This window comes from Astatotilapia calliptera, chromosome 19 (genome assembly GCF_964374335.1).
Source record: "Astatotilapia calliptera chromosome 19, fAstCal68.1, whole genome shotgun sequence".
NCBI classification, from domain to species: domain Eukaryota; kingdom Metazoa; phylum Chordata; class Actinopteri; order Cichliformes; family Cichlidae; genus Astatotilapia; species Astatotilapia calliptera.
The window spans coordinates 2,251,052-2,323,140 of record NC_137440.1 but is presented as its reverse complement, the minus strand read 5'-3'; the positions used below and the strand labels follow the sequence as shown (position 1 = coordinate 2,323,140).

The 72,089-nt window shown below is 41.8% G+C and overlaps 1 protein-coding gene and 1 long non-coding RNA gene across 3 annotated transcripts; one reads left to right on the top strand and one right to left on the bottom strand.

The window, feature by feature from the left end:
• Nucleotides 1–59,466: 59,466 nt before the first annotated feature.
• Nucleotides 59,467–69,041, bottom strand: lamtor3 (late endosomal/lysosomal adaptor, MAPK and MTOR activator 3). Of its 2 annotated transcripts, none has more exons than XM_026152899.2 (7): nt 68,910–69,041; nt 68,651–68,706; nt 64,595–64,629; nt 64,438–64,496; nt 62,831–62,964; nt 62,275–62,338; nt 59,467–59,807 (listed from the first exon to the last, which is right to left on the bottom strand). In XM_026152899.2, exons 2-7 carry the CDS (start codon nt 68,657–68,659, stop codon nt 59,734–59,736), a joined length of 375 nt encoding a protein of 124 aa, XP_026008684.1. In that variant the 5' UTR covers nt 68,660–68,706; nt 68,910–69,041; the 3' UTR covers nt 59,467–59,733. The 2 variants fall into 2 exon arrangements, with proteins under 2 accessions (XP_026008684.1, XP_080149609.1); XM_080293483.1 differs by having other exon boundaries at nt 68,651–68,761; nt 68,910–69,027.
• A 1,997-nt stretch (nt 69,042–71,038) lies between these two features.
• On the top strand, nt 71,039–71,678 carry LOC145422298 (uncharacterized). Its single transcript, XR_013903588.1, has 2 exons — nt 71,039–71,434; nt 71,512–71,678. It is a non-coding gene; the product is annotated as an uncharacterized LOC145422298 (long non-coding RNA).
• Nucleotides 71,679–72,089: the final 411 nt, after the last annotated feature.

The following is a 72,089-nucleotide window of genomic DNA, read 5'->3' as shown; positions in this document are numbered from 1 at the left end:
AAAGGGTCTTTGCCTGGTTTTAGCAGGAGACTAATGTTGGCAGAATTCATATTTGGTGGTAGTCTGCCCTTTTCCTCGATTTCCTGCAACATGCTGTGGAATACTGGTGCCAAAATTGTCCAGAATTCTTTGTAGAATTCTGCAGGGAAGCCGTCTGGACCTGGAGCCTTATTATTGGGCATACTTATCAGGGCTTCCTGGAGTTCACTTAGCGTCAGTGGCGAATCCAGTTCCATTGCTTGACTGTCTAGTAATTTTGGAAGAGTTACGTTGTCAAGAAACAGATCAATTTCATTTTTAGATGGGTTTATTTGTGGTGAGTATAAAGTTTCATAGAAATCCCTAAAAATGTTGTTTATTCTTCCAGGATCATATATTGTGTTCCCCGATAAATCTTTAGCAGCACATATAGTTGTTTTTTCTTTATTTATTTTTAGCTGGTTAGCTAGAAATCGACCTGATTTGTTACTGTGTTCAAAATTCTGCAAGCGAAGTCTTTGTATAAGGAATTGTGTTTTTTTATTAATAGTTTCATTTAATTCTAGTTTTGTTTTGCATATTTTGTTCAATGTTTCCTGATCTTGGTGGGACGCGTAGGCTTCTTCTAGTGATTTGATGTTTTTTTCTAATTCCTGAATATTTTTGTTTTCTTCTTTCTTTTTGTGTGATGAGAAAGAAATTATTTTACCTCTCATCACAGCTTTCCCTGCTTCCCATAGAACAGAATCAGATATTCCGGGAGTGTCATTTCTTCAGCGTACCGGGACGCGGAATGCGGGGAGGAAGGCGAGGACTCCGCTGGGTTTCCCTTTTACACCACTTCGCTGGATTTCTTAGCTCTTTGTGACTTTTATACCGTGGCGGATGCCACTGGACTTTTAATGTTGTGTTTTATTGATTTTTATTGTGTTACCCCTTGGCCAGGGTTGTTTTAATTCGTTTTACATTTTTAACTATTTAAATATAATAAATTATATTTTAATTATACAGTTTTTTAAGCGTGTGCTTTCCCTTGGCGGCTCCACTGCTCTGTCCGTTTGGAGGAAGGTTTCCTTCCTTTAGAAAAAACACTGTGGAAATAGAATCACCTTCCCTCCGTTACATGTTTAACAAAGGTTCTGGTGCCACCACTGCCGTCCACCGGTTATTGAATTTAAAACAAGGAAAATGGAGCATGGCGGATTATTCCGTCAATATCTGGATTCTGGCTGAGGAGACCGGTTGGGGACAGGAAGCATTGGAAAGCACTCTTTTGAATAACATATGTATGAGCAGGTTACAAGAGATGTGCCTGCTTCTTTGGGTGGTTTTATATCACCATGTATCAAGGTGGATGACTGTTTACGAGTGCACCGCGGGACATGGAACAACACCTCCCATGAGCCTCAGGTCCACGGAGAAACAACCACCAGTGGGGGTGCAGCTTGAGGTGGAAGTGATTGAGAAATGGAGGATTATGGGAGCAGTGAGCAGCCCGTGCAGCTGGGAAGCTCTCGGTCAATTCCAGAGGAACAGCATCGCCGTTGGATGGCCAGTGAGGGCTTTTACTGTGACCGCAATTCATCTTAGAAAGGTTGCCAATATAAAGAATATAAGATGGGAGTAATGTGAACACTCTTGGTAGTACGAGTTAGTAGTCTGGCTGCTGCGTTTTGTATTGCCTGGAGGCGAGAGAGAGATGATTTATCCAAGCTAGTAAACAGGGAATTACAGTAATCTAAGCGTGATGACACAAATGCATGAATGAGTTTTTCCAGTTCAGCTGAAGAAACCATATGTCGCAGTTTAGAGATGTTTCTTAAATGATAGAAACAAGAACGAGACAAAGATTTTACATGAGAGTCAAGGCCCAGAGAAGAGTCAAATATTACTCCAAGATTTCGAATATTTGACTTGACAGATGGACAGAAAGAGGCAAGAACCTTACTACTTTTAGAATGTAGCTCAGGAGGAGCTATGATCATTGTTACCATTTAGAACGAGGTAGTTGCTTGAAAGCCAATCAGAAATCTGGGTTAAGCACTGGACTAGGGTGGACAGCCTATCCAGCTGATGAGGCTTAAAGGACATACAGTGGGGCAAAAAAGTATTTAGTCAGCCACCGATTGTGCAAGTTCCCCCACTTAAAATGATGACAGAGGTCAGTAATTTGCACCAGAGGTACACTTCAACTGTGAGAGACAGAATGTGAAAAAAAAATCCATGAATTCACATTGTAGGATTTGTAAAGAATTTATTCGTAAATTAGGGTGGAAAATAAGTATTTGGTCACCTCAAACAAGGAAAATCTCTGGCTCTCACAGACCTGTAACGTCTTCTGTAAGACGCTTTTCTGTCCCCCACTCGTTACCTGTATGAATGGCACCTGTTTGAACTCATCATCTGTATAAAAGACACCTGTCCACAGCCTCAAACAGTCAGACTCCAAACTCCGCCATGGCCAAGACCAAAGAGCTTTCGAAGGACACCAGGAAAAGTATTGTAGACCTGCACCAGACTGGGAAGAGTGAATCTACAATAGGCAAGCAGCTTGGTGTGAAAAAATCAACTGTGGGAGCAATCATCAGAAAATGGAAGACATACAAGACCACTGATAATCTCCCTCGATCTGGGGCTCCACGCAAGATCTCATCCCGTGGGGTCAAAATGATCATGAGAACGGTGAGCAAAGATCCCAGAACCACACGGGGGGACCTGGTGAATGACCTGCAGAGAGCTGGGACCAAAGTAACAAAGGTCACCATCAGTAACACACTACAACGGCAGGGAATCAAATCCCGCAGTGCCAGACGTGTTCCGCTGCTGAAGCCAGTGCATGTCCAGGCCCGTCTGAAGTTTGCCAGAGAGCACATGGATGATACAGCAGAGGATTGGGAGAATGTCATGTGGTCAGATGAAACCAAAGTAGAACTTTTTGGTATAAACTCAACTCGTCGTGTTTGGAGGAAGAAGAATACTGAGTTGCATCCCAAGAACACCATACCTACTGTGAAGCATGGGGGTGGAAACATCATGCTATGGGGCTGTTTTTCTGCCAAGGGGACAGGACGACTGATCCGTGTTAAGGACAGAATGAATGGGGCCATGTATCGTGAGATTTTGAGCCAAAACCTCCTTCCATCAGTGAGAACTTTGAAGATGAAACGAGGCTGGGTCTTCCAACATGACAATGATCCAAAACACACCGCCCGGGCAACAAAGGAGTGGCTCCGTAAGAAGCATTTGAAAGTCCTGGAGTGGCCTAGCCAGTCTCCAGACCTCAACCCCATAGAAAATCTGTGGCGGGAGTTGAAAGTCCGTGTTGCTCGGCGACAGCCCCAAAACATCACTGCTCTCGAGAAGATCTGCATGGAGGAATGGGCCAAAATACCAGCTACTGTGTGTGCAAACCTGGTATAGACCTATAGTAAACGTTTGACCTCTGTTATTGCCAACAAAGGTTATGTTACAAAGTATTGAGTTGTATTTTTGTTATTGACCAAATACTTATTTTCCACCCTGATTTACCAATAAATTCTTTACAAATCCTACCATGTGGATTCATGGATTTTTTTTCACATTCTGTCTCTCACAGTTGAAGTGTACCTCTGGTGCAAATTACTGACCTCTGTCATCATTTTAAGTGGGGGAACTTGCACAATCGGTGGCTGAATATCATCAGCATAAAAATGATAAGACAGGTCGCTAAAAGTTTGAATGATACCAGCTAAAGAAGCATATAAAAAGAAAATAATAATAGACCTAAAACTGAACCCTGTGGGACCCCACAGGTCAGGGCAGCAATGTCAGAGGTGTACCTGTCAGTCCTAACAGAAAAGGTCCTGTCTGATAAATAGGAAGAAAACCAGTGTAGGGCAGAGCCAGATACACCAGCCAAAACCTTGAGCCTGTTAAGTAGGAGTTTGTGGTCGATGGTGTCAAAGGCAGCGCTAAGATCAAGCAAAATGATCACAGAACAATTCCTGCATCAGATGCCATTAATAGATCATTATAGACTTTTAAGAGAGTGGTCTCTGTAGAGTGCTGCTTTTGAAAGCCAGACTGAAAAGGGTCAAGAATGTGTAATTTACATAATAGAGACCTGAACTGATTTTCAACATTTTTTTCAAGTAATTTACTTAAAAATGGCCATTTTGAAATAGATCGGTAATTACTAGTGGAGGTAGGATCAGGCGTTACCTCATCCTGTTTACAATAAGATGGAGCACAGCCTTGCCTCAGTGAACTATTAATGATGGATAGTAATGTGGGACCAATGCTGGTGATAGACCCGGACAGGACAGAGGGAGGTAATATATCTACAGAGCATGATGAGGATTTAATTTTACCTAAAACTATAATTAAGTCATTTAGTGTGATTGGAGAAAAGGAGGTAAATGATCCAAGACAGCAAGGGGTATCTTCATAAGGGGTAGCACTTGAGGAAATTTTGGATCTCAAGTCCATCACCTTATTTACAAAGTAATTAAGGAAAGTATTAAAATCTTCATCAGAAAGCAACAGAGCATGCTGGGTTGGAGGAGAAACAATACTGTTGATGGTATCAAATAGAATTCTTGAATTATTTTTATGACGATTTATAAGATTATTGAAGTAAGAGGATCTGGCCTCTTTGACTGACTCATTATATAGGTAAAGTAGTTCTTTAAAGTGCTCACGATGGACAGTCAGACCAGTGGACTTCCACAGACGCTCTGCTTTTCGATAGGAGCGTCGAAGACCACGAGTCTGATTATTTAACCATGGTGTGCGGGAACTAACAGAGCAATAACTGGTTTTGAAAGGAGCAACCTGATTTAGAATGGCAAGACAGTGTTCATTAAAATAATTAGTTGAAAGCTCAACCTCATTAGAAGAACTTTTAAAATTAAAAAGAGAGGAAAACTCAGAAATTATAGAATCGTCAATAAAGCGCCTGCGCCTAGTAGAACCTTGAGGATGGTACTTTGAATTAACAGATACAGTAAAAGAGACTGACTTATGGTCGCTAAAAACAACTTCATTTAAATTCAAGTGGTCAAGGGAAACACCATAGGTGAAGACCAAGTCCAGAGTGTGCCCAGCCGTATGAGTAGCCCCTGCTACATGCTGAACAAAGTTGAAAGAGTCCATAATGCTCAGGAACCCCTTAGTGTTACTGTTTGTTGAGTCATCCACATGAATGTTGAAATCTCCAACAATGACTAGAGCAGCGCAGATACTGAAGGACCCGTCCCATCCTGGCAACAAACTGTTCCAACTTCTGCAATCTGGTAGAAGGTTCCGCATCTTCCGGGCAAGGACAGAGAGACTCAAGAGGAGCTTCTATCCCCAAGCCATCCGTGCCCTAAACACACACACCCGCCCTCTCACATCATCTATAATTGACTGAGACAGGACTCTTCCAGACACTAAACCAAGGCACAATGTACATTTCAATTCCTTTAACTTTAAATATGTTTATATTGTCTATCCTGTAAAATAGTCAGATATCTATTCATATTAATGTACAGAATTCACCTGCTTGCTGCTACTACTGCACATTCACCCAGTGTATATACTATATGTGTGTATATATATATATATATATAATGTTCTTCCTCTACACCCCCCCCCCCCCCCCCCCCCAATTTTTGCACATGTCGAGGAGCGTGTCAGGCTACATTTCACTGTGTGTTATACTTGTATAACTATGCATGTGACAAATAATAAAGAACCTTGAACCTTGAACCTTGATAACATGCCCATTTTAATAGTGGGAGTTAAAGATTCTTGTAGGTCTGACAGAAAAGCTGCAGCAGACCCAGGTGGACGATAAATTAAAATGCCGTATATGGGCTGTTCTCTTCCAATTTTTATCATAAGCATCTCAAAAGACTTGTAGCAGGGGGGATTAATCCAGATCCGACAAGTCTCAGGCGAATCTCACTGGTAGCAACCCAGGAATAGAGCCCCCGAAGGTCCATCTCTTTCCGAAGACGACGGAGTAGGACGTGAAGGCCGGCTTGCTTCCCCCGCTTTCTCCGACGAGGCCTCTGAAGCAAAAGTGAGCTAACCGGCAAGAGTGGAGGTAAACCGGGTGCAGCGTCGCGCTCTAACAGCGGTAGGAAAACAGCCTTGTTTCGTTGACTCTGAAAGCTATCCATTTGATTGTGAGCAACGCATGACGATCATAAATCCAAAGGGAGGTGACACCAGAAAAAACTAACAAAAACACTTGCATAGCATATAAAATAAACAAACACACGGACAAAGGCAGCGGCACAGCCAAACACAGGCGCCATCTTGACCCTTGACCCTTCAGTTTAGCTTAACTGTCCGAGCCAAATCTAAGAAACTCACCCTTAACTTCATTGTGGAAACTCTAGTCAATCTAGTGTCTGTCGGATTAAGCTGCTGTGCAACATGTGGATCCATAATGTGTTTCATGTTCACAAATCAAACCCTGTCTCTCCAGTCCTCTGTGCCCTTCTTCCAGGGTACTTTGGGGGTACTTTCACCTCCCCGCAGGCCAGCCTGAAGATGATCGGCGGTGATTATGTTTTGTTATTGTCTTTCTCTCTCTTCCTCTCTCTCTCCTGCCATCATCCTCTGCACACTGATGAAGTCATGCGGCAGCTACATCAGGGCAGCCAGTTGATGGCCGAATTCTCTATCAACCTTCGCGTTAAAGCCGCTGAGACGGGTTGGGCTGAGAATGCGCTGCGCTGGGCATTTATTAATGGTTTAAACGAACACATGAAGGATGAGCTTGCGACTTGCGATGAACCGAAGGTTTTTGAGGCTCTAGTGCTGTGCTGACTTTTTACCGTCAGTTACAATAACTCGTACTGCTACTAGCTAGCATGACAGAGTTTCTATACTGCTGGGTGGGTGCTATGATGTTACTGATAGTGAACTGTATTTTATTCATAAGGTTAGTTAGTAGAGTTGCCAATTGTCCTATTTCATATTTTTCGTGTTGAGCTGAGTAGGAACACAGTTTGTCCCGTACTTCAGCTAGAATGGAAAAAGACACAAAGCTGGAGTTATTCTGTCTTTACGCTGCAGCTGTCTCTTCTTCTCTCATTCTTCCCCCTCCCTCTCCTGCTGAAACTGATCAATGATCAGCTGATCAGAATCAGAATCATGTTTATTGGCCAAGTATATGTGCAGACACATACAAGGAATTTGGTTCCGGTAGATGGTGGCTCTCAAGCACAGCAATGTAAATCACACACACACACACACACACACACACACACACACACACACACACACACACACACACACACACACACACACACACGTGTCTATATATACACATTACACATACATACACAAAGCTGTGTAAACCAACTATAAATAACGAATCTAAACTTATATACATAAAATACAGAAATGAATGAGGTGGAATGAATACTACAGAATGTACATAAGGTGCAGATGCAGTCTGGCAGTGGAAGCAGTGTGACAGGTCAACTGTTAAGAAGGGAGATGGCGAGGGGAAAGAAACTGTTCCTGTGTCGGGTGGTCCTGGTCTGCAGGCTTCTGTACCGTCTGCCAGAGGGCAGCAGATCAAAAAGTCTGTGTGCAGGGTGTGAGGGGTCTGTGATGATTTTCTCTGCCCGTTTCCTGGTTCTTGAGAGGTACAAATCCTGGATGGAGGGCAGGGGGGCGCCGATGATCCTTTCTGCTGCCCGTACAGTCCGCTGCAGTCTGCTCCTGTCCTGTTTAGTGGCTGCTCCATACCAGACTGTGATGGAGGAGCACAGGACAGACTCAATGACCGCAGTGTAGAACTGGATCAGCAGCTCCTGTGGGAGACTGTACTCCTCCAGTTGTCTCAGGAAGTACATCCTCTGCTGGGTCTTTTTGAGGATGGAGTTGATGTTGGTCTCCCACTTCAGGTCCTGGGAGATGGTGGTACCCAGGAACTTGAAGATCTTCACAGTCGACACAGGGCTGTCTGATATGGTGAGGGGGAGCAGAGTTGAGGGATGTCTCCTGAAGTCCACTGTCATCTCTACAGTTTTAAGAGTGTTCAGCTCCAGATTGTGCTGACTACACCAGAGTACCAGCCGCTCAACTTCCTGCCGGTATGCAGACTCATCACCATCCTGAATGAGGCCAATGACAGTGGTGTCATCTGCAAACTTTAGGAGTTTAGCAGCCGAGTTCTTGGAGGTGCAGTCGTTAGTGTAGAGGGAGAACAGTAGTGGTGAGAGGACACAAACTTGAGGGGCACCAATACTGAGGGACCGGGTTTCAGAGGTGATCTCCCCCAGCCTCACTTGCTGCTTCCTGTCTGTCAGGAAGCTGGTGATCCACTGACAGGTAGCTGGTGACACGCTGAGCTGGGAGAATTTGGAGGAGAGAAGTTCAGGCACAATGGTGTTAAAAGCCGAACTAAAGTCCACAAACAGGACCCTGGCATAAGTTCCCGGGTGGTCGAGGTGTTGCAGGATGTAATGCAGTCCCATATTCACTGCATCATCCACCATCATTGCCCGGTAGGCAAACTGCAGAGTACCCCCACTGTCAACTGTGGGGGTACTTATGGGTGACATTTCCCCTCCCTCCCGGTCCCTCTGCATGCTACTTTCCGCTGTCATTCACAAACCTACCAGATCTCCACCAGATCCACTCCGGCACTTTTAGATCCCGGTGCTGAACAGAATCTGAGTGACTGTGACCTTGTGCACTTTCTCGGCATTCAATTGCGGCCATTGGACGTTGCCCTCAATGGGCAGTTGCTTCCTTCGGTCACTCTCCAGACTGAACCCATGTCCCTTATCATTTCTGGAAATCACCGTGAGCATCTCCAGTTTTATTGTTTTTTCCTCTGCTGAGTCGCCCATTCTCGGTTTCCTTTGGTTCAAGCACCATAACCCGCACATTAACTGGGCAGCCTGCCGTGTGGAGAGTTGGGGTAGCCACTGCTTTTTGCACTGTTTACGTTCTGCCTTGGCTTTTCCGCCGGCCACCACTACTGAGCCGACGGCAGAGGTCATTGATCTCTCTGTTGTTCCTGAGGAGTATCACGACCTGAAGCTAAACAGGGTGAACTTCAATTTCTTAAAGTTATGAATAAACAATGCAGCGTAAACCACACAACCAGTGGCAGAGTGGTGGAAAGCTTTGAGCCCCACTACTTGTATTTGCAAGTGTTTTTGCTTAATTTTAGACTTGTCCAGATACTTTTAATGGCTGTAGGGGGCTCAGGATCGCTGGGAGTGGATCACCCATTTGTCCCATCTGTGGTGAAGCTGGTTTTCTTTCTGCTTCAACTCCAAGCTGAAGATATTAGTCATAGCAGAAAATGTAATATCTGCTGGTACAGATGGCACTGCTGAGTGGCTCTTTTAAGTAATACACTGTCTACAGCTTCATCTACAGCGTTGTCTAAGTCATGGCAATCTTGGCACTTAACAGCGCACACTATATTAGTCTGTTTGTGCCGGGACTGGATCCCTGGGGTAAAATTGTATGTGAAATATGTGGAATGAAGACAGAGTTCCAAGAGCAATCCCACTCTTACAAAATAGCCAAAATCAGTTTTGTCAAGTGACACTCCAGAGGTTCCTGTCCATGCATTTGTGTCTTCACGTATTGATTATTGTAATGCTCTTCTTTCTCGGCTACCAAAGAAAAGTTTTAGAGGTTTACAGATGGTGCAAAATGCAGCTGCTTGCATTTTAATGAAAACTGGGAAATTTGAGCACATTACCCCTGTACTGAAATCTCTTCATTGGCTACCTTGTCAGGTTCAAGCAGACTTTTCAGGTCCTGCTGCTCACCAAGGCATTAAATAGATTGGCAATTTCATACCTGTCTGACCTTTTGCACCTTTGTGTTCGAACACATGCTCTCTGATCTCAGGACTCTGGCCTTCTAAAAGTTCCTAGAGCCAGAAAAAACACTATCGGAGAGCGTGCGTTTTTGTCATGGTCCCTGTGCCTCGCTGGCCGACCCTCTATTAGGCAATGTGTTTGTGGTTTTTTCCTCTCTCCCCCTCTCGCTCTCTCTCTCTCTCTCTCCCCGGGTGACGCTCATTGTGGGCTCCCGCTGCTGGCCCACACACCTGCTTTCATCACCGCACCGGCCGCTGATCCCAGCTGATTATTGCACTATTTAAGATGGCGAGTCTGCGCTACTCTTCGCTGGATTGTTGAGCTATCAGCGTCAGTCAAGCTTGTGTATCTGCCAACCTGAATCTTGAAAGCCCTTTGTTATTATCCCGCTAACCTGACCTTTTGTGTTTAGATCGGTTTTAGAACCGGATTCTGAGAGGAGTGACTGAGGAGGAGGAGGAGGAGCTTTTGTACAGAAAGTGTTTAGCACCTTTTCCCCTAACCCTGTTTCCCACGGACCCTGGCGACCCGGACCCCTTTCCCCCCTGCACGTTGTATATAGCCACTTGGTGATTGTGTTCACTGTAAATAAACTCACTGTTCTTCACTTAAAGGAATACCCTGGCCTGCGCCTGAGTCTCTTTCGGAAACCTTATCAGTTTTCTTTTCGTGCCCCATTTTTGTGGAACAACCTCCCTCAAGATATTAGGCAGGCATGCTCTGTGGTGGTCTTTAAAACTAAGTTGAAGACCTATTTGTTCACCCTATCCTACATGTCTTAATTCTATGCCTTTTAGTTTTCAAATTCTTATTGTTTTTAACTTGTATTGTGTTTTTTACTTGTATTACTATGTATCGCTTTGATTTATTTATCTTTTTGGTTTCAAATAGCTGTATAGCACTTTGTTTGAAAGCACCTTATAAATAAAGTTATTTTTTATTATTATTATTGAACTATTGCCACTGTTTCAAAAACTGGGACACAAGTGAAGAGAGGTGTAACATCGTAAGAGACCATTCTTTTATCTGCCTTCATAATGACATTATTATTATTATTATTATTATTTATTTGTTCATTTCAGGCAAAACAAAAATACATATATTAGACACAAAGTGCACCAAACAAAAAAACAAAAATTTCCTGAAAAGGAGTGGGACGAAGAAAACGTATTAAATCCCACCCCTATACTCACTCATCAACAAAAAACAATAAGCTTCCCGCAGCTACGCCCATCGTTGCAACCAAACAAACCATCAACAGCCCCGGGCACATGCAAGCATCTCAACGGCAGCTCGCAAACAACAAATAGAACCTTCATAACTGAATACAGAATATATATTAATTATAAATTGCGTTACCACAGGTAACAGGCAATAATAATTACATAGTGACAAACACACATACATATACATACATACATATATATCTACACACACATGTACATATATGTACATACATACGCACACACTTATTTTTTTTTTTTTGGAATCCATACCAGCAATGGTAAGAGAACAGACATTACAGAGCACACTAAAACCATCATTGAGACATCTCTCACCTTCTCAACAAAGTCCAAGGTGTTCTGAATGTGGTGTTCAGACCTGCCTACCAACAGGTTGAGGATCAAAGCCAGAAGCTTGAAATGTTATAGGTGACCGAGTTGATCATACAGACAACTGATCTTTTTTTTTTTTTTTTTTTTTGCCTGTCCCATTTGGTTCTTTAGCCGTCAGAATTGTTGTCTGAAGACCAACAAGGATACCCAATGGATTTACTTTGCCAAATGGATCATCACGGCCTTGCCGTATTGGTCCATTTGATCAACCTTTGTTGTTGTTATTTATTTTATTTTATTTTCAGTTGTTACAGACGGGACAGACATGACTGAGGGATAGAAAAGGGAGAAAGAAAGATGAAGGAAAAGAAAAACAGAAGGGAAGAGGGACAGTGAGAGAGGAAACTTAAAAAGAGAAAGAAGAGAAAAAAAATCTCCTGGATCACCTGTTGAGAGAAAAAGAAGAGAAAACAAGCAAAAAAAACCAGAGCAACATACTAAACACAACACCATCACGTTAATCTAGCTAAGTGTAAACAGCAGTAAATACTAAATATTGAATGTTGTTGTGCAGCACGTAAGACGAACAGCACACAATGTGCTTGGAAATAGCACCAATAAAGGTGTAGTTTATGTCTATGAACAGTGAACACCCGTGTGCACACCTGTGTGGATCAGCGCGCTTGTATTCAAAAGGTTTCCCCATGTAATGGTCTGCTAGATGATGTAGAGAGCCATAGCCCTGTCCCCCAGGGCATGAAGCAGGCATGGAGGAGATCCAGGCTACAGACATCCAGAGTGCGAGAGCCCAAGGAGGACCACTGGAGGGGCATCCGTGCCACCCTCCTGGGAAGAGCCAGTAGCCACGGAGCAGAAGCCAGAGGGGGTTGCAGTGGCGTGCCCGCCGGCTCTGCCGGCAGCCAGCTGTGCCAGAGTGAACCAAGCTGCAGGCCCAGAGGCCGGAGGCCCGAGGGCCCCCTTTGTCCCGGAAGAGGCCTGACCGAGCAACAGGCACCAGGCCCCACCAAGTAGTCACCGGGAGTGAGCTGGTACATACCTGAGCGCCCAGCCCCGGATACCAAGAACCACCAACGCACCGACCCTTGAGGGCATCAGTCAGTGTGGTGAGGGGAGATAGGCCTTTGGAGGGCCTGGGAGTTCCCAGAGAGGTGGAGTGTAAGACCCAACCTGACATATAAACTCAAACAAACAGACACACAGAGACACAAACATGCATTCCCACCCTCATGCACACATATACAAATATACACCCGCACCCCAAGGCCCCACTTGTGTGGAGGGGTGTGTTGGAGCGGGAAGAGGGAGGCAGCCAGGGATGGGGAGGAAAAGAAGGGAGGAGCAAGATGCGCCTCCCCGGGGGAAGCTCCCCCACTGACCCCAGTAGGCACCCCCGTCCTTCGGCACCCACCAAGGCAAGGGAGCCCAGGCTCATCCAGATCGGGGCCTACGGCAGCAGGACCGCCCAGCCCCACAGGACCCGGGGCAGCCCACCCGACCCCACCGCAGAGGAAACTGTACCCACCCTAACATTCAATCATCTCCCAGACTGCACAAGACAGTAGACACCCAGGTTAAGTTTATTCTCCACCTCTCCTATGACTCTCCCCCACCTGCAGAGTGGACTCCTGCAAGGATGGAACAAACTCCCTGTCAGTTGAAGAGCCCCCTAGTTAGGCCGATGCGCCAGAGGCCCCCTGCGCCAGGGCTGAACCCCCATGCACCCACCCGCCCACAACCTCGGCGACACACCAACAAGGACCTAAGCCCCCAGGGCCCAGCCAGAGCCCTAGCATGGAGGCGAAACACCCCCGAACCCCAAACCCCCACGCCTGCCTCGGATCCACTCAGGGGCAGCCAGGCTACCAGGCCAGTAACCTACGTCCGCCAGCACAGACCCTCCCCCAGCCCTGCTGCACGCATCCACAAGGTGAACACCCTCTAAGAGCAACCAGAGCCACTAACCAGGTTATGACCACAACCCCGGGGTAAAGCCCTCCAGGGATAACGTCCCTAGGGATTCTCCAGACGCCCTAAGCCTGTCCCTACCTCGATTAGGGATGGGTACCGGTATCCGGTGCCATGATGGCACCGGTTCTGACATAAACGGTAGTAACCAGGCCGAAAAGCAGCGCACATTTCGGTGCTTTATTTCAGTGCTTTTTTTTCCTGAGATGTGATACGTATCACATCTCAGCTAGATTCTAGCCAATCATTTTACGTTTCCGAGGATAGTAGGCGGGCCCAGGTACGTACGTTCTGTTAGAGCAGAGCTACAGATTAAAAATGCCCAAGGCGAAGCGGTCAAAAGTCTGTCTGTACTTCACAGCAAAATATGCAAACTCAGCAGCAACAAGTGCTTTAAGGTGATACTGTGATACTGTGCAAAGGAGGTAACACCTCGAATCTCATGAAACACCTGGCGACGCATAGTGTTTTTTTAAAACCCGAGAAATGCGCCGTATTTGATAGCTTGCTGCGAGACCTCACACCGAGCACATCTACTGCGGGTGGGTTGCCTGTTATCAGACCCGGAGTTAGCAACATCCCCCAAAAACCCAAAGAGGAGAGTCCTGGCCCCTAGCCCTGCCAGTGTAGCAGAAGTGATGACGGATGATGATGCAGCAGCAGCCGTTCTTCTCTGCGTGAGTAGCTTAATGTTGTTCGTGTGTAATTTACGTTGAGCAGGCTAACCACATTATTACATTAATGCATGTAAGGTGAACTAGCAAACATCATCATAGTTACATGCGGCTGTCTTCTTGTTTGATGGCAGATACTCCCTTCACCCTGGTCAAAAAGGCTAAAATGACCAAAGAAAAAGTGGAAAACAGTTAAACATGAGAGGTTTTTGGACAAAGTTTGTGTTTTTTTCCATTGTTTAAGCACTGCTTCCATCCAAGAGTGATACCATATATGCCCCATAGCTGCAGAAAAGGCTAACATTGATATCTTTTTACAAAAAAACAGCTGAACATGAGAGGTTTTTGGACCAATTTTGTGTTCTCCATTCTTTAAGCACCGGTTTGAGCACCGTTTAAGCACCGGCACCGTTTCAAAAGTACCGGTTTGGTACTGGTATTGGATAAAACCTAAACGATACCCATCCCTAACCTCCACATCAACCACAATGGCGAAGGCGGGACCAAACCACGACCCCCCACCCCCGCTAGGTGATGGAACCCATCAAAGGAGCCCAGAGGGATTCATCTAATGTGGTGGCAGAGGCTGTCTCAAGACTAATGTGATCTATTAGATGGTTTCTATACTGGCTAGAATTAAGATTATTTTTATTTTTCCAGTTCATGAGGACCGTTTTCTTAGCAATGCAAAGGGCAGTAAAAACCATGTGGACTGTATTAGGTTCTGTAGTGGCATCATCCAATCTGCCCAACAAGCACACTAAAGGGGAGGTTAGCAAACACTGAAATACATTTTTTGCACGCATCAATGAATTTTTGGACTTTTATATAACCTTTATTTATGCAGTGAAAAAAATCTCATTAACATTAAAATGTCTTTTGTAAGAGTAAGTTGGCCAAGAGGACAGCAGAAATGGCAGCAAATATTACAATAGTTCAGTAAAAATGTTTTAAGTGGGGATAAAGGACCGGATTGGTTATAATGTAAGTACAATAACACAGAGTTATAAAGATATGTGAAAAACAGATAATTTTTTAATTCTATATATAACCCCTTTGTGAACCCTGTTCGCCGAAGTCTATTTACCAACATATGTAAAGATATTATACATAAAAAATACACAGAAACATTGGAAATCACTTTTTGGCACAACACCAGCAGGCAATGTTGCCGGTGGAGTCTGCTGGGCGACATCTCTTCGATGACGGTGTGTCTTTTGGCCGGGGAAGATGCACTCTGAGCCTTCTTCATTACTAAATCTTGGAAGCACCGGTCGATGTAATCTTGGAGAGCGTCTAAACTCTACCCGTTGTCCTCCAGGGTGTTAGAGATGATAGGACAGATGTTGTTAGTTTATATGACAATTGGTTAGTTTATTTGGCAATACTGAAGCTTAAAGAAACTTTGTTAAATTCTACACTACCATTCGCTCTTTTTTCCAAAAAATCTCTGGCGTCTGACGTCACCTACAAAATGGGTTGCTTACCTTTTCCCGTCACCTACCTCTCACTTCCGTCCTTCAGACAACTGATCTTAAAGGTGCACCCTGTTTATGTATCTTTGGTTAACCATACATACTTAGCGTAGCTTCTCCTGGGTATAGCCAGTCAATGTATTTGTCTTGTTCTAACTGCTTCAGACAGTCTATCACTACCTGGTTCTCATTTCATTGGCTCATAAGTACTTTTGTCAATGAGCAGTGACAACAGTTTCTCATGATAGTCTTTCTCTGTTTAGCAAAACCCTGCTTGTCTGCCGGAAGGATGATAATGTTGTCAATACTCAGTGCCTTCCAAAGCGATTTCAGTGCCTTCCTCTCCTCCATGCTGATGTTGGATGTTGTGGGCTTTGCATTGCTGAAATAGGCCAAAACGTTGCAGTTTCTCTGCTTCAACATCTGCAATGTTGTTGTTGTTTTGAATTGCTGTTTCTGTGGCTGTAATCAGAATCCACTGCTGGGATTTGTCCCAGCATCACAGCAAAGTTTAACTCTTTTGCAAGGATGCTTTTCTTTGCTTGGGTGAGTTATCAGACAAATTTTTTCACCCAGGTGTCTACATCCTCGATGTGACATCATTCTCTCTTCTGGTCACTGTGGACACTTTGTATTTTACTGGTGTGACATAAAACAAGTAGGTCAAACATCTCAGGGGAGGTAAATGACCAGGTGAGCTCCTTTGAGTGGAGAGTGAGGGGAATGATTCCAACCTTGTTTTCCAATGATCCACAAGAGACAGTGGCAGGAGGGCAGGCAGATGGAGATGATGAATGATGCAAACCAGAGTGGTGATGTGTATGGCAACAAAGTGGAGATCTGTGGTGGAGATCAGTGTCCAGAAAATCCTGATCTGTGGGTAGTTGAGTGACTAGGGATGGGTATCGAAAACCGGTTCTTGTTGAGAACCGGTTCCCACTGTTTCAATTCCTTGGAATCGTTTGCCACTTTTAAAAACGATTCCCTTATCGATTCCAGTCGCCCCGAATGACGTCATCACGTTGAGTAGCGTCTTTTACCCAGTAGGAAACACGGCGCCTGAGCGGCGCAAACGCTCAAAAGTTTGGTTACACTTTATGAGAAAGGATGACAACAGGGCAACGTGCAATACTTGCAAAGTAGAGATTTCATCAAAGGGAGGAAACACTACGAATATGCAAAAGCATTTGCTCAAAAAACACGCGATTGCTTTCAACGAATGTCGTGTTTTTGATCCGCTCCGGACTAGCGAAGCTCAACCCAGCAGCAGCGGTAGCGTTTCCACGTCCTCTCCCGTTAATACTGCAGGTAACTAATCAATTAGCATTGCATATTATGTTAGCGCGATTTACCTTATTACAAAACCTGCTATTACTGTGCGTTGCATTTAGATAACCATGATGAGAGAGACAGAGTCTGGCTGGCTCAGATGCTGGCAGTTCTCGCTGCAGTCTACCGGTAGCGTCTCCTTTCAGGCCAGGATAGACGAATGTCACCCAGCAGTGTCTAAGTTTGTGGTCAAAGGCTTGCACCCATTTGCCACAGCAGATGCCCCCGATTTCACTTTGGTAAGTGAATGTGTTTCATTGTAGGCAGGACATTACTGGATATTCTTGTGTAATTGCTACAGAATAATTTATGTTAAACTTTGTTATTGCTACAGGAGAATATTAATTTTATTATTTTACATATACATTTTTTTTCCTGGGGACCCTGTGACACCCCATTGAAGAGCCGTAGGCTGTGGATCTCTTAAGATCTCACTGTTGGGTTTGTAAGGCCATGTTACTCCTAAATTTCTATCTTGTTCAAAGAGAAGATATAAAACAAAGTTCTAAGCTAATCGAACTTAGTGTTCTCCTTTTTAAAAAAAAAAGAATCGATAAGAGAATCGATAAGGAATCGAATCGTTAAACAGAATCGAAAATGGAATCGGAATCGTTAAAATCTTATCAATACCCATCCCTATGAGTGACAGAGAAAATGTGGCAACTAGAAGCACAGAGAAGATCAGGTAAGTAAGTGTCTTTCACAAGGTACATGAAACGAGGTGGCCTGTTACCAACATGCGGTTGGTTGACGAACTAGCAAAGGAGAGATGAGGATGCTGATCTCAATGCTGTCTGCTGATTGCTTGTGGATCAGGAACAGGTGAGGTGAGCAGGTGTTTGATGAGAGCTCCACCCAGGGCGGATACCAGAGAACACAGGGAGGGCATTGGAAAAACATTGTAGCTCACCTGGACCATGACAATTTCGTTCCATTTGGTCATACTCACATACCAGCTTTAGGTAGTTAAAATGTCTTGATGCATGTTCAATCATCCAGGGAGGGAAATCGTTTTCAGTGGGAGAAACATTTTGTCACTCATCCAAGCGACTTCTTCAGTCTCAGTTGACTGCAGGTTTCCCCAACCTTATAAACAGTGCCTTTGCAAAATGACTGAAACTGGCACCACTGACTTTCTTGATCATATATATCTAAATTGTCATGACCATTGACCAACAACCACTGATCAAAGACCATTGATCAGTGACCATTGATCATTGATAATGGATCAATGTCTATAAGCACCATTCACAGAGAGTTGGGGAATGGCTGCAGTCACAGCATTGTAAGATGGGTGACTGGCAGAACAATTACATTCTCTTCCACTGGAGGTTAGTACAACTACCTGCTCTAACTAAACGGGTTACCAACTGCCAGTAAAACAGAAGAAGACAGAGAAGAAATTACATAACAGTCATGCTGCGAGAGAGATGATGCAGCGAGTAATAGCAATCGATAAATATTTGAAAAGAAAAAGTAGTCAGTCTGACCTGGGTCCTGGAGAAAATTTCTACTCAGATGAAGGCCCTAGCATGAGTAATGGTCAGAAGGAAGTAAAAAAGATATACTGGGGCCGAACTGAACCAATTGAATGCTATGCCTGGTGCACCGGGCAAATTTATCAATATGGTTTTTGTGATGTTTTTGTTTCGTGGTGTGCCGTGTGATTTTTCAAATGTGAAATATGTGCTGTGGCCCCAAAAGGTTGGGAAACACTGCATAATATGTTTGTGATGGGGGACCTGATTTTTGGGATGGACCAATTTGTGACACAGTGTGTTTTGGGGTTTAAAAGCCCCAGAGATACAGTGTTTAGAGAAAATGCATCTTAACTGTTCTGACACATAAGGGATCACTACAGGTTTTCGCTTAGTCAGAGGTTGTCCTTCTCTCCTGGATCGGCTGGAGCTTTCTTTAGGAGCCTTCCCAGCTTTGACAAAAGTCTAACTGGGATAACCACATTTACTCAGGGCCTTCTTGATGTTCTTCTGCTTCTCTGGCCACTGTGTCTGTGGGGATGGTGTTCGCTCTGTGTTGTAGCGTCCTGGTGACACCCAGTTTATGCTCCAGTGGATGATGAGAGTCAAACCTTAAATACTGACCTGTATGTGTAGGTTTACGGTACACGTCAGCTTTTAGATGTCCCCCATTACTGATAGAAATCTCACAGTCTAAGAAGGCTAACCTGCCACTTTTCATGTCCAAGTTACCTCCCCTATGGCCATGAGCTCTGGGTAGTGACCGAAAGAATGAGGATACAAGCGGCGGATATTAGGTTTTTCCAAAGGGTAGGGTGGAGATAGGGTGAGGAATTCAGCCATTTGGTTGGAGCTAAAAATTAGAGCTACAATCGCTGAGATCGATCACTGACCTTCCAATTGGTAAACAACACAATCATGGTCCATGTGAGCCACAGCTTTACCAATATATTAATATAAAGTTGTCACATGCATTTGTTGGTATTTGTCATGCTATTAAGATTTTAGTAACTTTACTGTGACCTTAGCTTTTATATTTTTTTTAATCTATACCAAACTCCCTTACACCTCTCACTGCAGTAGAAAGTAAAATAGCTGAAAACTATATGTTCTATAAACTATAGCTATATGCTTCTATAAACAATAATTGTGTATCAGCCACATATTTGCCACGAGTATTTGCCTTTGGCAATTCACCCTCTCTGAAAGACAGGCAGACAGCACTAACCTCTTTTGTTTCATCTCAAGAACAGAAGTTGTATTGTGGTTACGCTGTTTCACTGCAATGGAATGTTCTCCGGAGAGAAGCCAACTGAAAACACACACACCCAACTGTTTTCACTGCTGATAACATCATTGGTGTCATAATGACAGGTAATTTTTTTGGATGCTTGCAGATGAAGATTTATAATTTATCTATTGTTATGCTCCCTGGCTTTCTCCCCAGAACTATAAGTTTTGTATTTGAGCGTTTTCAGTTGGGTTCATTATTATTGGATTATCATTCCTGTCTTTTGAGTTTTGTTTTTGTTGTTTTAGAAATCTAGTTACTGTTAGTGCTTATACACTTCGTTATTTAGATTTGATTCTTTGTGCTCTTGTTTATTATTTTAACCTCCGCTGTTTCCTTTTGTGTCATGTTTTTCTTTGTCATCTGCAGGCATTTGGTTTCATTGATACTCTGTCCTCTTAGTTTATTTTTGCTTACGTGAGGTTCAGATTTTTAGGTATATTTGTATTTTGAGCATTTTAGTTCATGTTTTATTTAAGTCCTCTTTTTCAGTCTGGATTGAGTTTTTAAGTGTAGCTTGTCTCTCTTTTTATTAGTTTCCTTGAATTAGTTCCTCCTTTAGGGCCAGATTTACACATCGGGGCAAAATAGCATGTGAGCGCTGATAAGTGTGGTTAGTTTTGCAAAAGTTGTGCTGTTTTCTAAATACAGGTGAAATCAGTTGAATAATCCATGCCTAATCTTCATATTATTAATTTAGAGGAAAGTCACAAACTAAGGGCCACATTTACTAATTAGAAAAGAATAGAATAAGAAATGAGTTCATGACGCAGTCATGCAAATGCAACATTAGTAAATTTGGCCCTTTACTCTTTGTTGTCGTTCTTGTACAATTTCAATTGCTCTTCCAGAGCCATGAATTCTCTTTTCTCTCATACTTATTATAGTATATTTGTACATGCTTGTGTTTTACATAAACTGTGGAGTGTATGATTTAATCCCGTATGTCCTATTCTCAGTCTTCCTTTGGGTTTTTGCTCTGCATTCCCTTCAGACCTACTTACTTTTGAGTACTGTACAGATGTCTTCTTGTGCCAGCTGTGTCCCAATATTCCTGTCAAATATTCAAAATATAATTCTTAATCATTTTAACCTCAGCTTTGCTTAGTAATATTTTCATGTTAATTTCCTGTAATTTCATCTTTTTGTCTACCTTTTCATTCCCTTCAACGTAATGACATTCCTAAATTATGGAATTCCAAAAGCATCTGGAAAATCTGATAAAAAAATACACATACGACATAATTTATGTGAATATTTTCCAGACTTGAGAGTGCAAATAAGCTATCAGAAGCTATGATGAAACTATGTTTTGTTATTTTCTTTCACCTACTGTAAAGCAAACATTATTCCATTTAATTCCACTTGAATTCCACTTGAATTCCACTTTAATTCCACTTTAATTCCACTTGAATTCCACTTGAATTCCACTTGAATTCCACTTTAATTCCACTTTAATTCCACTTGCCATTATACTGACAAATCTGTTCTTCTCTTCTTATCATTCCTTCTGCATATTAAATGAAAATTGTAAAAGCAACCCCTGTCTGCCCAGTCGCTGATATTCTTTTTGATTTTCTTTTTAACTTCTCCTGCAGACGTAAGAAATAAAAAAATCTCCAGGGAGGTAGGACTGACAATGAGACAGTCAGGCTTATTTTCAAATGTGTCAGACCTGCAGTTTGCACCTTTCCTATCCACCCACTATAATAACTGGTTTGGTTATGTTCCCAGCATTCCTGTAAAATACTCTTTGCAGAATTAGCACTAATATTGCCTTGAAGGTGCACCCAGTATTTATAGTATAACATAAGTTTTACGTTCCTAATTTTCAGTGGCATTTCTCCCATTTCCTCTTCCATTGTAGACGTTAATTATGTGTTGAATGCTCTACTGTAGATTTGGGCCTATACCTGTTCAAAATCTTACCTTTTGAGGTCAGTTTCTGGTGCAGACATATAAGATATCCTAAGATTTTTCAAACAGTAATTTAAATTCTTACTTATTAGACCATTTTCCAGATGTTCTTTTAATGTAGTTTGCATTTTGTTTCTTCGATATTGTAGATGCTGAACCCCTTATCAACAATGCCCCTTCAACAACGTAAAGTGGTTTTCCTGTGTTTTCTCAAACTGCTCAGAAATATTATTAATCATTAGTTAAAATAATCTGTGACTACCATTATCAACTATATGCTTGTTTGAATACTCTGCACCTACTTTTACCTCTATTGAAGTCTATATAATTTGCAATTTACTGCAGCTTAGGAGATAGAGCAGTTTGGAAGTTTGCTATCTGTTCTAGTCTGCATACCAAAGTACCCTTGGGCAAGATACTGACCCCACGGTTGCTCTGAAATGTATGTGTATGTATCAGTGCATGAGTGTGAATGTCTGTAAATGTTAAATAGAAAGCAGCACTTAGGTGTGAATGAGGCATGTTACATGTAGAAAACTGCTTCGTCCTGTGCTTTTTTTTTTTAACACTTTTATTTATTTTGAAATGACTAGCTAGGATGTATCGTGTGTAAGCAGGATAGGATGGACTTTGTGTGTATGGTACGTGCAAGGGCGTAGATTTGGCATGGACGGAAGGGACAAGTCCCCACCAATACTTTGATCTCTTCGAGTAAAGAAAAACAAAACCGATAGAAATAAAAAAAAATTAAAAAAAAACCCCGATCTGTCAACGTCTCATTCACCCAGCGGTGCAGAAAGAGTTAAATTACGTTCTCTACTGGAGTCCTATATCATGTGACAAATATGGCCAATGTGATTGGCTGTGCCTTTCAGGGAGCTCTGTTTAGTTTTAGCAGCGGCAAGGCTGCGCTGCGAGGAGGAGGAGAGGAGGACGGCAGCGAAGAACCTGGATATAAGAAAGTATTTTTCAAAGAAACCTGTCAGTCACTTAAAGTCAAGTTCACTCATAAAATCTGTCCATCATAATAACGTTACAGGCTATGCAAGGTAATACATGCCAACCCTCCTGTTTTTCTCGGACAATCCCGAATTTCAGTGCCCCTCTTGTTACTCTTTCTGGGTCGCAAAATAAACTTAAAAATTTTTCAGGCGAGAATGTAGCTGTGCAAACTTCAAATATCTGAACCGGGGAGAACAGCAAACTCCCGGCACATCGTTTTAGGCTTTGGCCCACATCAGTCTAAAATTGTAACCATGAATAACGAGTTACCATGTCCACCAGGAGAGGCTGGACAGTATAGATGTAAAACAAATATGCCAGCAGTTTATCTCAGTTAACGTAAAACATACCAGTTCACTGACTTGATTGGGGCAATAGTGCCTAAAATGTTGCATAATTTTGCTGAGAGATCTGTTACTTTGTGGTAACCTTAGATGAGTAGTTTTATGGACAAAAACCAGCAGGTCACTCAGTGTTCCCTTAGTGCTAATGCGTAAGAGATGTTGGTGTAACTGAAGTAATGTTGTTAAGTCCTTAAAGTCATATTATTTTATTCTCATGACTGTATTTTAAGCTATATTTGGCCAGAGGGGCCGATGGTGCAATATGGCAGCCTCGCTTCTGTCAGTCTGCCCCAGGGCAGCTGTGGCTACAACTGTAGCTGCCTCCACCAGTGTGTGAATGTGAGAGTGAATGAATAGTGGCATTGTAAAGCGCTTTGAGGGGTCCTGAAAAGCGCTATATAAATCCAATCCATTATTATTATTATTATTTATTTTTGTATGGAATATGGTTGAAGTAAACTAAAGTATAAAATACTTAGTCAGTCATTTGTTTAATAGTAACTTAACATTATATAATTCACATATAAAACTATGAATTGTAATTTTAAATGGTTTAAAAGCATGTAGAATAGCACATGTAGGCAAGTATATTTCTCCTTTTTTTATCAAGAAGCAAAGACGAAAAGGAAAAAAACAAACAGGGCAGGGGTCGGTGGTTGAATCATCTGTCCCCAACGCCAAAACCAAATCTACGCCCTTGGGTACGTGCTACAGAGTTCTGCAATGTGACTAATAAAGTATGGGTTGTTATACTCCACTCACGCTTAGGTTCTTACACAAACACTACAAAATTGGCAACAAGATTTTGTTACTTTTGTAACCCTAACAACGGCACATGTGCCATTTCCACCTGTTTTCTGCCTCTAAAACTGTCAGACAGGTGTTTTGCAACATTTTGTTAAACATCTGTAATGCCTGTAACTCCTGTCCACATGTTCATTTAGCCAATGTATCTAACTGTCCAGCAGGTACAGCAACATGCAGGCAATGCAAAAACAAAAAATAGCACTAAAAAAAGTTTTAGTGCTATACACAGACCATGCTGCTAGTGCAACGAGTAAATTTCTTGCACCGTGGAGATCTTAACCCACAACTCACAACCCTGCACAGCAGACTTAGTTGTTCACTGGGTCTCCTGTATCCACCCTGCCTCAAAGCATCTATGTGTGCCATTTGAGCACATTCAGCCGACTTAGCCTATGGTCAAGCTTGTGTCTTACTCTAAAAGGAATCAGGCCGAATTCACAAGTGTGTTGATCTGCACAAACTTCATTGTGGATGCATCTCCATTGCCCCATATGGACGCTCCACTGCTATCTACACACTTGGCTTAAAAACCCAGCCTGCCCTCTGACAGCAACCCTTCCCTTACATTAGGGCAGGGGTGCCCAATCCCGGTCCTCGAGAGCTACTATCCTGCAGCTTTTAGATGCATCCTTGTTCCCACACACCCGAATCAACTGAATGGCTTGTTATCAGGCCTTTGCCAAACACGATGGCATGCTGAAGAGGTAATCAAACCATTTGATTCAGCTGTGTTGGAGTAGGGATGCATCTAAAAGCTGCAGGATAGTAGCTCTCGAGGACCGGGATTGGGCAGCCCTGCATTAGGGTATGAGCTTGGCGATTGTTTCATTGTCATTGAATGCCCTACAGGGATGTTGGGGCGTGGTGTGCGGCAGACACCTGGTGCAGGTTAAGAATTTTATCTGCCAGGCATTAACAACTCCTCCAGTGACTTAGCCTTTAAGTCGTGTTTTGAGTACATATGCTGTTCCTCCACACTTTCTCTAGCAAGATATTAGATCAACTGCTGTGATACTTATTGTTAAGGAAAAAAGCTAAATGTTTGTAGATTGTGTGAATAAGATTTATTACTGGGGCGATAAGCTGACTGGTAGCAGGTTAGTAGTAGAGCAGGCCTGATTGTCACCTTATTATGTCAGTGGTTGTGAAGGCAGTTTCAGAGGTACATTGTGTATGCAGTAATCTATTCCACTTACATTTTAATGTGAACAGGCTTTGGTAAAGTCTGCTGCACACTTGTTTCTAAATACCTGCATAACAGTCAGCGTTAAAGCTTTAGGGCAGGTACAGATGTGTTGCACTAGTACTAAAGCCTATTCTCCCTGTTCACAGATCCTCTCAGGTCCTCGGTACGGCCAGTAGTTTCTGCCTGCCCAGTTCCTCCTCAGTTACCAAACACACTTTATAAATAAACAAAATAAAATAATGTTTGCTTTTTGGGTTCAGTAACAATGAAATCAAGCCATCCATGAAACACTGCAAAGGCGTGTTGAGCAAGACTGCCTAGTAACACACAGGGCCTTGCAAAACTCGAGACAAATCTGATGCATATACACATCACAATTACAAATGCTTGCATCCATGTCAGAGCAGGTGTAGCAATGGGCAACAAAAGTGTTTTGCAGGTCAGGAAGTAACCACCCTCATTCCTTCCAAGCCTGGAGGAGGTCCTTTTGGAGTCAGGGCTCATCCCACTCTTTTTATGATGCATATATCTGCTGAAGAATGATGTTAGCACAATATGGCCAAGCTGCTCATGCTGACTTGCTAAAACCTTGTAAATTGCATGCAGTCAATTTTGGGTAATTAACAGGGTGGAACTTATGGCAAAGTCTTTTTGCTGTGAGATTAAGGCTCAGCGGGAAGGTGGCTGGTGATGGAGGGCTGACTACTGGCCATTGACTCAAAACCTCCGTCTGCCAGGAGCAGGAGCAGTTTATCTACAAAAGCTTTGACCTCAGCTTCTGATGCCAAACTATACAGACAGCTGCCAAGATATAATGACTGCATCGCAGTCTCGCAAGCATCCTCACCTGGGTGTTGTGGTCTATATGAACTTTTGTAGAGCAAAGATGGCACAACATGGGCTGCATGTGGTGCAGACGGGGAGTGCACTCCACTCATATACAGGCGATTCTTCAAAGTAAAAATCCCATCACATGAATCAGAGCAGTGGCTATTCTTCCCTTACTTGTCAGACCTGATAAAATATCCCGTGCATGTGCATGTGGTTTCTGATTGCAAAAGGATGTTGTCTAAATCAAGATAGTTTCACTGTCAAACATTTACATTTGTTTTCTCTCATTTGATGAATAAGAGAAAAAATTAAATAAATAGAAAAGATAAAATGCAAGCATTAAATGCAAATGCACAACTTGCAGGCTTCTTCTTGAAAGCTAAAGAGAATAATAAATGTCAGTCTCTCTCAGTCTCTCATCAAGTATAACAGCATTATATACAGTTTAAAGGGGCAGATGTTAGAATGAGACATCGACCAGTTTGAAGGTTGAAAGTTGAATTCTGCATGCTCAAGTATCCATGTCGAAAGCACTTAGGCATTGATAAATGGTAAATGGACTCGTAGTGAGCATTAAAAAACTTTGTTGATATAAGCTTCATTAACACATTCACACACATTCTTACATGCTTTTTTTTATATTGCATGGCTGTTTTCTTTCCTTTTTTTCTTTTTTTTAAATTAACATTTAGGAATCACTGTACAGTACCATCAACTTCAACAATTTGTTACGACATGCATTTTTCTTTTTTCTTTTTTTTAACAACAAAAATATACAAAAGGGGGAAAAGGAAAAAAAGAAAACAAAGAGAAAAAAACATGTAGGGAGTGAGTTTTTATTACCATTAATATAACTAATGTATCCTCTAGTCTTCTACTAGTTAACAAAGTCAAAATCAAAATCTGGCCTGCGTTTTTTTATACAGTCCATCCATTTCCTCCATCGTGATACAAACTGGTCCTTCTTGTAGTTCACATCTGCTGTCATGTTCTCCATCCTGCAAATGTCCATTGTGATGTCCATCCACATGTTCATAGTTGGACTCTCAGAAGAAAGCCATTTTTTTGTGATGGCTTCTTTGCCTGCAGCCAGTAAAATATTAAACAAATATTTATTGTTATTTGTCCATCCTTCTGGCATAAGTCCAAAAAATAGAGTTTTGCTTTCCAAATAACTTCCAAATGTCTCTTGTATTGCTGCATGTATTCCCTTCCAATAAGTTTAACATGACAGTCCCAGAAAATATGATAGTGATTTGCATTTGTATTTCCACAATTTCTCCAGCAAGCGGGAGGGTTACCTTCATAGTGAGATTTTTGGTGAGGTGTAATAAAATATCTTATCAGGCATTTCCACCCAAATTCCCTCCAGCTCTGTGAGCTGCTACATTTCCATTGGTATCTCCATATTGTTGTCCACTCGTCCTCCTTTATCTCTGTTCCTCCCTCCATTTCCCATTTTGTTTTAATATATAGGGTCGAGTGTGATTTCATATTCGTTAATCCTTTATAAAGGCCAGAGATAATGCCTCTATCTTTATTTGAACTGTATGCCCTTTTAAATAAGTCTAGCAGCTGTTTACTTAATTCAGCCTTAGCTTCCTGTGTTTCTAATGAATAATTTTCTTTCATTTTATCAAAACTAATTAGTCTGCCTTGTAATGGGGGAACCATTACCATACATAAAGCTGTTAATCCTTTATTTGTCCTATCTTTGAATCTAGTGTCAAATTTATTTGGAGCAAAATGTGTGTCGTATGCACACCACTTAAGAACTGCTACATCCTCTTCTAGTTTATATTCTTTTATTACTGTTTCCCAAATTTTAAAAGTCAGCGTGATCCATGGATTTTCAATAGTTTTTATTAAACCTTGCAGGCTGCTGTCTGCTATAATAGCTTGTATGGGAATGGAGGTCAGACCCTCCTCAAAGACTTTCCATTGAGCGTCATCTGAAGGATCACACCACCAGCATAGGCCTTAATTGTGCTGCTTAATAATAATCCCTAAGAGAAGGTAGGCCCCACCCCCCTTTTCCTTCATTGAGTTGTAAGGTTATAAATCTAATTCGGGGCCTTATTTCTTGCCACATGTATCTTGACAAAATTGTGTCCCATTCATTAAATTGTTTCTGGTTTATTTCTATTGGTAATGTTTGAAATAGATATAATAATTTGGGTAGTATATTAATTTTAATTGAATCTATTCCATTTCGCTATATCTTCCTTAATTTTCTTTTGTATTGGTGAGTAATTTCGTTCTAATAGTTCTGTAAGATCCAGATATTTAAAGTACTCTGTTTGCCATGCTAATTGGTACTTATTTTTAATTTCTTCTGATGGAATATAGTTGTACTTAAAAATACTTGTATTTTATTTTATGTTATTTTATGTATTTTATGACTACTGTTCCTTTTATTAATTTTGTGTTTTGTAAGGTGACGTTACATTATCTTGTATTTGATGCTCTCGAATAAAACCTGTCTGATCATTATGTATTAGACTAGGTAAGAGCTTTTCTAATCGTCTAGCCATGATAGATGTAAACAGCTAATATACTGTATTAAGAACAGATATTGGTCTATATGACCCACATTCTAATTTATCCTTATTTTCTTTTGGGATGGCAGAGATAATTGCTTCTTTCCAGCTAGGAGGTCCTTGAGCCTTCTTTAGGACCTGATTCAGTGTGGGAAGCATCACTGGTATTAATTCTTCTTTTAGCTCCTTGTACCATTCTGCCGTATATCCATCTGATCCTGGGGATTTATTTATTTTAACTTTACTTATTGCTATTCTTACTTCCTTTTCCATTATATCCTCAATCAAAGTTTTATTCTGTTCTTCATTCAATACTGGTAAATCAAGAGAGTCTAACAAACTGTCCATTTCAATCTTATTAGCATAAACATTATAAAATGTTTCAAATGCACCCTGAACTTCTAATAATTTATTTTTTATTAATTTGTCACTGGATGTTTAATTTTGTGGACTGTATTATGTGCTATTTTCTTTTTAAGTTTCCAGGCTAAGACATTCATTGCTTTAGATCCTCCTTCATAATACCTTTGTTTATGAAACATTTGATTTTTTTTTTATTTCATGTGTAGTCAAATCATTTATTTCATTTCTTGTTTTCATGATTTCCTCCAATATATCTTGTGTTGTTTTTATTTTATGCTTTTTCTCCAATTCTTCTAACTTACTTTGTAACTCTTCTAATTTCTTACTTCTCATCTTCTTCATATAAGAGGATATTGCTATTATTTTCCTTCTGAGGACGGCTTTTAAAGCATCCCACACAATAGGAGGAGGCACCTCACCTTTGTCATTAGTTTCCATGTAGAAGTAAATCTCTTTCTTAATTAGTTATTTGAAGTGAGGATCATTCAGTAAGAATGAATTTAATTTCCAATTATTACATTTTGGTTGCAGGTTTAAATCCTTCCTTACAGTCCAGATGGGTTTCCTGTAGAAACACTATTTGTGCTTGGTCTTTGCTCATTTTAGTTAAAATTTTATTACATTTAATTGGGTTCAACAGGCCATTTACATGATATGATATGATTTTTACCTTATCCTTAAGCATACCCTTACTGTCTGGATATTATTAAAATAGCAACACCTGGTACAATCAGACCACTCCCTAAACATACATAAGCAAACATTAATATTAACATTAAAGCGGTAAAAGACAACAGCTACAAAAATAAACATTATTTGATCAAAGAAAAAAATAATGATAAAGAAAAAATTGACTTCCAACTGTGGGGTCTCCAATATGACCCTAAGCAAGCCCCGATGAAGAAGTGGGCTTCGAGGGGGGGCCTCTCTCACCTCAATGTGAGTCAGGGCCTTCCTTTGCCAGCCGGCTAATGTTCATTCTATTAATAGCATAGATAAAACATCCGCCTATTTTTAATTTCTACATTGCCACTACAGTCTATAATTTCAAAATAAGATATCTTTACCAGTGTACATGGCTGGTTTCTTCAGAGGACGTGTTTTTATTTACATAAACTCACCACCAATCCCCTTTACTCCTCAGTCTCTCTGTGTCCCACTCATTCTTGCTCTTGACATCTAAATCCTGGGAGACTTTCCTTATAATCTTGGGTCTGGTCTTTATAGGGCTTTGGAGCTGACATCACGCCGCAAGGTATTGTGGGAGCGCGGCGCCATTTTTCTGGGCCACAAATCAAAACAAACACACTGTGTGGAAGGACGGTTGCTAGAAAGCAGTTTAAAAGAAAAAGGGCAGACAGATTGCGTCTGGATGCAAAGAGACGGTACTTGCAGATAATAGCGTGCGTTGGAAATGTGGACCCGTATGAAATACGGCAGTGGAGTAGAAACCCCAGAGACGTACCGCTGTTGACGTAGCCTGATATATTTTCGTACCTTGTCTGTGGAGTCAGCGCGTACAAGGTGAACCAGTTTCACAATTATAAGTCTCTGGAGGCACACATCCAGTTCACCAAGGATGGGTACAAGATTTGGCTATTTTTAAGTCTCCACGTTGTGAGTACCTCGTCATTCAAACAAAGGTAAGTCAGTTTGAGTACTGCGAGTAAAATGCGTTTGATTTCCCCCCGAACATTCAGATTAGTGATAGCATAACTTCATTCATGAGGAGGAAATTACAGTGAGAACATGTGGAGGCTGTTAGAGGGATAACATAGTGAGTGAGTTCAGTGCATTGATGTGACATTGTCCTGAAGGATTTAGTTATTCTCTATGGTTAAAGAAATTGCAATGATTTATTCATATTTATTATAAATAATTCTAATTACACATTTTGCTTCCGTGTTTGTGCTGTGTCACTACATTTTATTTTAGTTTTATACATTGATTAATGACCTGCAGAATCTCCTTATCATATTAGGTGTCCATAATTGTCACTTAAAGTCGAACTTTTCCATCTTGAAAGTGATTACATCCTTGCATTACATACTTTAGGTTCATTTTTCCGAAAGAGAACAGGCAGATTTAGAATATAACAGGTGGCGTTCTATAGATGGATACATTAAACAAATGAAAAATTACATGTATGTGCAAACACGTTCTTTGTAACATTTGTGATAAATGGATTTGAAAGTAGATAAAACACGTTTGTGTCGGCCTTGGTTCATTAAAGTTCTTGTCTTTAAATTAACTTTGTCTGTGTGTGTTTCAGATACTGCACTCCAAAAGACTGAATGAACCAGCATTGCAGCCATGGGTCACTGTGAGCATCACAGGGAAGATTGAAGCCGCCCGCTGCACCTGTATGGCCAGAGTCGTGGAGACCTGCAGCCATGTCGCTGCTCTTCTGTTTAAAGTAGAAGCAACAGTGTTGATCCGTGGCACAAGGACTGTTACAGATGAACCTGCATACTGGTTTTGCTGGGTAATATGACCAAGATACAGCCAGAGGTTGGCCATAAGATAGACTTCTCCTCTTCAGCTGCCCAAAAAAAGGCTCTCAATCAAAACATAAACAGACCATCCGTAGTGACAGGGAAAAGAAACCGTCCTCAAAAAAGAAAAATCCCACCTGCTACTGTGGAGGAGTTGTCACCGTTACTAGATACACTGCTGGAACACAGTAAAGCTGTGGGTTGTGGTAATGAACCATCTTTTTTTTTTTATCTAGGGGTCTAGATTTATGCCAGAAGTGCACTGCCATGTAAATAATTTGCATTTACTGAATATGTACTTACTAAGTAACACTGTTCAAAAGCTGAATAAAGAAACAAAAACATTTTTGCCTTTTTTTTTAAAATTAAAACCACTTTATAGAACATCACATCAGTTACAATGTAGAATCCATGGCATTTATAGTTTACAAATGAAAAAATGTTTACACAAAATCATGACAGCGTTTCCATAATATCACCCACTACTAACACTACTTAATTTACTGTTTCTTTTGAAAAATTACTGCTATATATACGGCACAAGACTTTTAAGAGAATTTAACAAGAGCAAGTTTCCTTTTCCCCTGGTTTTATTATCACACTGTTCACCAAAACACAGCAAACCTTCATGTTTTTATCCAGAAGGGTCACCTCTTCACCCTCACATGGAAGAAGTAATCTGATTGGCATGGTGGTTTGTTTGAAGCAGGGATTTTGGAGCGGCCCTTGTGTAGCGCAGTCACGATGTGTTTCATCCATTTCATAGGCTGGTTTGCTGCAATAATGCCAAATAATTAACAACTCTATAAATAGAAGGTAGTTCTGCAAAATCACTCATTAGGATGTTTGTTTTAATTTGCTATGAGCTCAGAGTGCATCGCAAATAAAACTAATAGGCTATAAAGAGTGATATGAACATGTTTAGAACTTACTGGAATGAAACTGTCTGGAGCACCAACAGATATTTGGAGGTGGAAGAGAACTGGATATCAGCTCGTCTCACAGACGCCTTCTTTTGGTAACATCCGCTACATGAGCTGCCTCATGTTGCTTCCAGGTGGGGAAAGAATGAAAAGATAAACCATTTTCAACCTTATTCCCTTGCCGGTCGTGCGATCTAACATTACAACCGACCACACAGCAAGTACGAACCATAGCTGGTGTTATCCGTGTGCTTTTGCTCTTCTTTCGCTAGCGCTTTGTTTGGCCCAGAAACATGGCGTCTCAACCAAAAATCCTGACCACGCCCCCTCCCGTGACATCACGCTCCAAAGCCCTATTTACTTGGCTCCGTGTTTTCCTTTCTATGCGCCACAATAAACGTCGGATCTGTTCCAAAAGGGTCTCCGGGCATTTGGCGATCGTCACCGGGAATTCCCTCTTTACCATGTCACCTGTCGCCTCCTCCACCAAGCTGTACAACACTGTTCCCTCGGGATAAAGGACGTTCGTCTTTGCTGGAAAAAGAGTTTGGAATCAGATTTTCTTGTCTTTTAATGCGGATTTCACATCTGCATATTCCCTTCGCTGCTTTAAAACCTCTGGTGCATAATCGTGATCCAACTAAACTGTTTTGCCTCGGTAGTGAAATCCACGCTTCTGCCAGGTCAACTTCAGTATTTCTTCTTTCATTCTGTAACTAGACATGTTGGCGATGATAGGCCGTGGTCTGTTAGCTTGGCATCCATCTCAACATGCAGTTTGAGCATCTCTGTTACTGCTTCCTCATTAGCTTGTACTTGAGTTTCAACATCCACAATTCTTTCTTCTACCTCTTCCACTCTCTCATTGGTTTTGTTTATTTTCTCTCTGATTTCATTCAGTTGTGCACAATTATCACTTCTGAATACCCTTAATTCTCATAGAATAAGGTCCAAGCTTGCAGTGCTAGCATGTTCTCTTGCGTCTGCTAGCTTATCGCTGTCCTCGTGCTTTTTTTTTCTATACCTAAGCACCTTAAGATAAACGTGCTGCATGAATGTGTGTGTGAATGGATGAATGAGAATGTTTTGAGTGCTCAACTGAGAAGAAAGGCACCATACTGTAACTATTCGGTGCATTCACAAACTGTTATAAAAGGTAAAACATTTCTTCCCTCCTACCTTTGTTATCTTAACTGCTGTCCAACTGGGTTTACACGAATAAATGAAATTTATAATGCTTAATTTTATTTGACTAGAGTGTTAGTGCCCTGGGACAGACTCTGTGTATCCTGCCTTTTGTAGGATGGATGAATTAATTAAATTAAAAGTCAGCGTATACAAGTTTGTCAGGTCCATTGTTAATAAATGTATTTGTAAATCACATGAATTGGCTAATACCATGGCTGAAGTGTTTTTATAAAAGATTTCATTTATTTAGATCTCTGTGGAGACAACTGCCCTCTGCTACTGCCACAAGTGGCAAAAAATATAAAGCCATGAAATGGGTGGATGCTATTTCACTTTTGACTGCTACTCCTTCCTTCCCATGGCTGCAAGTGAGGAGTAGCATTCAAAAATGAGTTAGTGTGAGAAAATATGTTGTTTTTAATTGGCCAGTGTCTGGCAGGCTATACACACCTATGTAGTCAGAAAGTTTAAGGCATGAATTTGAAGAGCTGTCTGACAATGGCAAATCTTACAATAACAAACATCTGTACATGTTCCCTCAGAACAGTGTTAAAACCTGTTTTTCATCCAGCTTGTATTCCGAGGGATATATGCATGACTGAACATGTAGGCTCCCCACAACGGGTACAACACAACGAATGATAATAACGGCCAGAGACCCAGTGTAAACGGTTACTCTACAAACACATTCAGCATGCATGATTAGATATGAATCATCTTCTTCCCATTTAAATTTACATATCTAAATATAAATTTATATATGTATACATTTATACATGCTAATAATTATTCTATTACTATATGAATTTAGTAAATAAGTAGTAAGTAATGTTGATTTACTTACAACAGATCTAGTTTATAAGATTAAACATTCAATTGTCAATTCAGTTTTATTTATGTAGCACCAAATGACAGCAACAATTGCCTCAAGGCGCTTTATATTGGAAGGTAAAGACTACAATAATGCAAAGAAAACATAGAAAACCCCAACGCTTGGTGCGTTGCTGACAGTGGTAAGGAAAAACTCCCTTTTAACAGGAAGAAACCTCCAGCAGAACCAGGCTCAAGGGGGGTGAGTGGATACTGTGAAAGAGAGCCAGAGATTAATAATAAGTAATGATTCAATGATCACGTGGCGGAAAACTAACACAGCTTTTCATTAAAAGCTGATGGCCCCTCCCCTCCCTGAGCCTGGTTCTGCCAGAGGTTTCTTCCTGTTAAAAGGGAGTTTTTCCTTCCCACTGTTGCCAAAGTGCTTGATCATAGGGGGTCATTTGATTGTTGGGTTTTTCTCTGTATGAATTATTGTAGGGTCGCTGTATAAATAAAATTGAATTAAATTGAATTGAATAGAAAAAAAAAATCATACCAAAAGCCAAACATAATGGTGTGATGGTCTGGGACTACTTTGCTGCTTCAGGGCCTGGAAGACTTGGAAGACTGATCCAACCATGAATTTTGTCGCTACCAGAAAATCTCTACTGTCATGCCCTAAAGTTCAACAGCATTCTGTTTATGCAGCAGGACAATGATCCAAAACACACCCACAAGTTCACTTCTGTATAGCTAAAAAACACAGTAAAACTCAAAAAAACCAATGCGGCAGAATTTTTGAAATTCTGAAAAGAAGATGGGCCAAAAATTATCCACAGCAATATAAAAACAAAACTCATTGCCTGTAATCAAAAACCAGTTAAGCAGTTATTAGGGTTGGAGGGCAATTATTTCTTCACACAGGGCCAGGTAGGTTTAGAGGGCTTAAACTGCATTTTGTATTCACTCGGGTTGTCTTTGTTTAACACTTGGTTTGATTTTCTGAAACACAGAAGTATGACAAATATTCAAAAAAATTAAATAAATAAATCGGGAGCATACTTTTTACATTTTCACACTTTTTACTTTTACACTTAGGAGAGTGTGACATCCGCACAGTGAACCAGAGTGTCTATTACACGATTTGCCGTGATAATGGGTTGACCAGAGGCATATATGTTGGCTGTTCACAGCCTCCCAGAGTACTGAAGGCCCCTTTTAACAGGAAGAAACCTCCAGCATCTTCACATCTCAACGACAACTGCATGCCCACCCCGGAAGAAGGAGGGAGGCCCCACTTGGAGCATTCACAGCCAAAGTGCAAGAGCCCCAGATAACCAGAGGAAACGGGCATCCTACCTCACCGGAGGCTGGGGTACCACCCAAGACACCCATTACTGTTCCAGTAAAAAAAGATGTAGTGGTAATCAGGTAAATGGTAAATAGACTTGTACTTGCAGTATATGTACTACACTAGCTGTGCAATAAACATATAGTATTTAGTCTTTAATGTTGGCTCTAACATATATGCACTGTTCACCATTCTGTCTGCTGTCTGGCTGTGTCATTATCTTATGTCTCTATCTAGAATTTAAAGAAAGAGGCATCTATAAACAAAAGCCTCCTTGTCCCACTTTGGCAGCACACAATCCCAAAATATGCCAAAAGCATGAAAGGTGTTTTCCAGCAGCATATTTTTGACAAATAAGCATTGTTTGAAAATTGGCAGCTGAAAGTTGTGTTTCCACCATACAAAAACATTCTCTTCATATCACAAACACCCAATTTCAAGCTCCATTCATTATTAAACCAATAAATTGTTGATAACATGACATGCTTTGACAAAAAACACTGTATGGCAGCTTTTGCAATCAGAAATACGATCTGAATGCGCAATTTTGCCTAGCATATTTTGTTTTCCATAACAGGCTCTATAAATCCTCTATAGGCTCCTCATGGTTGTGTTTTTCATTGTATTTCAATGGGGAGACCCTTCAAATCCTCTTTCAACTCCAACTACTTCCACATACATTCACCTAAAGACACCGTTCAAACTTTAAAATGAAGCCAAGCCATTGAACTATTCAGCTTGTATTTATCTTTTCAATAGCTTTCATATGTTTTCTTCAGTTTCAGCTTAAGTTTCATGCTTTTTTTTTCACCCGTTTCAGAGTTTATAATGGGTGTCTATGGGATGAAACTTAGATTGAGGGCCAACTAACACAGTGGCAGAAACCAACAGATTCATCTTAAAAACTTCTCTTTCAACAGTGTTTGTTCCACAGGCATCATTTTACTCTCAAAAATGTATCTTTCCAATGACGCGTCTCTCAAAGTTAAAAGATGTAAACTTTTTGGACTGTGTAGATCCAAGTGGCGTTAGCACCTTCTAACCAACCCATTGTACTTTGACACCGGGAACATTAAAAACACACTGTTGTGTAGAACAAATCCTCGGGATTGTCACAGTTCAAAAATGTCTTCTATAGGAATTACGGTTTTGGATTTACAGTTTTTCAACAGGTGCACCAAGGTGAATTTGACAGGGATTTGCTACAGAGAAACAGTCTGTTAGCATTTACTGGAGGCCAACCGGATAGAGCATTCTGATTGGCCTGTTAACTTCTTGCTTATTTTTCATTGGAGGATATGTCTTCAGCAGACGGGTGGTTCAAACCTGGGCAGTTGGAGTCAGACTTTTAGAATCCTCTTTTCTGACGGGATGATTAGAACGGAAACCATTTACCTGTCTGTAGCAGATTCTCCCACATTTCAACTCATCTAACTCTGTATAGTTTATCTCCACACTAACACACAGTTAGTCTGAAAATAAACCCACAAATGCACACATGCAGACACACACAGAGACATACACGTAGGGATGGGTACCGGTGTCCGGTGCCATGATGGCACCGGTTCTGACATAAACGGTAGTAACCAGACCGAAAAGCAGCGCACATTTCGGTGCTTTATTTCGGTGCTTTTTTTTCCTGAGCTGTGATACACTTCTAGCCAATCATTTTACGTTTCCGAGGATAGTAGGCGGGGCCAGGTACGTACGTTCTGTTAGAGCAGAGCTACAGATTAAAAATGCCCAAGGCGAAGCGGTCAAAAGTCTGGCTGTACTTCACAGCAAAATATGCAAACTCAGCAGCAACAAGCGCTTTAAGCTGATACTGTGATACTGTCAAAGGAAGTAACACCTCAAATCCGATGAAACACCTGGCGACGCATAGCGTTTTTTTTAAAAGCCCAGAAATGCGCCGTATTTGATAGCTTGCTGCGAGACCTCAAACCGAGCACATCTACTGTGCGTGGGTTGCCTGTTATCGGACCCGGAGTTAGCAATATCCCCCAAAAACCCCGAAGAGGAGAGTCCTGGCCCCTAGCCCTGCCAGTGTAGCAGAAATGATGAGGATGATGATGCAGCAGCAGCCGTTCTTCTCTGCGTGAGTAGCTTCATGTTCGTGTGTAATTTACGTTGAGTAGGCTAACCACGTTATTACATCAATGCACGTAAGGTGAACTAGCAAACATCATCATAGCTACATGCGGCTGTCTTCTTGTTTGATGGCAGATGCTCCCTTCACCCTGGCCAAAAAGGCTAAAATGACCAAAGAAAAAGTGGGAAACAGTTAAACATGAGAGGTTTTTGGACAAAGTTTGTGTTTTTTCCCATTGTTTAAGCACTGCTTCCAGCCAAGAGTGATACCATATATGCCCCATAGCTGCAGAAAAGGCTAACATTGTTATCTTTTTACAAAAAAACAGCTGAACATGAGAGGTTTTTGGACAAAGTTTGTGTTCTCCATTCTTTAAGCACCGGTTTGAGCACCGTTTAAGCACCGGCACCGTTTCAAAAGTACCGACTTGGCACCGGTATCAGATAAAACCTAAACGATACCCATCCCTACATACACGTGCACACAAGAAAACCCACTCACACACACACACAGCAGATATTCGGTTTTTTCTTTTAAGATTTTAAGATTCTTGAGTTTAGAAATGTAAAACTCATACTTTCACTCTTCAAGGGATTTAAAGAATATGAGGTTTCCACATTAATTCAGATCTTTTCTGATTCAAAATTTTCTTTTGTCATTTGTTATCTTTTTCTAATGTACATTTTAAAGATTTTCAGGAACGCTACAACTTTTAAACTTCTTCTGTGTGAACTTCAGCTTTCAACAGTTCTGTACTTTGGCTTTCAGGTGAATGATTCGGCTAATTTGACATTTTTTAACTTAAGATTCAGAAATTATTACATTTCAGTTCAAGACATTCAGCTATCAGCAATCAGACATTCTATAGTTGTAATTAAACTTGTAATGTAATAATGCCAAAGCTGACACAGGAAATTTAAAAAAAGAGCACCAGTAGAAATGCACAATGGTGCAACAATAGCTACACCTGTAGGAAGAAACAAAAGCAAACAGCACATGGAAGGTAAATGTCATCCGGGGGATGGGAGATGTTCCTTCTTTTTATTTTTTTCCTTTGCATGTGTTGCTGTGTCAGTGTTTATTTTTGTTAGAGCATGTTGTAGTGTTGCATGTTTTTGTATATATTGTTTGTGTTTGGGGAGAAGCCCCTCCCTTCCGCCTTCCTCCACTTGATGCTTGATTAGAGACACCTGAAGGGCAGCGAGAGGAGACGCCGTTGTCGTGCCAAATTATGTATCCCCGACAGAATTAGTTTCCCCTGCGTTGGGACCGTGGCACAACATTAGACGGGATTATTTAAATAAACCAATGACATTTTGACTGATCATTATTTGTATCCTTCTGTAACTGTACAGAACTGTACTGAGCTAAACCTCCAAAATTTCAGGAACAATACGTCTTTGGACAGGGGGAACAAATTGCGCCGGGGGATCAGCCTGATATTATTCGTATCCCACTGTAACTTTACTGTATAAACAGCTACCATCTCCAAAATTTATGGAGTAGTTAGTCATTATAAGAAGTGTTTATGAACTGAAAATCATGAATATGGGATACTGTTTGTCCATGATTTCGAGTGCATGCTCCCGACGCAGGGGAAACAAATTCTGTGGGGGATACCTAGTTTGGCATGACACCGGGAAGTGTGGCAGAGGCTGACTGGGAACTTTGGGACTTAGCTCATGGACTGAGCACCATTATATTTTAATTGTGCTGAGTTTTATGTTTTTATTTTTCTCTCCCCTGATCAGGGTATTTTAGTGTTGTAAATAAAGTGTATTTACGTTTTATTGACTATTTTAACCAGGTAATACGTCTTCTGTTTACGTGATCACCCCCTGCTGCTCTCCCCGTTATAGAAGGGGTTCCCTTCTAGCTTACACCCGTGACATAAACATATGAGAAAATGCAGATACACAAATCAACAATCTTGTTATGATGTGTGTGTGTGTGTGTCAGTGCCTGTATATGTGTCTTTCTCACTAATCATATTTGATAATGAGTGTGAGAAGCTGCAATAACTCGGACCCACAAGCATACAGAAAGACCCGGGAGACATCTGCAGCCCCCAAGAGTACTGAAGACCCAAGGCTGCACATGTTGATGACAACCGTGTGCCCACCCCAGCAGAAGAAGGAGGGCGGTCCCAGATAAAGCAGTCACAGCCAGAGGGCAACAGCTCCAGAGAACCAGAGGCAATGGACAGCCACCCCAGCAGAGGCTGCCCATCCTAGCATGAGCAAAGAACAGGGTCCCAAAGTTCCAGCCACCTGGGAACTATCCAAGACCAATCACTACAAAATTCTTAATGTACATTTAACCCTCTTGAGGCAGGCGTTGCCGATTTGCAACAGTTAAAAACTAACAACCTGATTACCTCACACACATATTTTATGAGTTTTTTTTACTCAGAAGTACCACTGCAGGACTTGGTTGTGCATTAGCAACAAAAAGTTTAATTTGAGCCTGAGAGGGTTAAAAAGAACAATGTAACAGACCCATGGCAGACCCGACCAGATTGTTACACCTTTCTTTATTTCTGGTTAATGAACACTCCAACACACCCGGCTGCAGTTTTCCAGCTATGTTAAAGATATGCAAAATTAATTACAGTTCTTCACAGTGAAAAACGCAGTCGAAATGTAAGATATATGTTATATTACTGTAAAATCTAACTTCATGATAAAATACTGCCAGCTGTGGTGTCCAGAATTTCACTGTATAAAATACATTACAACACATAAGAAATTAAGCTTAAGTGTAAGTTCAACAAGGAAGATCTGTAATCACTCCTTGTGCCTGCTTTCCTTGGTGTTTGACTGCTTTTCTGTTCTTTGCGACTACTGCTTTCCCACACTGTCAATCTTAATTCTTACATCATTATTCTAGTCCAGAACAATAGATATATTAACTCATATTATTATATTAACTCATTAGTCACAACACGTGATTTGGTTGCTGAACAAAACTAAGACATACATTATAAGGTATAATTTTTTATTTACATTATATAATGTGCACATTGAAGGACATATCCTGAATAAATGGCTCCCAGGATCTTCAAGAAGCTGCTGTTGGCCAAGGTAAATGGTACCTCCGTGGGTGCCAGTTTAGGGCAGCGTGTTGAGCAGGTGCCTACATGTCATATAGCTGAGAGTGGCCCTTTTCCACATGAATCTGTCAAATAAAGCTGAAAAAAAGTCCCAAAATAATTGTACCTTTTCTACTCCACCTGAACACTCAAAGCATTTTATACCACGTCTCATTCTGGCATTCAAACCCAGTAAGACAAGCACTTTGGTCTACGCCTAACTGCTTTCTATCTAACATTCACAGTCTGATGGATGCCTTGGAGAGCAACTTCGGGGTTACTGTATTACCCAAGGATATTGGCATGGACACTGGAGCAGCCAAGGATTTCTAATTAGTAAATAACATGCTCCTCCTTAGCTACAGCCACTCCAAAAAGGTAATGACATTCAGGGTAAATATCTGCTTAACAACCATATTACTAAGCTTTTTTGGGCTGAATGCTCAAACACTACGTAAGTAAATTTCCCTCATTGTATCTCACAGTAGTGATGGGTCATTCGCGAACGAAATGGCTCTTAGAGCCGACTCTTTGACGTGAACGACGCGAGCCGGCTCCTTATCGCGAGCCGTCATGTGGGGGGTTTTTTTTCTTTTTTTTTCCTCACCCTCTCTCTCGCACTTTTGTGCATAATTTTATATTATTGTTAATAATAAATTAATTAAAGCAACATAACAACCTGAAGAGCCGGTCCGGAGCCGGTTCGGAGCCGAAAGAGCCGGCTCTTTTTAGTGAGCCGAACCGAAAGAGCCGGATCTCTAAAAGGAGCAGGAAATCCCATCACTATCTCACAGCCCATTTTACTCTGTGATTGAAAAAAATTCAAAGAGCCCGGCACACACCCTGACCTCTTAGCTCTGCTTGAGAAATACCTTTTCAGTGTATGATTGATCAACTTATTCCCAGCTGAGTCACTAGCAGTCATAGTAGAAAGGCCCCAACAAGGTGTGGACAGCCACTCACACTTCACTTGTTTCATGTTTGAGTTTCACTGAAAAAAATGTCAACATTTGTTAACAGAAATTTACTTAACCAGGACAAGCTCAATGTAATGACCAGAGATGGGCAGTAACGCGTTACTTGTAACGCGTTACTGTAATCTGATTACTTTTTTCAAGTAACGAGTAAAGTAAGGGATTACTATTGCAAAATCGGTAATTAGATTACCGTTACTTTCCCGTAGGAACGCTGCGTTACTGCGTTACCAAAACCGTGATTTTTTTTGCGAGAATGTCTCATGACAGTGACGTAAGCAAGTGCGACGTTGGTGACAGCAGCTGTGTGCAGATCAACAATGGATCATATATCGAGTGCGGGAGAGAGTATGAGCGTGCAGCGTTTAAAGTGTGGAAGTACTGACCTTACTTTGAGTTTGATTCCATAAAAAGTGACAAAAACATTAGCGTCCGCTGTGCGTGGGAAGAAAACTTCTTTTTACAGCGAAAAAAACCCCTAAACTTCCGAGCAAGCACCGAGTAGCTACGACGTGATGGGAAACTCACAGAGACACTCACGGATTCTTCAACTGACCGCAGCACACCTGCACCAGGGTAACCCTCCGCCTACCCTGCTCCTGCTTTACAGGTGAAAATAGAGCAAAAGGACCGCTGAGTCTTTGACTTTATTTATTTTCTGCTGTGTTTTACTTGCATCTGTTTGAAAGAGTGAGTGAAAACACAAAAAATATTTTATTTTATGTGCTGGAATGTGCAGAAAATAGGTTTAAATATTAAACAAATTTCTTCCAGTCAGAGAATGTTGCATATAATTAAATTTTTGCTTGATGCATAAAGTTAAAAGATTAAAACTGATAAAACAAGTTTTAAAAAGAGACTTTTCCATTTGATTACATTTTGTATGATGGATTATGTAGAAAAAGTAGAATTGGGCTGAAAGATCTATCACTTTATCACCTACTCAGGTTGTAAATCGTGTTTTTAAAAAGTAACTAAGTAACTAAGTAACTAAGTAATTAATTACTTTTGAAAATAAGTAATCAGTAAAGTAACGGGATTACTTTTTTGGGGGAGTAATCAGTAATTAGTTACTGATTACTTTTTTCAAGTAACTTGACCAACACTGGTAATGACTGCTTTGATCATGGGTTCAAAAGCAATATGCTGAAATAAATCAACACATGAAATTTCAGATTTACCTTGAACACATTTTCATAGCACTCTTACAGTTACATTGCCACTATGTACTACAACTTTACAGAGTGGCATAGTTATCTTACCTGTTAAAGCATGTATGGGCAGAAATAACAACAAGTAATGTCTTAATTTCATATTAATTTTACTTTTTCATTACTTTTGAGAACATTTTTTCAAGTAACAGGCATTTTGTAAGAACAAGGTGAAATAAGGCCATTTATTTACAGTCATTATTAGTCATCATTAGTCCTAGCAATTAATTTTCAGACATGGCATATGCAACATTACTAAATCATCTATTTGTTTATCTATTTCTCAAGCAACTGTATCTATTCAGAAACAGATAAATTTTCCGAGATGCAGTCTCTCCAGCACCCAAGCCTTTCTCTAGTGAGTTGGGTCTCACCCCATCTCTGAGAGCAGTGCCGCTAAAAGCAGCTCCAGCCACAAACCCTACTGCGTTTTCTTTTGCTTATCCCCAATTCCTGTGCCACTTCCAGAACCTCTTTCCACCTCTTGCCTAGTACTGCCAAAAGGCTCCGCCCACTGGTAGACCTGGTGATATATGGGCAGATCCCTGGTCTCTTCCAAGTCCCAGTTATTGCTTCTAGCAACCATTTAGTAGACTCTGGAGCTGAGCAAAATCTGATTGACACAAACTAGTCAACAAGTTGCACCTTTCCCTGATCACTCCAGATTTGTTCATACCTGCCACCACCCTGAACAACCAGGTGTTTGTCACCATAACCCACCAAACAGGACCCATCACGGTAATCACATTAGACAACCACTGCCAGACCCTCAGTGTTGGGGAGTAACGGAGTACATGTACCGCCATTACATATTTAAAATACAAAATACGAGTAACTGTATTCTGTTACAGTTACCGTTTAAAAAGGTGGTATTTAGAATACAGTTACTTTGTTGAAATAAAGGGATTACATGGCAGTCTTTTCTTGTTTCATACAGTGGGGCAAAAAAGTATTTAGTCAGCCACCGATTGTGCAAGTTCCCCCACCTAAAATGATGACAGAGGTCAGTAATTTGCACCAGAGGTACACTTCAACTGTGAGAGACAGAATGTGAAAAAAAAAATCCATGAATCCACATGGTAGGATTTGTAAAGAATTTATTCGTAAATCAGGGTGGAAAATAAGTATTTGGTCACCTCAAACATGGAAAATCTCTGGCTCTCACAGACCTGTAACGTCTTCTGTAAGACGCTTTTCTGTCCCCCACTCGTTACCTGTATGAATGGCACCTGTTTGAACTCATCATCTGTATAAAAGACACCTGTCCACAGCCTCAAACAGTCAGACTCCAAACTCCGCCATGGCCAAGACCAAAGAGCTTTCGAAGGACACCAGGAAAAGTTTTGTAGACCTGCACCAGACTGGGAAGAGTGAATCTACAATAGGCAAGCAGCTTGGTGTGAAAAAATCAACTGTGGGAGCAATCATCAGAAAATGGAAGACATACAAGACCACTGATAATCTCCCTCGATCTGGGGCTCCACGCAAGATCTCATCCCGTGGGGTCAAAATGATCATGAGAACGGTGAGCAAAGATCCCAGAACCACACGGGGGGACCTGGTGAATGACCTGCAGAGAGCTGGGACCAAAGTAACAAAGGTCACCATCAGTAACACACTACAACGGCAGGGAATCAAATCCCGCAGTGCCAGACGTGTTCCGCTGCTGAAGCCAGTGCATGTCCAGGCCCGTCTGAAGTTTGCCAGAGAGCACATGGATGATACAGCAGAGGATTGGGAGAATGTCATGTGGTCAGATGAAACCAAAGTAGAACTTTTTGGTATAAACTCAACTCGTCGTGTTTGGAGGAAGAAGAATACTGAGTTGCATCCCAAGAACACCATACCTACTGTGAAGCATGGGGGTGGAAACATCATGCTATGGGGCTGTTTTTCTGCCAAGGGGACAGGACGACTGATCCGTGTTAAGGACAGAATGAATGGGGCCATGTATCGTGAGATTTTGAGCCAAAACCTCCTTCCATCAGTGAGAACTTTGAAGATGAAACGAGGCTGGGTCTTCCAACATGACAATGATCCAAAACACACCGCCCGGGCAACAAAGGAGTGGCTCCGTAAGAAGCATTTGAAAGTCCTGGAGTGGCCTAGCCAGTCTCCAGACCTCAACCCCATAGAAAATCTGTGGTGGGAGTTGAAAGTCCGTGTTGCTCGGCGACAGCCCCAAAACATCACTGCTCTCGAGAAGATCTGCATGGAGGAATGGGCCAAAATACCAGCTACTGTGTGTGCAAACCTGGTAAAGACCTATAGTAAACGTTTGACCTCTGTTATTGCCAACAAAGGTTATGTTACAAAGTATTGAGTTGTATTTTTGTTATTGACCAAATACTTATTTTCCACCCTGATTTACCAATAAATTCTTTACAAATCCTACCATGTGGATTCATGGATTTTTCTTTCACATTCTGTCTCTCACAGTTGAAGTGTACCTCTGGTGCAAATTACTGACCTCTGTCATCATTTTAGGTGGGGGAACTTGCACAATCGGTGGCTGACTAAATACTTTTTTGCCCCACTGTATGTTAGGCTATGCCCTCTCTATTTTTGGTAATTCCACACCGGTGGGGGAGGCTCTAATGTCTGTGTCTCAATCTTGCGGCCCATGTCAACCCTACTTACGGTCCGCATAATGACATGAAGAAATGTTTTTTAAATTTATTGCTCAAAAAATTATTTAATATGAAGGGAATAGGCTGAGTGTTACAGGCATAGCCCTAAAGAATGTAGCCTCATGGGCAGTGTAGTCCAGTTGTAAGTAAGCTATGAAGACTCGACTGTACACTCCTTAATTCAGATCAAACTGAGGTTATTGTACTCGGCCCTGAAAATCTTAGAAATATGGTATCTAACCAGATTCTTACTCTGGATGGCATTACCTTGGCCTCCAGTAACACTGTGAGGAACCTTGGAGTCATTTTTGACCAGGATATGTCCTCCAATGCAGGATGTCCTAAAAACTCCCTGGGAAAAGCCTTCAGTTAATCCAAAATGCTGCAGCAAGAGTCCTGACAGGGACTAGAAAGAGAGAGCATATTTCTCCTGTTTTGGCTTCCCTTCATTGGCTTCCTGTTAAATCCAGAATTCAAAACCCTGCTCCTCACATACAAGGTCTTAAATAATCAGGCCCCATCTTATCTTAATGACCTTGTAGTACCATATCACCCTATTAGAGCACTTTGCTCTCGCTCTGCAGGCCTACTTGTTGTTCCTAGAGTATTTAAAAGTAGAATGGGAGGCAGAGCCTTCAGTTTTCAGGCCCCTCTTCTGTGGAACCAGCTTCCAGTTTGGATTCAGGAGACAGACACTATCTCTACTTTTAAGATTAGGCTTCAAACTTTCCTTTTTGCTAAAGCATATAGTTAGGGCTGGACCAGGTGACCCTGAATCCTCCCTTAGTTATGCTGCAATAGACGTAGGCTGCCGGGGATTCCCATGATGCATTGAGTTTTTCCTTTCCAGTCACCTTTCTTACTCACTATGTGTTAATAGACCTCTCTGCATTGAATCATATCTGTTATTAACCTCTGTCTCTCTTCCACAGCATGTCTTTATCCTGTCTTCCTTCTCTCACCCCAACCAATCGCAGCAGATGGCCCCGCCCCTCCCTGAGCCTGGTTCTGCCGAAGGTTTCTTCCTGTTAAAAGGGAGTTTTTCCTTCCCACTGTCACCATGTGCTTGCTCATAGGGGTCATATGATTGTCGGGTTTTTCTCTGAATGTATTATTGTACGATCTACTGTACAATTTAAAGCGCCTTGAGGCGACTGTTGTTGTGATTTGGCACTATATAAATAAAATTGAATTCAATTGAAAGTTATAAAATACATTTTGGGGCATGTATTCTGTAATCTGTAGTGGAATACATTTTAAAAAGTAACCTTCTCAACGCTGGAGACCCTCACATTCCTTTGTCCTTTGACTAAGTTGACACTCCCCTGATTTTTGGTTTCCCTTGGTACAAAAGACACAAGCTCCACAACTGGTCCAGTTATAAGATCTCCGCGTGGAGCTCCTTTTGCTTGGGAAATTGCCTCATTTCTGCACAACCCGCTGGTGGGCAAAACTCCCCTGCTAGTGCCCCTCTGTAGTCTGTAGCTCTCTCAGCTGTTCCAATGGATTATCACAACCTCAAGAAAGTGTTTAGCAAAACCAAAGCATCGTCTCTCCTCCACTGCCTTCCATGAGGTTGTACAATCTTTCCTAGCCAGAGAGGGAGGCCATGGAAAAGTCCATTCCAGAGTACCTGGCAGCTGAAATAATCCATCCGTCTTTGTCTCCAGTAGGTGCTGTTTTTTTCTTTGTGTCTAAGAAGGCCAGATCCACCCATGCATTGATTACACGAGTTTGAATGAGATAACTGTGAAGATTAAACACCTTCTCCCACTCATAAATTCAGCCTTCAAACCCATCCATGATGCTACTGTGTTCACCAAACTAGATCCCCGTAATGCCTATCACCTGGTTTGCCTGGATTCTCCAAGGGGATGAGTGGAAAACAGCTTGTAACACTCCACATGGTTGATGTGGTGGTTGACTGTAAGCCACAGGCAGCTGAACTGATTCACCTGAACCTTTCACTGGTGAAGGAAGTGGCTGGACAAGCTCGCCTGAGCCACCTGCGGGGACAGGGATGGGTGCAGGCACCTGCCGGACACTAGCCGCTCCCACCCGGGGAGTCTGTACGGATGCGGAGATTCACAGTGTCCTTGGCTGGCCTCAGCCTGTGGCCTTGCATGGGTGCCCATGGAGACCGGACGACAGCCACCCCGACCCGAGGGGTAGGTACAGGTGCAGGAGTACGCTGGGTCCCGGCTGCCCTCACCCTGGGAGCCGGGACAGGGACAGGCAATGGCTGGGCGTCCGTTATTCCCACCGGAGAAACAGATACGGGTGCAGGAACGAGCGGAGCCCCAGACACCCTCACCCAAGGCACTGGTGCGGGTCCAGGGAAACGCAGGAGCACTGCTGCCCTGGGGCAGAGACAAACAGAGGAGCAGAAGCAGCCTTTACATAGTCCAAAGCAGGTATATTTACACAGGCAGAGTCTACGTAAGCCTGTGGGAAGCAACACGGGGATGAAGCAATGCCAAAAACAGTCTCTAGGGATGCAGCATGAACAGTTTCCACAGAGATTGGCTCCAAAGCACAGTGAACAGGTTCGAACACATATGGGTGTGGGAGACAAAACTCGACCTGATCAAACAGCTCCGAGGCACCCAGTCCAAGTTTCTTAGCCAGCTTAACAATGAAGGCTGCCACCCTGTTGCCCTTCAAATTTGCTTGCTGAGAACCCGAAAAGGCAGTCACTGTGCAACACAAGGAATTTCAGGTTCAGGAGCAGGTTTACCAATGTCCAGGCAAGTTGGCTGAAAAACTAAACAGTCCATAGGAGCAACGTGGCTGACAGTCTCAGTATTCTCTGGCTACCAGACATTCTGCATTTTTACCTGCTTGGGTGACTCGAGTACTGGCTCAAACAAGACACACGGAGCATAAATGAAATTTGCTGACTCTGAAACACGGGACAAAGAAACTAAAGAGCCACTTAAAGTAATGTCCTTATGAGCTAAAAAATCTGTCTCAGGGTTAGCCCATTCAACTCAAGGCGATTCATTGAAAAACAAAATGGTGTTACTCACAGTGGAATTGATACTGGCAGCCCCAGCCACAGCTGATTTTATTTTTGCCTTATATAGTGTTTTTGCAGGTATGCTTGGAAATGTTTCAATAAACTGCTGAAACTGTTTCATATTTTCCTAGCAAAACAAAAACATGACGGGTGGCTCAAGACTTTTACACAGTATTGCTGTACATGCATAATTTTGTTGTCATAACTCGAGCTGCATTATTAACAAGTTTGGACCCAGAGACTCCAGACTTAGGGAAAAAGGACAAAAGACAGGGAAGGGACAAAGGAAACAGGAAGAGAAAGAACTGGGGGAGAACAGACACATGAAAGGACAAAATACAAAAAGATATGAAGAAAAGAGGAACACAAAAGAATTCAAACCAGGAATCTCATATTATTTAAATAACTCATTTAGAAAGTCCAAAAATTCAGAAAGCTGGGAAAACAGACACATGACAGTTTTATCCTATGTTTTATAAAACAATCCTATATATTTATACTATAATATCTACATATATACACTCACACATGCAAGTAAGTACATATATGCACACATACACACGATCATATACAATCATATGTATATTTGTACCTAGCAAAGTTCTTTCTCGTTGATGTACTTTGTGGCAGATAAAGTTTTGAATATTTTTTTAAAACTGGAAAATATTTGAACATTATGGCTTTTTGTTTGCATCTGCCGTAAAGAATTTTTGTCACCAAACGCACAACTAGTCTGATGTTGCAAATAGTCGGGGCGGGGGTGTCCTGGTTTAATCATCTTGAAGAGCCAAAGCATTTTGAACATTTGTGATCAGGCACCATAAAGCATATTTGAAAACAGAGTCAAAAATTAGTGCAAACATTGTGTTTTGCAAAAGATGTTAGGAGTAGATTCTTCAAGCTTTATAAACTGACTGGTTCCAATATACATCCCTGCATCCTGTTTTATTTTGTGGTTTGTCCCTGCTCAGATGTATGTATGTGTCTCTATGTGTTGATCATTTAAGCCTCTCCATGTGGCCTTCAGGACAAAACCAGTGAAAACACAGCTGTGGATGGCCAGTCCTCTGACAGACCAGATCTCTAAAATAGAAGCCCCGAGGGGTTAAAAGTCCATGCTACATCCCTACCTCATGCCATTCACTTTATTTACTCTGTGGTCAAATGTTCCCTACTCCCCAGTGGGCAGAAGCTGTTAGCTTCTCTTTATATCTGATCTTGCTATCAACACGTTACAATGATCTGTCTTGAAATGCAAGCAGTCCAATTAGTTGGAAATCTCCTCAAGGACTAGCAAAGGTTTGCATGAACTCATGAGATGTTACATTGTTAATCCTTGTTTCTTCATTTATTAATGGCTTTTTAGTTTGCACCAAGCATCCATACACTATTTCAGCATGAACAGTAAAGATAGCAAAATAAAAGGAAAATCAAAAGCATTAACACCAGCAGACGATCATATTTTATTCAATTCAATTCAATTTTATTTATACAGCCCCAAATCACAACAACAGTCGCCTCAAGGCGCTTTATATTAATTTATAGGGCCCTCAAGAAATATTAAACATAGACAGAGATCTACAGCTTGCTGCATTTCAGCCCTTTTTATTTTTAGAATGGAGAAACACAAAAATCTGGAAATGAGCCATATCTGTTGAAAATTATAATTGTAAAATGAACCCTTTCCTGTTTATTTATTTGTTTGTTTAAAAAAACAAAAGACAAACTGTTATCTTATTTTATTTGATAAGCCTAAAAGTAGAACAGTGGAATTAAAATAAAACTCGTTTAATTTTGTTGTCTCATACTCGTGTCACTAGAGGGAATGCTGTAGCTGCTATCATTCTCAAGTGTATTTTTGATGTCTGCGAGATGGCAGTGTTATGTCCTGTTTTCAAGAAGGCAAATTTCTGAAACTTCAGTGAGATGACATGTCTGTGAATTGCAGAACTTTTCTATGACTCAATTTGTAACTAACAGCTTTGCGCATAAGAATACTTATTTTGGTTTTGGTTAACTTTATGGCTTTAGCTAATGTTAGCTAAAAGTAACTGTAGATAAAAGTAATGTTAAAAATTGATCATCCCTAAGAACTCCTGCAACGCCTTAACCGACGTGGGACGCGGAAAAACCAAAACGGCCTGGACTCTGTCGGGCAACGGAACCACACCTTCAGCGGAAATGCGGTGCCCGAGGGAATCCAGAACAGGCAACCCAAACTGGCACTTGGAAGGGTTGATGATCACGCCGTGCGCTGCCAAACGCTGGAAAACCTGGCGCAGATGGGACTCGTGCTGGTTCGCCGAGCAGCTGGCTACCAATATATCGTCCAGGTAAACAAAAACGAACGGCAGCCCACGCAAAACGGAGTCCATCAGCCGCTGAAAGGTCTGGACGGCACCTTTCAGGCCAAACGGCATGTGCAAAAACTCGAACAAGCCGAAGGGGGTAATGACAGCGGTTTTAGGAACGTCTTGGGCGCGCACGGGAACCTGGTGATACCCCCGCACCAAGTCAATTTTAGAAAAAATCGAGGTCCCAGCGAGATTGGCGGAAAAATCCTGAATGTGGGGGATGGGGTAACGGTCATTCTCCGTGGCATTATTTAAACGCGCATGGCCACCACCGACCGTCCGATTTGGGCACCATGTGAAGCGGAGAGGCCCATGCACTGTTCGAGCACTGTACAATGCCAAGGCGCTCCATGGCTGCAAACTCTTCCGGACAGTTTCGCGCAGGGCGGCAGGCAGCGACGCGCTCCGGTGACAAAACGCTGATGGTAGAAACAGATGCTCTTTCTGTAGTGCCGCCGTGTAGCAATCCCTGCCATCCTCTCCACACTTCAACTGAACACATCGCGCCACAAAACACAGCAACACACTTCCTCAACACTGGGTGTGAGTGGAGCCCTCTAGTGGTCCACCACAATATGACCTGCAATTTCAAGTTGTAAAACACGATGTGCAATCCATTATCGGATTAAAGGACAGCGTGCAAATTAAACTAGTTAGTTTCAGCACAGATGTCTACCATGTTGACATAGATCAGGATGAGACACTAGCACAGAAAGTGTTTCACGAATACACAGACTTGTTTAAAGATGAAGTCGGTGACTTACCTGTGACCTACTCAATGAAACTCACTCCAAACGTGTCACCTGTCATCAACACTCCAAGGCGCGTTCCTGTTCCCATGCAGAAAAGGTTAAAGAGGAACTCCAAAGAATGCAGGCCTCGGGAGTAATTGAACCAGTGGAGGAGCCCACAGAATGGGTATCCAACATGGTCGCAACACACAAAAAGAATACCAATGCAGGGCTCTAGAGTGCGACCAATTTGGTCGCAAATGCGATCCCCTATCGTGGACTAAACCAATCAGAGATAGTCAGGGGCGGGACCTCTCTGATTGACCATGGTCCAGTTGAAAGTGCAGGTGGAAGTGGGAGGTGAGTAGCTTGAATAAAGCGATATCAATTCATTAAATCCTGAATCGACTTTTAAATATAACTGTGTTTTGCCAGAAACGCCAGATTCTCAGATTAAAGCTCACAAAACCATTTCAACAACAACCAAACAGCAAATGAGAGCAGGTACACGGACTCCACACAAAGACGTAAACACAGACCCGACGCATCAGAATCAGCTTTGTCTTTCTCGGCTTTCTCACCCGACGGCCCGTAGACGGACACGCTGTCGGAGCTCAGCGATCCTGATGCGTCCGGTCCGCGCTGTGATTACGTCTTTTTGCGCTGATTCTGAGCTGCAGGTTTTGTCTCTCCAACCAAAATCCACCGAGCCAGCAGCAAAAGAAGCAGCAAAAGAAGCAGCAAACTGCGCTTCACATTTGATCAATGTCGTCATGAATTTTGCTGTTTTGCTTCCACGACTATTAAAATCACACTCCATGCACAGCTAGCTCTCTCTCTCTCTCTCTCTCTGTACTTCAAGAACAGTTTCCGTCTCCAATCTCTGTTTTCTGTATTATTCATTCGCTTATTACCCACCAGTCTACCGTTGTTTACAGCGCTGTGGCTGCTGTCTTTTTCTTTTCTTTTTTTCACTTAAATGACCTCGGACAAGAAAGCCTATTTTTTCTGTTGTTCAATACTGAAGAAATTTAAACTTTATATGCAGAACATTGTAGAATATTTTTAAGGTTATCTGCTATAAAAAGCCAGACCAGGAAAATCTCCTTCATGTTTTTCTGTGTTTTATTCTCAGTTACTTTCACACAAAGGCATCTGCTGTGATGTTCACAATTCTGATGAAGTCAGTACTGATAAATGATCAGAATTATAATATTTCTGACTCTTCTGGCTAAGTTGAATCGAATCGGGACTTTGAAAACCGGAATCGAATGGATTATAGAAATCAGTGATGATACCCAGCCCTAGTGAGCAGCCTAGGCACGACAGAAGTGGATGTAGCTGTAATAGGAAAAGAACTATTGCTAACTTTTCTGTTAAGGCCTGATCCTTCTGAAATTCATAGCCAGTGCTCTGACACGGTGTCATCAATCTTTGAATGCTGAAAAAGCACAGTGTATCCAGAAAAACACATTATATTATATAAATTATTATAAAATTTATGTACTCCTCTAATTTTTGTGCCGGTACGCCTAACTTTAAAAAGTTAGGCGTACCCATGGCAAAAAGTTAGTCTAGAGCCCTGCGATGATGTTCGTATCTGCATTGATCGAAGGGATCTGAAACAAGGCACTAATGCGACCTCACCATCCCATGCGAACTGTGGAGGAAGTAGCTGCTCAGATGTCTGGAGCAACCATCTTCTCGATTCTGGATGCAAAGAGCTTCTTCTGGCAAATCAAACTAGATCCTGCCTCATCTCTTCTCACTACATTTGCAACATCTTTCGGCAGATTCAAATTCTTAAAGAATGCCCTTTGGTATCAACACCGCTTCTGAAGTCTTCCAGAGAACCATGTAACAGATATTCACGGGATATCCATGCGCTGTGATTGTGGACGACATCCTAGTGGGAGGAAAAGGAATAGAGGAGCATGACAAAAATTTGAAAAAAGTCCTGGAGCGGGCCAGACAGGTAAAACTCAGACTGGACACATATTCACTGATGAAGGACTAAAAGCAGATCCAACTAAAATCACTGCGATCAATGAAATGCCACCACCAGAGGACAAGACGTCTCTCCAACGTTTCCTGGGAATTATCAATTAACTGGGCAAGTTCATCCCGAACTGTCAGCACCACTTTGTCAGCTGCTTCACAAGGATTTGGTGTGGAGCTGGACTCAACATTAGCAGGATGCTTTCAACAAACTTAAAGCGTGCCTCACCAGCCCACCAGCACTACAATACTATGACATGCACAAAACAGTGACTCTCACATGTGATGCTTCTCAGCATGGTCTAGGAACTGCATGCCTTCAGAACGACAAACCTGTGGCGTATGCATCAAGAACTTTAACTCCAACAGAGAGAAGGTACGCTCAGATAGAGAAGGAGTTACTAGCTGTAGTGTTCACATGTTAGAGGTTTTATGACATCTACAGAAAGCCAGTGGTGATTGAAACTGACCACCAGCCTTTGGTCACAATCCAAAACAATCCTTTCCACACAGTTCCGGCACGGCTACAGCGCATGATGCTACGATTACAAAAGTTCAACTTGACTCTCGTATACAAGAAAGACAAACACTTTTACGTCCCAGACACACTCTCTCGCACACCAACGCTGGATGAACAACCTCTAAAGGAAGAGGGGCGCGACTTCGAGGTAATGTCACTTCAGCTCATCTCACCAAAACGCCTACAAGAGCTTGCCGAACACACCTCGAAGGACGCTACTCTACAGACACTTGGTTGTTACGTCCAGCAGGGGTGGACCAAAACAAGTGAGTAGTGTACCTATAGAAATCAAACCATTCTTCAGCTACCACGATGAACTAATCATCAACAACAATGTCATTATGAAAGGGAACAGAGCCATCGTTCCAGCATCACCACATGAAACCTATCTACAGGAACTACACAAGGGACATCCAGGCATGGAGTCTACAAAAAGGAGAGCGAGGGACAGTGTTCTGGTTGACAATAAACTCTGACATTGAGAACAAAGTCAAATCATGCAGCATTTGCAACAGTCTAAAGCCTCACCAACAAAAACAACCCCTGAAACTACACCAAATTCCTGATCTTCCCTGGTCCATCACAGCCACAGACATATTCGAATGGGACAACTGCCACTACCTTGTGCTCGTGGATTCGTATTCTGGATGGTTTGAAATAGATAAACTTGAAAACCTAACATCTGCCTCAGTCATTACCACACTCAAATGCCACTTCTTAGTACATGGGATACCACAGAAACTGTACTCAGACAATGGCACCCAGTTCACCAGCCAGACCTTTCGTGAGTTTGCCACACACTGGGAGTTTGTATATGTCACAAGCAGCCCTGAGTTTCCTCAGTCAAATGGACTCAGTGAAAGAGCTGTGCTAAAAGACTCCTTGAAAAATCACAAAGAGATGGAACTGATTTCTATTTGAGCCTGTTACATCTACGCAACACGCCACAAGACAACATTCTTGGCTCACCAGCACGGAGGCTTCTATCAAGGCGAACACGGTCAACCCTTCCTGTGTGCAAAAAACTGTTAAGCCCAACAGCAAAAGTGACAACTACTATCAAAACTCAACTCAACAGCACTATGACAAGTCCAGCTCGCTGCTCAGTCCATTAACACCAAAGCAGGTGGTGAGATTACAAACACAGAGCGGATATGACAAGATTGGAGTTGTAAGTAAGGTATGTGCTAAACCTCGCTCTTATGTAGTTGAGTTGGACGGAAAGGAAGACAGGCGCAACAAACAACATCTTCTGCCTGTGAGCGAGCCTCAACCGGAAAAGCTCGCTACAGCTCAAAATGAACTGAACACAATTCCACAAGTGGATGAAACTGAACCCGATAAAGCACAAACATGAAACGATTCAAGTTCAACTCGACCCACCACAACTTGGCACAAAACAGTCCGAACAAGTGATCAAGGACAGAAAAACGCAGGGTAAAATGAAAACACCTAAAAATTGCCAAGTACGCTGATGACAACTTCCACCGAATCAGATCTGGTAGTGTCTAAACCAAATAGTAAATACCTGGGTTAAAAGCACACTGATGCTGTATTTTCTGTTTTGAAATGTGTTTTCTCTCATGTTATGTTGTTGCATATTTGTTGCATTTATGACAATGATTACCATGAATTTCATTCGACATATGAACCTTTATTTTTGTGTAATCCATAACCTGATAAGTTCTTCCATAGTAGTGGTGTTGTTTGATTTGGGTATGCCTAAGAGGTCCAAAACTAAAAGAAAAAAAAAGAAAGAAAAGGGGTAGATAACAGTAATGTTATGTTTGTCCATACTGCCTGCCGTTGCTGCTGTTACGGAGGTTTCCAGCAGATGTTGCTGTGGTTCTAACTTGGCTATGTGTGCTTCCTGTTACCTGCAAACAAACGCCTAAATGTGTAAAGTACACAGAAATATAACATATTTAAATGTTTCCAATAATCTTTGGTGCAGATATGATGTTTCTGTTCTAAATAACAGAAAATCTGTAAATGATTAGCATTTTATATTTTACTATTTTACCAGTCACACAAGTCAACTCCAATAGGATGGACAGATGATGCAAACACTTCCAGTGTATATATGATATTAACAGAGCCAGTGTAATCAGCAGCTCTAGTTTGTAGAAACTAGTTTCAAGGGCAAGTATCACTGAACTGCTGTTAATAGGCATTATGCAAGATCACCACCCAATAATATCTAAACTGAAAACAGATGAAATAAAAAAATACTTTGACTATAAAATCAGCCACGTGTCAGGGGACGCTGCCACCTTGTGACGAAAGGAGGCACAGCGCCCTGGCACCACCCCAGGACTGTGAAACTTTATTTAACCTGCACAGTCTGTGGAGTAGTATTGAAACAAAGAGACAAGCAACCTGAGAAACTCCCGCTGCACAGCCTCTCCAGACACCAGTCGACGCCTCCAACACTTCAGGGTCCTCTCACTGGGTTCAGAATCAAGGCTCACGGCACCAGTGTAACAAGACTTAATTACACTTTGCTGTAACTAACTGGTCTAAAAATTAACTTGACATTGCGTTGTGTAGTAAAAGATGCATTGGGGTGGCTGTAGCTCAGGTGGCAGAGCAGGTCAGCCACTAATCAGAAGGTCGGTGGTTTGATCCCAGGCTGCCTCCTGACTGTATGCCAAATATCCTTGGGCAAGATACTAACCCCATGTTTGCCTACTGGTGGTGGTCAGAGGGCCCGGTGGCACCAGTGTCCGGCAGCCTCGCCTCTGTCAGTGCGCCCCAGGGCAGCTGTGGCTACAATGTAGCTGCCATCACCAGTGTGTGAATGGGTGGATGATGTAGTGTGAAGCGCTTTGGGGTCCTTAGGGACTAGAAAAAAGTGCTTTACAAATGCAGGCCATTTACCATGAGACTTTCTTATCCTTTAGAGAATCTGTTTATTATCTGGATGAGAACGGCATAAGTGCTGGTCAGGCAGGTTGGCTCGTTACAGGTGGCTCAAACACAGGACACTACAAAAGGAGTAACATGTTCTAGTAGCACAGCTTGCTAGCTAAGCTAGCCAGTGTACAATACTATTATGTGACTATTTTAGCACTTCACATTTGCAACAGTTCTCTTCTTATTAACACTCAGACAATTTATAGTGCTGCAAGTGGCATTTATGCACCGTTTATGAGAGAGGGTGCCATTGAGCCAATAAACATTACAAATAAACAAATACACGTGTTAACATGGCAAGTGTAATCACATACAACATAAACACTGTTACACCAGCATGACAGTTTTTTATCCTAAGTCTTTCACATCACAGTTATAATGAGGTCCATGAAGATCCAGTTCAGTCCACTCCCTGCAAGCAGCTCCTTACCCACCGATTCCATTTGCCTTCAACCCTCACATTCTGTTCCCACTGATACATCACAGCCCTCAGCCAAAATGCCAGCAGCCTGTTCCCAGTGAAATAGTGAATGATAAGGTCAGAACTTCCAAAATAGTTGTCATTCCTTTTTTGGAAGTTGAAGCCAATGTTGAAGGAACAAGAAGATAAAAGATGCCTTTGACTTAGGCTACGTTCACACTGCAGGTCTTAATGCTCGATTCCGATTTTTTTGTCTGCTTGTTCACACTACAAATAAAATGTGACAGCAAACGTCCTCTAGTGTGAACCCTCAAAGCGGCCCGCATGCGCAAAAGAAGACTTCACACACAGCGCGCTCTGTTTAGACCAAGACCAAACAGTATTGTTTGACTGCTGGCCTTAATATAAAGACCTGTTTCAGACTTTACGTTTCCCTAAATTTAAGTTATAAAGTTATTTTGTTATTTACATATGGCCTAATAATGATCCTTATTGCTGTTTTAGAGGAGCGGTGCTTCAAAGGATAGTTGCACATTTCTGTCAGAATCTGCAGATTATACAGTACAAATAAAATGTTCACGTTTCTCCAACGCTGTCTTCCCAACAGTTTCACTAACGTCTACACTGGATGGCCAGGAAGCGTTCACGGTGTCTTCCCGGGCGCTGATAATTGGCGTCTGTCTTGTGTCAAAGACGGATTGAGTGCGACATGACCATTCAAACAGCAGTCGCTTTCTAAAACATCAGATATGTATCGGATTCAGTACCACATACAAAAGTGAACCAGATCAGATTTGAAAATATTGGATTTGTGCCGTTCACACTGTCAGACCATGACCAGATATGGGTCGCACAGGGTCAAAAAAGTCGGATTTGATGCGCTTTCGCCTGCAGTGTGAACGTAGCCATAGAGATCACAAGAAGAAGTTTAAGTTTTATCATTAGTCAAATGTATTCTCCTAAGGTTCCCATTACTGGATCTCCAGAAACATCGGTTTCATCTCAGAGGATGACTTTATGGAGTTCTGATAAGGAAAAAGAGCTAAAGCAAGGTCATTTATAATAATAATAATGGATACTTTATTGATCCCCATGGGGAAATTACTTGTTTTTCTCTGCATTTGACCCATTCACTCAGTGAAGCAGTGGGCAGCCCACTAAGCAGGCGCCCGGGGAGCAGTGTGTAGGGACGGTACCTTGCTCAGGGGTACCTCAGGGTAGCCGTTAAGTGGATTCGAACCGCCGACCTTCTGATCATGGGGCGACCACTTTACCTACTGAGCTATCCCTGCCCCAAGGTTATTTTTAAAAAGAAAACTTGGATGCCCCACATACAGATACAGGAAAGACATTTAGAAATTCCAGTCTTCCTACACTTAAGTCATTCAACAGGTCACTGGGAAACTGAACAAAGTCAAAAAAAAAAAGCAAATTAGAACTTCTAAGACCTAAACAATAAACCAGCTGTCTGAGCTTGCAAAGACCATATGCACATGACCAGTGTTGGGGAGTAACAGAATACATGTACCGCCGTTACGTATTTAAAATACAAAATATGAGTAACTGTATTCTGTTACAGTTACCGTTTAAAAAGGTGGTATTTAGAATACAGTTACTTTGTTGAAATAAATGGATTACACTGCGGTACTTTCCTGTTTCATATTGTGGCGGGTCAGGACTGTTTGGAATAATCTTTTATGGTTCTTATTCGTCCACACTTTTCTGTACATCCAAATTGTTTTTACCATTTTTTTCTCCATAAGCTCCTTCGTAATGATACCTTTTAACAAATTTTTACCGTTTGAACACTTGAGTTCCAGAGACTTGGACAACAATCTCAGCAAAAAAGTGGCAGACGAACATCATTGCAATGAAAATGTAAACCTGAATCTGTTAATTAAATGTTAACTTGTTATCTCTAAAAATACTGGTTAATATTTTTTAAATACCATATTTACATTTTCAAATTATATAAATCACATCTAAATATTCTCGGAATCATTTTCCCTTCATACATACAGCACTGTTACAGCAGTACATGACTAATATGATGAAATGCTTAAAGCAAGACCCTCCCAAAAAAAAAAAAAGAAAAAAAAAAGTTAAATTCCAATAATTAATAAAATAAAATACAAGTAAAATTTAACCTCAGTTGTATTATTTTTTATTTGCAATTCCCCCATCCAACCAAAAACAACATTTTTAAATGCTTATAATTACAGATTTAATCAGACAAGAAATTCTACAAGAAATATCCATTAATGGCACAAAGGTGTACAGAAAACACAGCAAGATATGCACAGGTCTTATATTTAGTCAGATCTGTTAAAGACATGAATGCAGAAGCACTGAGAGCATGAAAGTGAGCAGGATGTGATGCAGATCATGTGACTGTGCAGCTGATATGTCACAGCTTTAAGTCACTTCCACCACCTGCCTCAGCTCCTCTATTAGTGAAGCCAGCTCTTTCTCCAGGCTCATTATCAGACCTGAGGACACACAAGGACAGTGTTGTACTGTTACTCAACAAATATGACATACATGTGAGGAGAAGAACTCACAACACACAGTGAGTACAGACACATAATATTTATGAGGTTTATTATCATTCCTCAGAGTGCGCCCAAATGCTACGTCTGCAGTTTGTCCAACGTTTGTTCATTCTGCGCTCCAGACGGGTTGAGCGCGTTTAAATTTTAATCGTGTTAATCGCGATGACCACATTAAAGCTGGCAGCCCTAATTTTGGGGGGAAATTACTTTGTCCATGTTTGGACTTCTGTGTTGTAAACGCGCAAATCAGTTCGTGCATGATTACATTGCTCCGCCCATCAAAAAGTCTGCGCATGCGTGAATATATCGCCCACCGTCAATATTTGGATTGACGATTGTCAGTTGGAAAATGTTTACACATCGCCCAACCCTACCACCAGGCCCGTTCTCTTCACAGATAATCTTGCAAGTGTCACGTCTGTCACAGCATCTCAAACGCCATCATTTCGGTCACATTTGCTCATTGGGCATCTACTAACTACTACACCACTTCCCAAATCTTCATGTTTTTCTGTAGTTTATCCTCAGGTACTGTGTGTGTGTGTGTGTGTATGAGAAATAAAAAAAAAAAAAAATGTAATCCGATCCATTAAATATCAAAAAAGCACCTCACAAAACTGGCGACACGCCGTAACTCGGCTCATAACCGTAACACGTCGCAGCAGTGTGCTCACGTGATAGAGCGGCTGTGTGTATTTGTAGCCTCGCTACCAAACCAGCATTTCATCTCCGAGGAAGTCATCCCAGAGAGAAGTAAAGCAAGTGTGTAAGTTCATCTCTGAATGTTTGTAAAGCATTCCAGCGTTAAGCTTAACAACCGATATATGGAGCGATTGCCTCTCTCTCTCTCTCTCCTGCTGCTACTTCAATCGTGAAACTGATCAATGATCAGCTGATCGGCTTTTCTGTCGTGAGTCCGCCTCTCTTCTTTGTTTTTGGCCCACTTTGCACCAGAAAGAGGAAACCAGCGCCTGAACAGCAGCAGCACGTTTAAGCTTGATCAGCTGTTGTTAGAATTTATTTAATATTACTTTCTACACCAGGATCCTTTTCTACGCAGCTGACCGCTGTAACTGTGCAGTATATACACACACACACACACACACACACATATATACATAGATATATATATATTAGGGGTGCAACGATACACAAAATTCACGGTTCGGTTCGATACTTTGGTGTCACGGTTTGATATTTTTTCGATACAAAAAAAATTTCATGCTTTTTTAATTTGTCATTTATTAAAATTATAAATATATATTTTAACTCATAAGTACAGTTTTTAAATTTAATGTTGCTGAAACAACAAAGTAATAAAAAAATAAATCTGAGGAATCACTCATCTTTGGAAAAGAGAGTTTATTACAGAGAAATGTCTCTTTCCAAAATAAAAGCTATACTATACGCTTCTTCTGGGCTATATTCTCAGCAGCATATTAAACATATCAGGTCCCCATAAGGAGAATCCTGTGCTAACGGCTGTCTAAATGACTCGGGTAAAGTTAGTAGCATGGTGCTTGTTGTTTTTGTCTGCTTCCACTTGTCTTTGCACTAGGATGCTGTCGGAGTAAATGTGCAGTCATATTCGTTGTGTTCCCACTAGTGCTGTCAGCGTTAATCTGAAATGACGTTAACGCCACAACACGGCAAATCTCCGTTAACGAGCTACCGCCGATCGTTCCGTACGTGGGGCTGGACGGCGTCAACACCTTAACGAGCTAACTGCGCTAACGCACTAGCTCCCACCCATGTAATTGAGCATTGCATGGCAGATCCGACATACTGTTTTACTTTTGTCCATGACGCGCTTACCTTCAGGGTCATACGTCACATGAAAACCAAGATAGTTCCAAAGGCCAGATCTGAATGAGGGTGGGGGAGGTTCAATTTGCCAGGTTGCAACGAGATTAGCTTCTGTCTTGCTAGCTTGCGCTGCGCTCAGTGGATCTGCGCTCGACAGTGCAGCCTAGGCGGAGTAGTCGAACGCAGATCCACTGAGCTTTCAACAGACAGCATCGTCAGAAGAAAAGTTGATAAAATAAATTTAAAATGTTGTATTGTTCGATACATATGCGTACCGAACCGAAAGCACTGTATCGAACGGTTCAATATCGGTACAAGTATCGGTGCACCCCTAATAAATAAATAAAAAATTTATATATATATATATATATATATATATATATATATATATATATATATATATATGAAAAAATATGGGTATGTCCTGATAAATGATCAGAATTATAATATTTCTGACAGTCTGAGTCTAAATAGAATCAAAGATCCTGTGATTTGGTTAAATTTCACTTGTAATGCTGATTTTATATTGACAACTACTGACTCTTCATATGACATCTAAATGGCATGACACTCTGCTGATCGCTGGCTCAAACTTTACCTGTGTTGGCAGTGTTGCCGGCAATGAAGCTGATGACCAGTGGTAGCCGATTGAACTGCACAATCTGTTCAATCCAGAAACATTACATGTTATATAAAAAAAAAAAGTTAAATAAACTAGATATACTTTACCAAACCTGAGTTGGTCAATCCATACTCATCCTGACCTTAGAACAAACTGAAATAATGACATTAAACTTGGGTAGATGTCAGGGCTTGAAATTCATATCTAAAATTTTAGCCCCTTCACTTCTGATATGCAGAAGAGCTGAAGACCATCATCAAAACAACCTGACCTTATGCTTGTATGCCACACTGATGCAGTAATTTGGGGCAAAGGACCCTAAAACAGGTACTGTGCGTATAAATGAATATGCTGTTTGCTTTCATTATAGCAATAACTTAATATAATAATTTAACAATAGTGAAAAATAAAATAAAGGCTTGAAATATTTCGCTTTCTGTGTAACAAATATAGAATATATGACATTTTTGGAGCTAGACTATGGTATGACAAATATACCAAACTACTGATTGGTGGAAAGAAGGGGTCTGACCTGGTAGGCGTTATAATAGCAGATGATGCTCTTGTTCTTAGAAAGGCCCAGTTTGCTGCCCTGATCAGTGGCCAGAGCAAACGTAGACAGGAAGCCAGGTCTCAAAGCATGAACTGGGGCATTGTCGTTGGCAACTGCAAGGATACAGCAACGATGTCAGGGATGTAGGGATAAAACACTCTCCACATAAGGAATGTCTGCTGACATTTGTTTCAAATTAGGGCTGCCACAAACGATTATTTTGATAGTCGACTATTCAGCGATTATTTTTGCGATTAGTCGACTAATCAGATCATCATCCATTCAACGTAAAACTACAGCTTATTGCACCAGCAGCATCTGCTCTTATATAACTATCATTAGCTTACAGCTTTAAGTGTTTAAGGTATGCGCTAACTAAAAATAAAGACAAGATGATACTTTATTAAATTTTAATGAAATTTGCAGATTGTTTCAGTTGAGTTTAATAAACTCAGCCATCTGCCAAACCGATTTACTCAGGAACAAATAAAACACTGAAAAAAGCCAAACAACAACATTTTTAAGTTATCTAAGTGACTCATATATCATGTTTAACCTGAGTAGCGAAAGACGGCGGTGGGTTTGAAAACGATTTGTCAGGGGTCCGGTGTTCTCACGGCTCTAGTGACCTAGCCCCCGGCTAGCTATCGAGCTAGTGGGTAACAGATGTCTCCGAAAACGTCGGAGCGCTTTTGAAAATATGCGGTGTCTTGATAAACTGAGCAGATATTTGAGGTTTACACAGCTACATTCTCGCCTGAAAATATGTTAAACGTTTATTTTGTGACCCAGAAAGAATAATAAGAGTAACATTAAAACTAACTAGCCGCCGCCATTGTTGGAAACTGAGCTGGGCCGCGCTATGAATGCTGGGACACAGCTTCTCCTTCTTCGGGGTTTAACGGCAGCTAGCATCCTTGTACATGCAGTGCTGCCATCTTCTGTTTCAGTCCGTTATTACACTCTTAAATCCTGCTACTTATTCCTGCGTCTTTTGTGATCTTACAAAGCTTCAAACGATGCGTCGACTATTAAATCAGTCGTCGACGATTTTGATAGTCGACGTAATCGTGGCAGCCCTATTTCAAATACTGCCCAAACCTGCATAATTCACTATATTTATGATGCAACTTATTTGCTTTTTTCTCCACTAAAGAGCAACTGGTTACATTTTTCTCTAAATTAATATATAACATTTCTTGGAAATTCAAATTTGAAAAGATTTGAAACATTAATATATTTAGTAAAATACAAAAATCCTTTTTTTTTTAAAGAAGAAACATCTTATGCCAAACAAAGTAAGTCAAGTGTGCTCTCTGCTCTGATGTTCTGTGCAATAGTATGTGAGTCTGAGCGATTCACAGACTAACTGATAGCTCGTGGACTTCCCGCCTGGCTGACTTCCACCTTCAGGAGCAGCTACTCCTATCAGGGCCAATGTGGAAACTGGTTTTAGGCTCTATTCAAACACACTTTAATTCTACTACCAAGTTTCTCTTCTGTTACTTTTGCTCTCATGGATTTTACAGTTTTCCACACGACAGCAGTGAGACCAGCAATAACCAGCCATTCAGAATGTTTCTTACCTTTAATAACCGGGACACCATCCCTATCAGTGACCACAATAGCATGAAGACCTTCAATGCTGAAGGAGACAAACAACAAAACTTCCTCATTAAACACTGAACATCCTGATAGTGTCGACTGTAACATTGAAGATTTTGTTACTTTAATGATACGCACCTTTGCAACTGTTTGTAAAGATATCTCTTCAAATCCTGCAAATAATTTTACATAAAAAAAAAAAAAGGTTAGATAGTTGGTCAGAGCTAACAAACCATACTTCATCGTCCAGTAGAGGGAGCACGTTTGCTGTCCGCTCCACTCCAGGGACGGCCCAGCTGGCTGCAGTGAGCTCTGTTGTCAGATGGAGGCAGCGTACAACAAGTATGTGTTACAGCTAGTCTGTGTGACAGTGCTATTATAGTCGACACATCGCTGGTGTCGCACTGTGATTTTGATGTCAGCTGTGACACAATTTTTGCGGGGCATCAGCTGATTATGACCTTTCAATATTTGTATCTTGGCGGTGAGGCCACTGCAGAGACACACAGATATACAGAGGGAGATTGAAAACTTGAGTCTGTGGGGGAAAAAAAGCACACTTGACAAAGTCTTGACCACCTTATCTGGTGATACTGTCTGGGCGGCGACGCCTATCGTCTAGAATACTGCAGTGGCTTCCTGCACAGTACTGACTGGTATAAAAGAAGTTTCTGCGAACCATGGGTGCAGCAGTGAGCAAAGCGAGCATTACAGCGCGTACACTGCAGCCTGGTCACTCATGTGTCCGGTGACTTATCTGGACTTGGTGAAGCCAAGTATCCCAGAATTCTGTTTGTTCGAAACTTAGAAGCAGCAATGGTGGAGGAAAGTTGCTAGAAGTGTACGTAACGTTTGAGATGTTACCATTTCTGTGGAACAAAATTAACTCTTACAATATTTTCAGGATGTAGATGCGTAAACTTCAAATATTGCTCGATTTATCAAGACATCACCTATTTGCAAAAGTGCTCTGACATTTTTCCAAATGTCATTTTTGCTCTGACATTTTCATCTGTCATTTCATTTTCGTCCTCACCAGCTGTAGTGAACCTTGACTTCAGCTGGTGAGGACGCACATCATTTCCAAAACTTATTACAGTGTTTTATTTGTTCCTGAGCAAATCGGTTTGGCCGAGAATATAAATTAATCTTCATAACTGGGTCGTTTTATTTCAAAGTCTTACTTGGAGAGCTGTCAGTGTACTGAACTGAATATTTCACCAGTCCTTATCCCTGGATGTGAAAATGTGCTGTTTTTATTTTAACAGCTGACTCTGAATTAAATCTAACATTATAAATATTTTAATCCCACTGGGAGCAGAAACAGCATGTTGATACGTGAAGATCCTGAAGACTGCACCAGTGATGATCAAATTATGTTTTGTTTTTTTTAATATATTTTTTCAAATCTCTTCCAAACACTAGCTGTCTATTTTAACTTTTGAGTGTCTACTAAAATAAAAATAAAAGCATTCTGACATCGGACACGTTTGTTTCTGTTCAATAAGCAGCGTGAGCTGTGCATACACAGTGTTGGGAGTAACTGTATTCCGTTACAGTTACCGTTTAAAAGGTGGTATTCAGAATACAGTTACTTTGTTGAAATAAATGGATTACACTGCGGTACTTTCCTGTTTCATATTGTCGTGGGTCAGGACTGTTTGGTTTTGTTTGACAGCTACGTTCTGTTGTTCCAGGCGGCAGCATTACGGTTGCCATGGTTACAGGGCGACGCTCTCTCTCTCTCTCTGCGACTGTGTGTTTCCTGGGTGAGAGAGCGCCTTTTCGTTGTTGTTGTTGTTGTTGTGCTAAGCTAACAGGCAGAATGCTACAAGCTAGAGCTGGGCGATATATCGAGTTTTTAAAACATATCGATATATTTTTATACGAGATATAAGATGTGACAATATCCTTTATATCGATAAAGTCTATGTTACGTTATAATTATAGTTGTGGAGCCGCAAGTTTGCCTCTCTTTCGTCCACTTTTGTCTCTACGCAACGTTACTCCGCCTCGCCTTCACTGAAGACAACTCCCCCTCCTCCCCCATCGCTTCACGTGCAGGCAGCGACAAGACGGACACGGCAAATCTCCGTTAACGAGTTACTGCGCATCGCCCCGTGCGTGGGGCTGGACGGCGTCAACGTGCTAACGAGCTAACCACGCTAACGAGCTAACAGCGCTAACAGCGCTAACCCTAAAGTCCTTTCATTTTCTCAAAAGTTGACAGCGCGCCTTATGTATGAATTCTGGTTGTGCTTGATGGCCACGAACCGATTTTATGTGGTACACGGCGCTCAGCAATCTGTCAAAAATGTTTTAGTACGACTTTGGTAAGCTACGGAGCTGCACCGCTTGATGGATTGTCGGCGCATTACGGCTACTGAGGAGCTTCGCGGAGTGATACGTACTGTGCATCAACGTAATATTACCGTATTGTGTGTGTATAAGGACCATAAATGGCACCTGTAAGAGACGTGGTTATGAAGCGGATTTCAAACTCCAGGCTGTCAGTCACACAGCAAAACTTGGGAACAGAGCAGCTGTGAAATCTGTCTGTCTTTGTTATTACGCTCAGCGTCTTTTAGTTTACATTTTGACTGCACAATTGTGAGCTCTTTGTTTAGCACAAAAACAACCTTGTTTTCTTTTATTTATGGAGCATGATTATTTAATGAATGCTCATAATTTAATTTTGAGTAATTTTTCATGTACATCTGTGCTGTATGTTAATAAAAGTGTCTGTGTGACATCTGGGACACAGCTTTGACTAAGAACTCTTTTTGTTCTTACTTTATGGCTTAAAAAAAAAAAAAAATCGAGATATATATCTTATATCGCCATCCAGCTAAAAAATATCGAGATATGAATTTTGGGTCATATCGCCCAGCCCTACTACAAGCATAGCTCTAAAGAATGTAGCATCATGGGCAGTGTAGTCCGTGCTGCAGGGAGAATGGACTGCGACACGTTATGTGTCTGTGAGCGCGAGGAGGGAGAAAAAGGGGAGTGGAAAGGTACGAGTTGTCATCGAGCAGAAACGGGAGCTGGAAGCATGTAAATATAATAATAACCACTGCAGCCAAGAAGAGAGCCTGACGAGCCCAGCTGTAAGTAAGCTATTAAGACTCGACTGTACACCGTGTTCGTGTTTTCCTCCAAAAACAATAAGTTCCGTTGGAGCAGCCTTTCAACGCCTCTCTCTGTCTCTCACTAGCAAAGTTGACCCCTCCAACAAAGTAAAGCTATTTTTCGGCTACGAGCCGACAGGGACCCCGCCGTATTAGTCAGAGGTCCCTTTACTACAGTTCGGAGTCACGGACCTTCAGTAATAGTAATAAATCACACAGCAATAGTACATTCACGTTGTTGTAAAAAGCATGATAATATATTAAGTAATCCAAAGTATTCAGAATACGTTACTGTCATTGAGTAACGTAACGGAATACGTTACAGAATACATTTTGGGGCATGTATTCTGTAATGGAATACATTTTAAAAGTAACCTTCCCAACACTGTGCATACATGTATAATATTTTGAAATAAAATTTGCGTTTTCTTCCTGGTCTAGCTTCCTCCCGGGTCTTGCGAAATCCAGACTTGCATGTGAACTTGCGAAGTACGGACTTGCATATTTCAGCACTGCGAAACTGCCTTGTATTAATACCTGCTCTTATGGCAGCACTGCATATTCTCCTGAACGATAGGCGTCGCCGCTCAGATAATCGCCACATAAGCACTGATACAGGAAGAGAAGAGGTCAAAACCGGAAGCCGGAAGAGTTTTTCTTGTTTTTTTAAAAAACTCTTCCAACATCTCTCTTTCTCTGTATATCTGCACGTCTCCGAGTTTCTGTGCTGGAACGTCAATTAAAAAACAAACAATCGTACACTTATGCTTTCCACCCAGCTCCGGAGGCAGCGCAACAAACCGAAATACACTCCGCAGTGGTCGCCTCGACATCATGATAAGGGCACATGAAGCCGCTTCATTAATCTCCGACACCCCCAAGAATAAAGAGATCAAAATAAAATAAACAAGTAAATAAGTGCTTACTTTTGAGAGCGCTTTTAAATCTCGAACACTACTTCACGTGTCCCTTTTTTAATAGGAATTATCAGCAATACGTTTTTTCCTGCTTCTCCATTTTGGAGACGGGAACTCAAGAAGAATGACAGACGTCTCATACTTACATCGGCCATGGCAGCTATCGAGGTATCGAGACCGCTCGACGACTGCAGGGAGATGACTGTAATGATAGTTGTTCACACAGAGGACTCAGTACGTCGTCGGAACTTCACATTCTTTTATGTCAAATAAAGCACACAGCGGTTTCCCAGATAATATAAATGCGCGAGTTAACATCTCCTCATTAAACTAAAAACAAATAATAAAAATAACTAGACAGGCAAATTGGAAATACACATTAAAATCTCAAACGAAAGGACAAACCTTTGAACGACTTTAAAACAAAAACATAACCCTCGGGATCTGGAAAGGCAGATTAAAAAAACATAATCACGTGATTACTTCTTCTTCTTGAATTTTGGTGGCTGGCAAACCACAAAGTGGTGCATTAGCGCCACCAACTGGTATAGACATGAAAGGTGCTCAAAAATCACTTTCTTCTCTTTTTGTAGTACATTGATCACCTTTCACTTTACTGAGCTTGGATCGGTTGCCTTTTGCCTATTTTCTATTGGTGTTTTTTGTATATGATGTAAACTGCACATTACTCATAACAGAAAAACACCAGCAGATGGATATGTATTCATTATATGAATACATTATTCTGTTTTTATTATTCTGCCATGTACAGTGTCCTTGAGTGTTCTGAAAGGCGCTTTCTTTTTTTCTTTTTTTTTACATTGTCTGTGAGAGATGAAAGGCGCTTTCAAATAAAATGGATTATTATTATGTCTTCCTTCCATTGTTCCTTTCATGCTCCACCCACAGCTAACACTGCACCCAAAACGGTGAGGAGAATCCTTACAGCACTTCATGGGGCTTCTTCTGAGGGGAAATCTTCTCCCGCCATTCAGCTACAACAGAACATGGAGGCGATGGACCTCATACAGGGGGAATCCACCCCCAAGAAGACCAACACAGCTTCAGTTGAACAACAGGTATACACCCCGACGAGACATCCAAGCACAAAGAAAAAGCTCAGAGAGTGGAGACTGCACACAAAGGAAGCATCGGTGATCATTGGAGACACCAATGTGGGCTTGATTCCTCCTTATGTTGCGGAGGGAGTCCAAATTGACAGAATGGGGCCATGCAGAGATCCTTGTGGATAAAGCAGACAGTGACACATCGGTGGAGAAGCTGGTTCTCTCCTTCAGCCTGAAAAACAGGTGTCAGAGGGATAAAAATGTACCAATAAGGGAGCTGAGAAGAACGCTGAGGTCGGCACAAGAAAAATTCCCCCAAGCTGACATTTATATTCCAGTGATTAACTTTTCTTCTGCCCTTCCCAAAACAGAACAAGACACATTATTACACATAAACAATTTTATTGCAGGTTTAAAGGAGCACATACCTGCTCTACCTGCTGATAAGTTCAGCACAGAATCGGACAATCTTCGCTGGACGGACAAGACTGCAGAGCACATGTTGGATCATTGGAATGATCATGTTAATGAAGCATCTCCATGAAACCAATTTGAGTGACTGATTTTATGTACTTCTGTGCTTGAGGGAGGCTTCAGATGCCATTTTGTGAGAGTTTAGCCCCAATATAACCCACTAGAGGGTGCTGTAACTCCATTTAAGGGAATTTTCCCCTCCACTTTACTTTTCTCCTTGTTTCTTCATTTTTTATTTGTATAGGCCCTTTTATGGCCATCCCATTATAAACTCCTGGGCCTGAAGCCTTCCCTAACCTTAACCTCTTTTAACCCCATGCAGGGAACCTAAACCTAACCGCCTAGAGCCCTGATTGAACATTGGGCCCTAACTTCATCCCCTATCTTCCGGCCCTAAACTTAACCTCTGGGTTCTCTAAGCCCACTTTCAAACCCCTTTATTTGGGATAAGAGAGGACACTTCCCTCCTGGAGAGCAATCCGTGAGTGACGTGGGGGCCCAGGATGGGAACAGGTTTGGTCTGTGCATGGAGTTTGGCCACCTTCGGTGGCCAACCTCCAAACTTGAGCTCCCCCATCTAAACCCCCTAACCCTAACCATACCCCCTCCCCCATCCTAATTCTAATCTTACCCTGGGGGCCATAACACAAAACCCTCATCCTAATGTTTACAGTAAATTACAATTGGACATGGATATTCTCTACATTACAAAAATTGATTGAAACCTCTTTTTATTGGATAAAAAAATTCCCTCTGTGGAGGGAAACTCCCACTAGGTTTATATCTGGGACTCTCCACCATTTGACCTTAGAATTGAAGAAGCTTCTAGGATGAGAGGTGAAACGTCTTCAAGCAACTTAAAGAAGTCCAGACGCTTTTCTTTCCAAGCTCCTTTGACTACGATGACCTGGATGACTGAGAACCTTCACAGAGATAAAAAATTATATTTAGATTAAAAAAACGTGGAATCACGTAAAACATTAAAAACAGTGTATTCAAAATAATATTTTCTGAAAAAACAGTTTCTGTCACGGACCCGGCTCTGGAGGACTCAGGAGTCCGTGAGCAGTGGTATTATTGTTGTTGTTGTTGTTGTTATTATTATTATTACGACTATTATTTGGGGTCGGTGTCGTCTACTGTTCTGTCCACGTTTGTATGTAGAATGCATGTGTCTGCATCTCTCTATCTCTCCCCGTCCTCGGGGCTGTTGACGGAAGCGCGCATCGTGGGAGAGGCGTGTCCGGGCGACTGTCGTCATCGGGAGTCCCTCTTTGCTGTTGCAGCTGATTACCTGACCAGCTGGTGGTAATCATCCCTCCCGGCTAGGAAGAGGTATTTAACCTGGACTCGCGGCGACAGTCGACGTGGGATTATTACTCTTGACCGGTATAGTCTGTGCGAGGCGTGTGGTCCGGGGAGTCGACTAGTGTGTGGTTAATTGTGGTTTTTCCTTCTTCCTCCAGGAAAGTCGAGCGAAGAAGCGAGTTGGGGAGCACACAAACTAAGGGGGCTACAGCACGGGACGCACTGGGAGCAAGGGATGAGCACCATTGGCAATTTACATCTGAGTAACTGTTGGACTGACCTGCTGTCAATTCACTGTAAATAAAGTGCACTGTGGCATCGCTGAGTCCTGCGTTTTGGGTCCTACATTCCTCATCCCCACTGTGGTGTAATCTATAGTGAGGTATATCATGTGCCACTAGGCGGCAGTACTTACCCTTCTAGACAGGAAGTGAGGCTATGTAAGGGATATAGAGTAAGCTGGAAATAAAGATGGTGGTGTTCCACGTTATCGCCTAAACGAGGAGTTTATTAAAAGAGCCCAACTCAACATGGTGTCAGAAGTGCACTCGCTCTAGGCGGCGAAGAGAGACAGTGGAAAAAATAACCGTCAGCTTGGTGAACGGCTAGTGACGAAAATGACAGAGCAAGCAGCGGCGTTACCGGCGACTCCTGGCCCGGTTACGGCAGCTCCACCAGCGGCTACTTTCACCATCAAGCCACCGGAACCGTTCGACTTCGCAAAGCCCCAAGAATG

Coding starts and splice junctions, on each gene's coding strand:
- lamtor3 (XM_026152899.2), bottom strand. Junction 62,339..62,830: donor GCTATTATAACGCCTACCAG/GTCAGACCCCTT, acceptor TGGATTGAACAG/ATTGTGCAGTTCAATCGGCT. Junction 59,808..62,274: donor CGGCAACACTGCCAACACAG/GTAAAGTTTGAG, acceptor GTGTGTCCTCAG/GTCTGATAATGAGCCTGGAG.